A 72,089-nucleotide genomic window follows, 5' to 3' on the forward strand; every position below is an offset into this window, starting at 1 on the left:
TGTCGCTTATGACTGACTGTATCTACACAAAACTACTACTCATTTTACACAGACAGTTATTTCTGTCGAATCCTTGTTTGGAGCCATAACAACTGACAGCTACTGAAATGTTTCTTAAAAGTCCACCAACCACCCTACCCCCAACTTCTTTTTTGTTTTTTTCATAATAGTTTTCAAGGCTCCTATTAGATGGCAAAAAAAGAAAATATTTTCATAAAGGAGTTAATATTCAAATCTATGCTTTGCATTGATCCTAATATGATCATTTCTTTGTTACCTAATGGTACCTCTCCTATCTAGGCTTTTAAACAGCTTTTCCTTAATCCTTAAGAAAAGAATGTTCATAATGGGTAAAACCAGTGTCAGCTGAAAAGCAGTACCAAATTTTTTCCCGGGTGGTGTATTTTAGCTGTTTTCTACTTAATGCATATGCTGCGTAAAAGGTTGGTTGATTAGGATTGATGGACATGTTTTAAAAGTCACCTCTTTCATCCCTTCTGCCCTGCAAAAACAAAATTAAAGTAAATGCTAATCTCTCCTTTTCCCCACGCTTTTTTTCTTGTTAAGCTTTATATGCTAGCTAGGACTTTCTATCCAAATTCACCTCATTCAAGCATCTCATAAGACTTTTTAATCATGAAAATTTAAAGGGATTTAAGTCTCCCTCTGTGTCCATGAGAGGACTACCCTAAAGAAAGTCTCAAAGTTTTGTTAAAAATAAAATTCTGGAGAAAAATTTAATAACATTTACATACTACCCAAAAACTTTAAAAAAATCCACAGTTTAAATTCTATGAAGAGTCCAAATTAGTAGAAACATGTATGGCCACTCAAATTAGTAACTCTACTGACAGCACTGGAGACAATGAGCAAGCTCAGAAATTATTGTATTACATTTTTATTCTAATAATTGCATATTGTCTCAAGTAAACTGTAACAATGACTTAACATATGATATGTAAATTGAGCTGGAAAAATTGTTAGAAGCAAATAATATATTCAGATGTATCTTATTTGCTAGTCTGAATTTCAGAAAGCTGTTTGTCATTGAAGATAAGCCAAAAAAAGCATATTTTGTTTCATCAGTTTCTCTCACCAAATGTTTTATTGCTCTTATCATTTCTCTCCAGGTAGTAATTTGAAAGGCAACACTTCCTTTGTTCAGTAGTTGCTTTGTGACCCCTTCTACCACAATACTAGAGAAAACTGCCTTATTGAACTAGCTGGTAGATCTAAAAGCAATTAAAGAGGCTTAAAATCATTACAACTTTTACACAAAAATTGTTCCTATTTTGACTGTGCTTTCTCATTTTAACTTGATATATTATACATTTTTGAAAGATGAAAAATGGCAAAAGTGTTCAAAAAAACCTGAACAGCTTAAATACCATAGTCTGAATTAGAAGTCCAAATACACAAGATGTTTTTGAAATGGAACAGCTGGTAACATTTTTGAGTCAGTTTTTTCACAAGAATTTTGGAATTAATTTCTAAAGGATTATAACTTACAATGACTGATCAGATTATTTGTATACCATAGCATAATACCACCAATATTCACATTTGAAACCTTGCATGGAATAACCAAAAAATGCATGTCATAATCAAAGAGTACTTGTATTTGCATTTAAAATATATTGATGTATTTGCAGTATTATTTATCACACCCAACAGTAACTTTGTACTCTTATAGTGAAAAGTTTGGAGTATGAGGTAAATTAGAGTCACTGTGATAGAGACCTATTACAAAACCTACGCTAAGAGAGTATGACAATTAAGTGTACTTCACACAGGTACTATGACTGCCACTCAACTCTAAATTGCTGTCTGAGTTATATTTAATGTATGTTTTATATAGTATTACAGTATGTTGAGTTACTTTAGGGTTTCGGACTCCAAATTAGAGCAAGCTGATTTGCAAAGACATTTGACTTCCAAAACTTCATTCCCATAATTTAGAGTTTATTGTTGAAACTGAACTTTGCATTTTCCAAGTTAATATTTCCTGGGTTTAGGGACCACTCTAGTCAGACAGTTTACCTAAAACTGGTGAGATGGCATTTCTATTTTATCAAACTTTTTCTCTAAAATTTCCAGTAATCTTTCTTGGTTAAAATCTTCAGTAGAAATATAGAGAGAAACCATATCATATTTCTATAAACTCTAAAGGTATAAAGTAGCAACTGAGTATCTTTTCAAGCTATAGTTCTTCTGATCACACTCATTGATTGATTACTTTTTACCATTCTTATGCATCACAGGAGAGCTGCTGAAGGGTCATGCTAGGTTTCCAGCTACTTTACACTGAAACCATACCAGAGAGCACAGCCACAAGGGACCCTCAGTTAAGCTGACTTCTTTCAAGATTTCAGCCAATTCATGTGATATTTTTGTTAAGAGCAGTGAAATCAAAAGGAGGTAGATACCCATAAGAAACTCCATAGGGATGTGGTGACCTCAATTCTGCTTATCAGTCCAGGCTGAAAACTGGAAATGGCGGAAGACAGGTATCACAAGGTGGGGGAAGAGAAAGGAGGTTTATTTATAATGTTCACACAACATCACAGTGAAAATTTCAACTTTGGGAACCACATGCATGATATTTTTTTTCCTAAAGATATCTTAGGCAACTTGCCCAGAGTCTTTTTTTCAGCATCTGATACAGCTGGATAACCAAAAATTAGACAAGAGTATAAAGGATCTTGTAAGTGTTCTGTATTTTGGATAGGTTTTGGAAATGCAGATATAAAGAACCACAGAATTAATGTGACACTTGAAAGATTGACATAGAATAGAATAGACTATTTTAGTTGGAAGGGACCTACAATGATCACGTAGGCCAACTGCCTGACCAATTCAGGGCTGACCAAAAGTTAAAGCATGTTGTTAAGGGCATTGTCCAAATGCCTCTTAAACGCTGACAGGCTTGGGGCATCGACCACCTCTCTAGGAAGCCTGTTCCAGTGTTTGACCACCCTCTCAGTAAAGAAATGCTTCCTAATGGCCAGCCTAAACCTCCCCTAGCACAGCTTTGAGCCATTCCCACATGTCCTATCACTGGATACCAGGGAGAAGAGATCAGCACCTCCCTCTCCACTTCCCTTCCTCAGGCAGCTGTAGAGAGCAATGAGGTCGCCCCTCAGCCTCCTTTTCTCCAAACTAGACAAGCCCAAAGTCCTTAGCCACTCCTCATAGGACATTCCTTCCAGCCCCTTCACCAACTTTCTTGCCCTCCTCTGGATGCATTCAAGGACCTTCACATCCGTTTTAAATTGTGGGGCCCAGAACTGCACACAGCACTCAAGGTGAGGCCGCACCAATGCTGAATACAGTGGGATAATCACCCCTTCTGACCGGCTGGCTATACTGTGTTTGATGCACCCCAGGATGCGATTTGCCCTCTTGGCTGCCAGGGCCCACTGCTGACTCATACTGAGCCTGCTGTGGACCAGGGCCCCCAGATCCCTTTCTGCAGGGCTGCTCTCCAGCCACTCCTCTCCCAATTTATACTTGTGCCTGGCGTTACTCCGTCCTAGGTGCAGAATCTGGCATTTTGACTTGTTACATTTCATCCCATTAATGATTGCCCAGTGCTAGATCTAGATCCCTCTGAAAGGCCTCCTATCCCTCAAGAGAGTCAACAGCACCTCCCAGTTTGGTGTCATCAGCAAACTTGCTAATGGTGCATTCAACTCCTGCATCCAGATCGTTGATAAATATATTGAACAGGACTGGCCCTAGGATTGAGCCCTGAGGAACACCACTGGTGACCAGTTGCCAGCCGGATGTAGCCCCACTCACTACAACCCTTCGAGCTCTGCCCTTCAGCCAGTTCTTCACCCAGCACACCATAAACTCACTTATCCTACAATTGGACATAAGTTAAGAAGCTTTATACACTTGGGGAAGACTGTCTCTTCATGACCCATCTTCCCAGAAACAATGGTCTCAGATCATGATCTCTGAAGAAATATACTACATGGGGTACTGACGGTGTACAGGTTTCTAGCCTTTTAATCATTACAAAAGAAAGTGATACTAACTTCTATCTATCCTGTGGAGGTCAGGTTAAATAATGGTCCTTCTTCCTAGCTCAATCTTCTAGGCTAGGCCAAGAATGCTTTCACTATAGAAATGACTGGTAAGTTCATACAAGCACTTGCTGAGCTAAAAACTTCCACCTGTCCAAGTAGGAAAGGTGAGAGATCTGTAATCTCTTAAATCAGTTTGAGGAAAAGCAAACAAACCAGAAAGTGGGAAGTTTTTCTCTTTGTCTTTTTTAATAGTAGACTATGTCAACCTTCTGAATTTTAATGAGATCATTTTCATGACCTTTAAGTGAAGCTGGCTCATAAGCTTTGAGCACTTGAAGTTTGCATGGCAGAATAATAGTCATTTTTCTATTCCATACATAATTTGCAGTGGAGGCTGAAAAAAACAGAGAAAATGAAGCTAAATCTGGTCTCAACTTTGAGCACAAGGCTCAGAGTTAGGAAGGTTATGGCATTTTGAGTGATGAAATAAGAGGTTATTTCATGCAAAAGGAACTGCCCCCATCGGCTTCCACACCACGACTCATACTGACGCCCCTGAAGACAGTGCTCATCAATGAAATATATTTCTGTAAGCTTTAAGAATACTCCAAAAATGTCCATAAGCTCCAAATTCACTACCCCAGAAAAAAACCGAAGTCAAGGTCTGTGAAAAAAATCAGGAAGGTCCATATTCCTTCAACAAAAAGCTGAGATGGGGGATCATTAAAACCTATACAATAAACCCATATTATTTCCCTCCAAAAGCTAGAATTTCCTTGCAATGACTTCCATTCCCTCAGAATATAAAGCTGGAAGACACTGAAAGACAAAGAGTTTTTGCTGCCTTTTTATGCCGTGGGATATCAGGTACATAAGTCCTTTGTGGCCTCATGATCAGGTATTGATATTTGTCTTCTGTAGATGCTTTATTGTTTTCTCTCCAGTTCATTTCTAAAGTGTGAAGCCTGCCTTCAAAATCCAGCAGAAGATACACTCCTAATGGAAGTCTCAACCTGAATCCTGAAGGAGAACATTTTACCCTTCTGAAGTCAGCCTTTTACAAATCATTTTTTTCATATTCTTTTGTGTACTGAAAGAATCTGAAAGAATTAGTACAGCTGATACAGGTAACAAGAATTTTGCTGCGGATGTTGCTATTTCACATCTATTTACATTATTTTAACTATAGGATTTCAGCTGACTTCTTCAGCCAAATTAATCCTGAAGTTATGGACTTTACTACCTCCTATTTACAGTACTATTTGAAGACCTCCATCTGAAACTTTGTCAATTCTCTGCAACTTTCTCCAATTTGGAGCAGACCCCGATTTAATTCTTGTTCCAAAGACAACAAGAATTCTCCGGTTTGGCTGCAAGATGCTTCAGGAGAACATGTTTTGGAGAGTTTTTCTGTTCATGCAGTAACCTCAATCCTCATTATTTAAAGAACTCATACCTTCTCAGATTCTTTCTGGCCTCCCTTTCTTATTTTTTTCCAGAATAGGTCATACACACATAAATAAACTGAAAACCTTCTGTGTTTATAATTAAAACATAGGCATTGGTTTTTGCCCACAGCAAAAACGTACAAAAATATTTTTTTCTAAGTTCTGCTTCTTTCTCCTTCCTCTTCTTTGTGTTGCCACTGAGGGAGAGAGATAAGGTTGTCTTAAATTTGTTAAGGCTACCTTCTCTGTTGATTTCCTACTGTTTTTCCTCTGGTTATTACAAGTCTTTCAGGGTAGCCTTACTGCTGAATTTCTTAGGTTGAATGTTTGAAGTATGAGATAACATCCTTACAGTGTTCTTTTTACCTTTCAGTCACTGACAAGAGTTCACAGTTTCATTATTACTTCTAAACTCTCCAGCTGGGAATTCCTTCTGTTATTAAAAATTGTACAAAATACCAAAACCAGAAAAAAACAAGCAACCCATATGATAACTCATGATATGAAGATTTACAAAATCAACTGCTATTTCTCTGTTTATTTTAAATTTCAGACAGTTCATCAGACCTGTCAGAGAGTTCATCAGCTGTTAAGAGATCTTGCCTCTTGCAGAAATATCCGGGAAACCAAAGTGAAATGGAACCTCATTGGGGTAGGCACTGTTGAAAGCTGTTGCACTGGATTAAAGCTGCTTTGTATTGTCAGATGAACACAAAGCAGTCAACACATGCTTATGAACCCAAACCCTAACATAGGCAACTAGTCTGCGTTATTTTTTAATTAATTAGCAGTAGGCTTATAGGGTTATGCACTGAGAAAAAATGGATATATATCCTTCATTCTGTCTGGATACATCTGCACAATCTTCTGATGACAGAACTAGATCTCTTCTTAGGACTAGACTAAATGTTTGAGGCACCCTGATGCACACTCTCTAAATTGTGTGCCATCACACCCGCAGAATTAGCATGACAGCAAAAAATCTCTGCGCTGAACGATCCCAGAAAATGCTCTTGTAGAATAACAAAGACGTGGTCAGTGGTTAAGTCTCTCCCTGCATTGCCTTTTTCACACTTCCATAAGGTATTTTCCAAGAGTTAAGCTGTACTTTGGTGTGTAACTCTGAGACCAACATTGTGAGCCACAGAAGCTGGAATTACTTGATCCACCTGTGGAAACTCTCAGCATGTCACCACAATGTCTCACCCATCAGTTCACTACAGCTAAGCATTTACTGTGTTATGTTTCTAATCATTTAAATGCACCTGATAAATGCCTTTGAAGTACCGTTGCACAGCAATTTGTGTTTGCCTACCACTCTATTTTCTTTAATTAATTACCGTGTTGACAAGCTGTCCGCTCAGTTCAATGGATCATCTTGGGAGGAGAGAGAAATTTAGGAACACATCAGCAAATATTTTAGACAGTCTTTCAGTATTAATTTCCATTGTCTTTAAATATCTCTGGGAAAGTGTATTACCACTAATTTTCAGGTATGTTATACCTACTTAAAAATGGCAGAGGGATTTATTTGTTTCATTGTTTGAGTCATCCATAAGCAATGTGTGAAATGACAGACAAATACTAACAAAGTCAAGGCCTCTGTACATTTAAGTGTAGGGCCTGGAAAATTCATAATAAAAACAACCTGTAGTGACCTAAGAATAAAAGCATTTTAAATAAGCCAACATTTATTAAGCCCCTTCTAACTGTAACATGGGACAGAAAAAGGTTGCTCTGCTATATTGACATGCTGCCAAACCTAGAAAGAACGAGTTTCGAAAATCAGCCAATGCATTGGCCTTTTAAATTTTAAATGCAAACTTGGGCTAAACCTAGGTTCAGATCCAGCAAACTTCATTAAATGAGTGTGATAACAGTAGACCCAGTTAAAGATAAAGTGAGTTGTTGGCTAAGTTCTGCCTTAGACTTACAATGGCTAAATAAAGCCATTGCTAACAATTTAATTTACTTTCAGTTAAATATAAATACAAGGAGGTAATGAAGTTCTTATTTTGATGCAAATGAAAGATTGGCACAGATGCTACATTTCTTTAAAGGTAAGTATTATGGAGATACAAGATACCTCCCTGAAATCATCCCTGAAAGTGTAAGGAGAGGAAAATTCCCAATTCTCAATTTTTTTTTTAATGTATAAATCTCATAGCAAGCTAAATATCATATATTTTGAAAGCATCTCTCATACTTACTATGCCTCATGGTATATAATATATGAAGGCTTACTGTTATGTTTTAGAAGACTATGAATAGGAAAAAGGTTTCAGATCCAGAATCGTTATTCAAAATTTTCAGGACAGGAGAAGAAATTCAGGTCTCCACGCATATTACCATTATTATTCTTAACATCCATGCACAGAAAACAAAATAGAAACAGTTTGAGAAATTCATATCAACTTGAGCGAGGGAAAAGAAATAGCTGAAACTTACTGCAACTGATGACTCTACTAACCCTCTTTAATGACAAGATTATGTTACATACATGGCTAGAACACTCCAAAGCATACAAGCCTTGGCAGAAATTGTAAAGGATAGTTAGGCAGACTGACATGCTAGCTGAGATGTTAGAACTAAGGATAGTTCTAATTATGATACAGTGTCATTAATGTATTTGTTTTAATTTAAATATGTATTTGTGCCATTAATGCAAGCCTGTATTTTCAAGGACTCTGACTTTCATCCTTACATCTTGTTTGGCAACATCCCCGAACTAAAGTTACCTAATGCATATGAAGCATAACTCTCCTACTTTGCAGAGGGCAAATATAACTAGCTCATGTGACCTGCATCATTTCTGTCATTTCATGTAATGACTACGGGAATGCTTAAAGGCTCCATTAAGTTTCTTGTTTCCTAGATTCATCTGTAAATTCCATATGCAAAATAACTGTGAGGTGGGAGATATATGGAATGCAGTTCCATGATTGTAACTTATAGGCTGAGGTTTTGCACAGTCTCAGGATAAACATTCCATTCTCTACCATTTTGCAACTGAAATTCTGCCAAGTTCTCACTTAACTCATAAATCTGAAACCTAGTCAGCATATCTTAAAGCAAAAAAAACCCCACCCCTGTTTCTCAAGGATTACTTTCTACCACTACCTAATTTTAAAAGCCCCTGCTCAGCCACTGCTGAGCATGGGGGGCTGCGCCACTTGCAGGGAGCCGGGTCGGTGGGGGGTCACTGAGGACCCCCAACCCTCCTGGAACAGTCTTGCCAACAGCTCATCCAGGGTAGCCCAGGCACAGGATGAGGAGGGGGCTGGAGCCCAGGTACATGAAGGGGGGCAGAGGGCAGTCCCTCTGCCCAAGGGGCAGCAGAAGGGCATAGGGGAGCAGTCCCCAGTAAAGGGGCCCTCAGCCCCCCTGAGCCTCCGCCTTCTCCCATAGTAAGGCATCTTTCAGGCCACAAGCCCCCAGCTCCCAAAACAGCCATATTTGTCCACATGTATTGCCATTCAAGCATTTATCAGCAGTCCTGGCAAACCAGGCAGGTCCCAGTTGACTGGAGGTTAGGAAATGTGACGCCCATCTACAAGAAGGGCCGGAAGGAGGATCCGGAGAACTACAGGCCTGTCAGCCTGACCTTGGTGCTGGGGAAAGTTATAGAGCAGATCATCTTGAGTACCATCTCATGCATGTACAGAAGAACCAGGCGATCAGGCCCAGTCAGCATGGGTTTATGAAAGGCAGGTCCTGCTTGACTAACCTGATCTCCTTCTATGACAAGGTGACCCACCTAGTGGATGAGGGAAAGGCTGTGAGTTGTTTACCTGGACTTTAGTAAAGCCTTTGACACCATTTCCCACAGCCTTCTCCTGGAGAAACTGGCTGCTCATGGCTTGTGTGGGTGTACTCTTTGCTGAGTAAAAAACTGGCTGGATATCTGGGCCCATGGTAATGGGTAATGGTAAGAGTGGTAATGAATGGAGTTAAATCCAGTTGGTGGCCGGTCATGAGTGGTGTTTCCCAGGGCTCGGTATTGGGGCCAGTTCTGTTTAATATTATTAATGATCTGGATGAGGGGATCGAGTGCACCCTCAATAAGTTTGCAGACAACACCGAGTTGGGCGGGAGTGTTGATCTGCTCGAGGGTAGGAAGGCTCTGCAGAGGGACCTGGACAGGCTGGATCAATGGGCCGAGGCCAACTGTATGAGATTCAACAAGGCCAAGTGCCGGGTCCTGCACTTTGGCCACACCAACCCCATGCAACACTACAGGCTTGGGGAAGGGTGGCTGGAAAGCTGCCTGTCGGAAAAGGACATGGGGATGTTGGTTGACAGCCGGCTGAATATGAGCCAGCAGTGTGCCCAGGTGGCCGAGAAGGCCAATAGCATCTTGGCCTGTATCAGAAATAGTGTGGCTGCACTTCAAATACTGTGTTCAGTTTTGGGCCCGCTACAAGAAACACATTGAGGTGCTGGAGCGTGTCCAAAGGAGGGCAACGAAGCTGGTGAAGGATCTAGAGCACAAGCCTTATGAGGAGCAGCTGAGGGAACTGGGGCTGTTTAGCCTGGAGAAAAGGAGGCTCAGGGGAGACCTCATCGCTCTCTACAACTACCTGAAAGGAGGTCGTAACGAAGTCCATGTCGGTCTCTTCTCCCAAGTAGCAAGTGATAGGACAATAGGAAATGGCCTCCAGTTGTGCCAGGGGAAGTTTTGATTGGCTATTAGGAAAAATTTCTTCACCGGAAGGGTTGTCAAGCATTGGAACAGGCTGCCCAGGGAAGTGGTTGAGTCACCATCCCTGGAGGTATTTAAAAGATGTGCAGACATGGCGCTTAGGGACATGATTTGGTGGTGGACTTGGTAGTGTTAGGTTTACGGTTAGACTCGATGATGTTAAGGGTCTTTTCCAACCTAAATGGTTCTATGATTCTATAATTCTATGATCACAGTGGCCTCCTGATGTCACGAGCCACCTCACTGCCTTCTGTTCTGGGCCCTGTAAATACAGGGACCCCAGCAGCTGGCTCACAATTCACTGAGCTTCGAGGCCCTCAATTGCCAAGGATGCTTGGTAGCAAGAGGTCCCAGAGCAGCAAGGTGGGTGGCTGCCCGCCTTTGTGTGGGAGAGCAGAGACGTGGTTGCAGGAACCGTGGAGGAAGAGGAGGTGGCGTCAGAGGGAGGGAACCATCAGCCGCATGGTAGCGATGGCCGTCACTCATGTGGGTGGCGGTGTGGAGCCCATGGAGGTGGATCTACCTGAAGGTCAGGAAGAGATGGTGGAAGTGGATCCACCTCCAGCATGGTTCACCTGGCACCACTACACCGTGCCAGGGCTCCCCTCCATGATGCCATGGCAGCGGCGTTGCAGGAGCGCCCTGCCAGCACCCTACCATCGGCCCAGCCTCCACCTCTGGCATTAGCCAGGAGGCCCAGCCTCCGCACATGGCCATCCTGTGGGCTCACCTATAACATCTCCCAGCAATCAGCAACTATTTTGTTGATTGCCCTGGCTGGTGTAAGCCCTTCTTTCCCATTCCCCACCCCCTCGCCACCCCCCACCCCTCCTGAAGGGGCACTGTCTCCTCAGCTCTGAGCCCCAAGAAAAGGGGACGAGTCGACCTGGCTTCCGCTGGGCTGCTGTGCAGGGGCAACAGGAGTCATCCCTCAGAGGGCCACCGAGGTCCCTGGGGCCTGGAGGTGGGGTTTCTTCAGCCTGAGGATGACAAGGCTGCCTGACAAGTGGTTGAAGATGAAGCCAGACCCTCTGGTCTGGTGCACGAAAAATAGCAACAGATGAAGCAAAGACATTAGAGAGACAGCTGTTCCTTTGGAGAAGCAGAAGACTGCAGTTGTGCCAGGAAGAAGTGCTGGCCTTCAGCGTTAAGGTCCCTTCTAGATGCTTCATTAGGAGTTCTTTTCAAGATTAAGCAATAAACAATTTTAAACACAATAAAACCAGAAAAAAAAAAACCAGTAAAAATGCTTTCCTCCTCTCTTATTTGGTACTTTGGCAACTGCATCTTGACCCCTCTGTCCCTTCCTGGTCTCCCCAGTCCAGGAAGGACACTGATGGGTGGTGTGTGGGCCCAGCCCATGGCCTTCGAGATGCTGAGGGGCCGGGGCACATGGCACATGAGGGCAGGCTGAGGGAGCTGCCTCTGGTCATGAGGGTGGTGAAACACTGGAGCAGGTTGCCCAGAGAAGTTGTGGATGCCCCATCCTTGGAAGTGTTCAAGGCCAGGCTGGCTGGGGCTTTCAGCAACCTGATCTAGTGAAAGATGTTCCTGCCCATACTAGAGGGGTTGGACTAGATGATCTAGTCTGGGAAGAGTGGCTGGAAAGCTGCCCAGCGGAAAAGGACATGGGGATGTTGGTTGACAGCCGGCTGAACATGAGCCGGCCGTGTGCCCAGGCGGCCAAGAAGGCCAATGGCATCCTGGCCTGTATCAGAAATAGTGTGGCCAGCAGGAGTAGGGAAGCGATCGTGCCCCTGTACTCGGCACTGGTGAGGCCGCACCCGAATACTGTGTTGTTTTGGGCCCCTCACTACAAGATGGACGTCGAGATGCTGGAGCGTGTCCAGAGAAGGGCAATGAGGCTGATGAAGGGTCTGGAGAACAAGTCTTCTGAGGAGCGGCTGAGGGAACTGGGGTTGTTTAGCCTGGAGAAGAGGAGGCTGAGGGGAGACCTCATCGCTCTCTACAACTACCTGAAAGGAGGTTGTAGCGAGGTGGGTGTCGGTCTCTTCTCCCAAGTAACTAGCGATAGCACAAGAGGAAATGGCCTCAAGTTGCACCAGGAGAGGTTTAGATTGGCTATTAGGAAAAATTTCTTCACTGAAAGGGTTGTCAAGCATTGGAACAGGCTGCCCAGGGAAGTGGTTGAGTCACCATCCCTGGAAGTATTTAAAAGATGTGTAGATGAGGCGCTTAAGGACATGGTTTAGTGGGCATGGTGGCATTGGGTCAACGGTTGGACTCGATGATCTTAGAGTTCTTTTCCAACCTTAATGATTCTATGATTCCATGATCTTTAAAGGTCCCTTCCAACCCAAGCCATTCTATGAGTCCATGAGGCTATGATTCTTTGGTCACCATCAAGAAGAGAAGGCTCAGGGGTGGACCTGATTGGTGACTGCAGCTGCCTACTGGGAGGGTGTAGAGAAGATGAATCCTGACTCTCCTCAGAGGTGCTCTGTGGCGGAAGGACAAGCGGCACCAGGCCCACTCTGGCAGGCAGAGAAATCCCTGTTAGATAAAAGGAAAAGATTGTCACCACGAGGGTGCTCAGACATGGAACAGGTACCCAGGGAGGCTGCAGAGTCTCTGTCCTTGAGGGTATCCAAACATTGGACTCGAGACCTCCAAGGGACTCTCCCAACCTCTGTGCTTCTGTGGTTCTTTGAATGTCAGCCTTCCTGCCTTACCCAAATTGGAGCCACCCACAACCTTGTGGAAGGTGGCCTCTGTCCCACCACCACCCAGGCCTTTCCTTCAGACAATCACCAGCATGGGTGACCAGCCCACCGCTGACCCAAGGCACATCACTACCAGCAACTGCCCCATGGGTGGGCTTTGTTCTGCTGATCACAAGGCAGTGGTTCTCCCACTCTGTAGTCTCCTTCTCCTGCCCATGCCTCACCCCTTTGCTATTCTACCTCTTGGGTAACAAACAAAACTACTAAATGTGAATACACAGCCTAACAGCTAGCCTGCTGTTTGAAAAATATTGTTTGGCTGTTGGGAAGGAAACGATCCATGGAGTTTGTCAAAACAAGGCTGCTTTGGTATAACCCTTTACACACTCAAAGCTTATAACTCATGTACTTGTAAACTGTAAACTTTATGCAAGCATAAAAAAATGAATCCCATCCACTTCCAACTCTCATTAGAAACTCAACATGCTAACAGCTTGAGAGTAGGGATAAACTAGGCTGAAGAAGTCCTAAAATTGGCTTTCTAGATATGAGGATACCATGAGACTAAAACTAGAACTTTTATTTAGATTTAAGAGACTAAAAACTTCTGCTCTACTAAAGTTATCTACACAAAATTGTTCTTTGGGTGGTGTTACGAACACAAATATTTCTTCCAGTGAACATTCCCAAATCACATGCATTTATGCATCACATTGTAAGATCAGTGCTGCCTTGCATAGCTGCTTATATCCAAAAGGAAACACACCTGTCATTTTACCTACTGTCTCTAGGCAACATATAGCTCTAATGGAAGGCAATTTCTCAAAAAAAAAAAAAGAAATAGTCTTTCAAGCATAATTGTCCCTACACCTGAAGGTAATTTTTTTAGACTTCAACAATTAATTGGATTGATTTTGCTGAATATGGTGAAACTTTCTGATTCCAGAGACACAAGCATTTCTTCTAAACATAACATTTCCTGCTCTTGTACAGTTTTCACTTCAGCAGGGTAAATGAACAGTTTCGTTCCAGCTGAACAGGTAAACCAATTAGGGTAGCACATTATGCACTGACAAGTTCCTATAATGGCATTCCTAGCAGACAAAAAATAAAGAGATCAAATCTAAATTAGTCACACCCTTAGGCTTTCCCTTCATGACAAAAAAGGCTACCGGTGGGGCAACCTACAGAATATTACCTGCTCCACCTGTTCATTTGGTTATGTTTTTGCTTCTTTTCTAATAGACTATCTTCACTTAAAAAAAAAAAAAAAAAAGACTTGGGGTTGAGAAGGCTGAACTGTCCTGATGAGGAAATAGAAAAAAACTTTGTTGTAAACAGATAGAAGTAAATAGTACTGTATTTTTGAGATAAAAGGAAAGGGAAAAAACCTCGTAAGATTTTGATGGTCAATAAGTGTCTGTAAGTTATAGATATACAGTATACGTATAAAATGGCTCCGATCTGTCCAAGAATTAAGCCACATACTCCTGTGATATATATTTAAGAAATTCCAAACATTAAGTTCTATATCAACGGCTAAAAAAAAGTCCTTTTATGTTGCATAGGAGCCTTCTAAACAGGTCTAGACAGTGATTCTAATCCATGATTTATAGCAGGCAATCTCTCAGACCCAGACCTCCTAAAACTATCCAGATAGCTCATTCCCACTGAAGTCAGTGAGGTCTCAGCAGTAAGGCACAGCAATATCACTGCTGGAGTGGGCTCCATAAGTCTTATGACAGAGTTTGCTTAGAAGCTTTGCAATAAGAGAAAGGAGAGGGTGAAACTGTCTCCTCACATCAGTGTTACCACGACAGGAGCCAAATTTTTCCCTCAGACTGGCCAGCGGATGCCAAGCTGAGAGGAGCATCACTGCAGCATCCTGTGGGGAACACAGCGGGGTTGTCTCTCTCCCACAGTGGTTTTGCTGGGCTACATTGCTTTCCCTACTACAGTCCAAACTCCCTGGCTGGGTAACAAGGCAATTAAATTCCCTTTCCACTCTCCGAAGTCCCCTTGGCCTTGACATCTCCATTTCAGCTGGCATACTCAGTGTTAGACTAGGAGTCTGGAATCTACCCTCACTTGCAGACATCATGTGTCCCCAGATAACCTGCTTTTTGCCTTGATTCTCCCATCCATAAAATGGGGATCAGTAGGGGAGCCCACATATCCCACTCTTGGCAAAATGGCCTGGATGACAACTGCTGTTGGGATAGGAGGGTAAACGTGCACAGGGTGCATGACTCAAAAGCCAAAACTGTTTGAGAGGTAATCAACACCGAACTGATCATGTTTGAGAGGAAAGGGGCCGTCGGCCAGATTTAAGAGCAACCAGAGAACTACCAGGAGGCTTTTGAGAAAATAAGTCAGCATGAAGAAATGTATAAATGAGGCATGAAAATTTGTAGTGGTGGGGAGAGACCCTGGAGTGGCAGTGGCCACAGCCAAGGTCTGGTTGGGCACTGCCAGCTGTTTCCCCATGGCACCACAATCCCACAAGGGGTACGAAAGACACTCCCCAAGAGTGCTGCATCCAGCTGGGCGCTGGCAGCATGGGGCAGCATGCGGGACCCCCACCCTGGGGTGCCTGGGGCTGTGGGGGTTTTCTCACAGTTGTCTGCATTTCTTGGCAGGGTCTGGGGAGCAGCAGGGGCAGAAGCCAGGCTGGGGAGACTACACTGGCATGGGAATCGGGATATATGGGGCCACTCATTCTCCCTGAAGAGGGGATAGGGGCCTGCAACCCACACCTGCTGAATAGGTGGGAGGGGAAGGTAGAGCTTTTTGATATTAGCTCTATAATGGTGTTAAGAAATTTGTAACAGTTTTAAGTGTCTAGTATTGTGATTTATTTGTTGTATTACTGATCCTGAATGCATAGTTCATTGAATGCCAGTTAATTACTAGTTGTTAATAAACCCATAGCTTGCTTCAATCCTGATTTGAATTAAGCTACACAAATAAACCAGGGTTGGTTTGGTTTTTTCCTTGCAAGAGGGTTCATATCTATTCTTTCACCTTTCCCTTGTCTTGTCACTTGAGATTATAATTCATAAAGTAAGAGACAAACTGAAGCCTTATCTTTTAACTGTGCACTAGCCATGGTACAAATTAAGTTCAAATAATAAAACCAGTCTGTGTTCTAGATAAGCTTGTACAATATGGGGAGCTAATACAAAGCAAATTGCTAAAATTTCTCAGGCTCATCAACTGCTGGTAAAGCTTGTTAACACAATTTCAACAATTAAGATGCATCTATTTGTCTTCTCCTATTCCAGCTTCAGATTTCTTCCTGGATCAAACACTTCAGCTATATTCATCTTTTTGTCCTATAAAACATCATCCTCACTTTCTTCATTGAGCAATTAAATGACAAATGAATCATTTTGTTTCAGATAGACTTCATCATCAACTCAGGGTTAAAATAAGAAATTAGCTGTTAAGTCATTCTTTGTGTTTTACACTCCTTATGTAAATTGTTATTATGTTGACAGGATAGTGGTAGTAGCCTTTTTCTTGCTTTCACATAGTTTCTATTCAATAACCAGTTCTAAGAATGTGAGTATAAGCTCTAATATTCAATAGTTTTAAAAAATTGGGCCTGCTTTTATTTATGCTATCAGGAACATAACTAAGTGCTTGTGTTAATCCTCCCAAGTACTAATTTTCATGTAGTGATATAACACACAAAATGAAATAGATCAACAGTCTTGGACTTTATGGTTGTTTGCCTGTGGAAGAAGAACTTAAAATCTCCTTTCTTTTCTCTCTTAAGTCACCTCAGGTCAACCATGGCAGGTCCTCCAAGGATTGCCCAGGGCAAGACATGATGTTACAGTTGTGCCAATCTAAGGCTTACTGCCATTAGATTCCAGTTCTTGCACCGGATGTCAGTTCTGACATTTGTGAGCCGATTTAACCAAAGCAAGTAGTTTTCTGATTGTTTTGTTTTCTGAAGGGTGAAGCAGGAGTAATGGGACCAGTAAGAGGAAAAGCAAGACTGGGCAGAGGCAGGAACAAGTCATACTGTAGATTGGTTTAGCTGTAATGCTAAACCTTACCCTCTGTTTTCCATGCTTGTAGATAACTTCAATCAGGAGTAATACAAGTATTTTAAATTAGCATTTGTTCAATGCCACCATGCGGTTGACAAGTTCAAGATGTGTTGGCTCCAGAGGTGTCCTGGTTTTGGCTGGGATAGAGTTAATTTTCTTCCTAGTAGCTGGTACAGTGCTGTGTTTTGGATTTAGGATGAGAATATTCTTGATAACACACCGATGTTTTAATTGTTGCTAAGTAGTGCTTACACTAGTCAAAGACTTTTCAGCTTCTCATGCTCCACCGACTGAGAAGGCTGGAGGTGCACAAGAAGCTGGGAGGGGGCACAGCCAGGACAGCTGACCCAAACTGGCCAAAGGGATATTCCATACCATGTGACATTGTGCTCAGTATATAAACTGGGGGAAAGCTGGCTGGGGGGGCCGCTGCTCAGGGACTGGCTGGGCATCGGTTGGCAGGTGGCAAGTAATTGCATTGTGCAACATTTGCTTTGTATATTTTATTATTATTATTATTATTATTATTATCATTATCATTATCATTGTTATCACTACTACTTCTACTACTAGTACTATTTTACTTTATTTTATACCAATTATTAAACGGTTTTTATCTCAACGCACAAGTTTTCTCACTTTTACTCTTCCAATTCTCTCCCCCGTCCCACTGGGGGCGGGGGGGAGTGAGCGAGCGGCTGTGTGATGCTCAGTTCCCGACTGAGGTTAAACCACGACAGTCCTTTTTGGCACCCAACATGGGGCTCGAAGGGTTTGAGATAATAACAGATTAACCAGAGCGCATTAAGGAATTTATATCTGTTAGTAGTTGTGGGTCACAATGTTGGTTCATCTGTTCTTGATATTGGTTTGTCTAATCTGCATCATGCTCTTTTTTTTTGCTGTACATGTTAAAGATTGGTGTTGGGTTTTGCAGTTTGCTGTGGTCTGCAGTGATTGGTGATGTTTTGCCTGGGAGGTTTGTTATTAAAACACTGGCCTTGAGCTTAATCTGGTATTTCAGCTTTGTACTGAAGCCATTACTGTACTTCGGGTACCACTTCGTGGAGACAATTAGCAATTACAGTTCTTCCTCTGAGAGTTTTTTTATGGAGGAAATACAGAATGGCAGCATCGCTACCTTCTTCTATGATGTTTCCTCCTTCATTACAATAACTTTTCAGTATCTTGAACATCCTTGGGTAGTTAAGATACTTCTATTGGTATTTCTTGGGAATATTGTTTCGGTTTTGTCTAAGGTTAATAAGCAATTTAAGAATATCATCCAGAGTTCTGCCCCAAGGCTGGATAGTTATCAGTGGCAGGGTGTGTGGGATAGGATGGGCAAGTACCTAGGACAGTGGGCACCTCCAATGTTTTGGAACTTCACCCCTGAACAAGTGCAGAATCCTGAAAAATTAGTAGAATATTTGGACAAAGTATGCTGTCACCCTGGCAACTCCAGAGAGATGCAGATCATTGCAACGTGCTGGGGCCTGGCCCATGCCTACCGAGCCCTGTTCAACACCATTCAGTGCCCTCAAAGGGAAGGGAAGGTCTCTGGGTCTGACAACAAAATGACAGGCACTGCGGATACTCCAACCCCCACAACAGGCACTGCAGCTGAAACAGAGAACCAACCTGTGCCAGTATCAGTCACCCCTATACACAAGAATAAATGTTGGAAGCAAAAGTCAGCTCGTTTAGTAAGGGATGATGAAAAAGCAGGGCCATCACAAGAAGAGGAGGAGGAAGAGGAAGAACTCATAAACGAGATGGTAACCACCCGATCCCTATCCCTGAGTGAGCTGCGAGATATACGAAAAGATTTCAGCTGTCGCCCAGGCGAGCATGTTGTCACCTGGCTGCTCCGATGCTGGGATAACAGGGCCAGTAGACTGGAATTAGAGGGTAGGGAAGCCAAGCAGCTGGGATCCCTTTCCAGGGAAGGGGGCATTGACAAAGTGATTGGAAAAGGGGCACAAGCCCTCAGCCTCTGGAGGCAACTCCTGTCAGGCGTGAAGGAAAGGTATCCCTTCAAGGAAGATGTTATATGTCACCCAGGCAAGTGGACCACCATGGAGAGAGGTATCCAGTACCTGAGGGAATTAGCTGTGCTGGAGGTCATTTATGATGACCTGGACAACAAGCAGTTATCCAAAGATCGAGATGAAGTCCAGTGCACACGACCCATGGGGCGGAAGATGGTACGGTGTGCACCATCGCCATATGCCAACTCATCGGCAATACTGACCTGGAAAGATGAAGAGGAACAAACGGTGGATGAATTGGCTGGCCAACTCCTGCAATACGAAGAAAGGATCTCTTCCTCCCTTGTCTCAGCTGTGGAGAAACCGTCCCGAGAGGTCCAGCAACTCAAAGAGGATATGTCCTACTCCCCACCTGTATGGACCAGTATCTCAGCTATTAGGAGTCAACGTTCTTTTGCTCAAGAGAGAGAATATAAAGGGTACACACCACAGGGCACCCTATGGTTTTACCTGCGTGACCACAGAGAGGACATGAGGAAGTGGGATGGAAAAACCTACCTCGACCCTAGAGGCACGGGTACGTGAGTTGCAAGGAAAAACAATCACAAAAGGGGGTTCTTCCAGGAAAATTGCTGCTCTAGTTTCCAGTGAGCAGTTCCCCAGACAGAGCAGAAGGGCTGATCTTACTTCTGATCTTAATAAAGGGACTTTTGATTCACATTTACAAGAAGTCAGTAACAGACACTATGACCAGGACTAGAGGGGCCCTGCCTCCAGCTAGGGGGAGGAAAGGGACAACCGGGTTTACTGAACTGTGTGGATTCGATGGCCTGGCACATCAGACCCACGGGAGTATAAGGCTCTAGTAGACACCGGTGCACAGTGTACCCTAATGCCATCAAGCTATAAAGGGGCAGAACCCATCTGTATTTCTGGAGTGATGGGGGGATCCCAACAGCTAACTGTATTGGAGGCTGAAGTGAGCCTAACTGGGAATGAGTGGCAGAAGCACCCCATTGTGACTGGCCCAGGTGCTCCGTGCATCCTTGGCACCAACTTCCTCAGGAGAGGGTATTTCAAGGACCCAAAAGGGTACTGGTGGGCTTTTGGTATAGCCGCCTTGGAGATGGAGAAAATTAAACAGCTGTCCACCTTGCCTGGTCTCTTGAAGGACCCTTCTATTGTGGGGTTGCTGAGGGTCAAAGAACAACAGGTGTTGATGGCCACCACAACAGTGCACCAGTGGCAATATCACACCAACCGAGACTCCCTGATTCCCATCCATGAGCTGATTCATCGACTGGAGAGCCAAGGAGTGATCAGCAAGACCCGCTCACCCTTTAACAGTCCCATATGGCCAGTGCGGAAGTCTAATGGAGAGTGGAGACTAACAATAGACTATCGTGGCCTGAATGAAGTCACACCACTGCTGAGTGCTGCTGTGCCAGACATGCTAGAACTTCAATACGAATTGGAATCAAAGGCAGCCAAGTGGTATGCCACAGTTGATATTGCTAATGCGTTTTTCTCAATCCCTTTGGCAGCGGAGTGCAGGCCACAATTTGCTTTCACTTGGAGGGGCGTCCAATGCACCTGGAATTGATTGCCCCAGGGGTGGAAACACAGCCCCACCATTTGCCATGGACTGATCCAGACTGCATTGGAACAGGGTGAGGCTCCAGAACACCTGCAATACATTGATGACATCATCGTATGGGGCAACGCAGGAGAAGTTTTTGAGAAAGGGAAAAAAAATAGTCCAAGTCCTTCTGAAAGCTGGTTTTGCCATAAAACAAAGTAAGGTCAAGGGACCTGCACAGTTTTTAGGAATAAAATGGCAAGATGGACGTCGTCAGATCCCAATGGATGTGATCAACAAAATAACAGCCATGTCTCCACCAACTAGCAAAAAGGAAACACAAGCTTTCTTAGGCATCGTGGGTTTATGGAGAATGCATATTTCAAACTACAGTCTGATTGTAAGACCTCTCTATCAAGTAACTTGGAAGAAGAACGATTTCAAATGGGGCCCTGAGCAACGACAAGCCTTTGAACAAATTAAAGAGGAGATAGTTCATGCAGTAGCCCTGGGGCCAGTCCGGGCAGGACAAGATGTAAAAAATGTGCTCTACACCACAGCTGGGGAGAATGGCCCTACCTGGAGCCTCTGGCAGAAAGCACCAGGGGAGACTCGAGGTCGACCCCTGGGGTTTTGGAGTCGGGGATACAGAGGATCTGAGGCCCGCTATACTCCAACTGAAAAAGAGATACTGGCAGCATATGAAGGGGTTCGAGCTGCTTCAGAAGTGATTGGCACTGAAGCGCAGCTCCTCCTGGCACCCCGACTGCCGGTGCTGGGCTGGATGTTCAGAGGGAGGGTCCCCTGTACACATCATGCAACTGATGCTACGTGGAGTAAGTGGGTTGCACTGATCACACAACGGGCTTGAATAGGAAACCCCAGTCGCCCAGGAATCCTGGAAGTGATCATGGACTGGCCAGAAGGCAAAGATTTTGGAATATTGCCAGAGGAGGAGGTAACGCGTGCTGAAGAGGCCCCAATGTATAATGAACTACCAGAAAATGAGAAGCAATATGCCATGTTCACTGATGGGTCCTGTCGTCTTGTGGGAAAGCATCGGAGGTGGAAAACTGCTGTGTGGAGTCCTATGCGACAAGTGGCAGAAACTGCTGAAGGAGAAGATGAATTGAGTCAGTTTGCAGAGGTGAAAGTCATCCAGCTGGCTTTAGATACTGCTGAATGAGAAAAATGACCAGTGCTTTATACTGATTCATGGATGGTGGCAAATGCCCTGTGGGGGTGGTTGCAGCAATGGAAGCAGAGCAACTGGCAGCGCAGAGGCAAACCCATCTGGGCTGCTGCATTGTGGCAAGATATCGCTGCCTGGGTGGAGACCCTGGTTGTAAAAGTCCGTCACATAGATGCTCACATACCCAGGAGTCGGGCCACTGAAGAACATCAAAACAACCAGCAGGTGGATCAGGCTGCTAAGATTGAAGTGGCTCAGGTGGATCTGGACTGGCAACATCAGGGTGAATTATTTATAGCTCGGTGGGCCCATGACACCTCAGGTCACCAAGGAAGAGATGCAACATATAGATGGGCTCGTGATCGAGGGGTGGACTTGACCATGGACACTATTGCACAGGTTATCCATGAATGTGAAACATGCGCTGCAATTAAACAGGCCAAGCGATTAAAGCCTTTTTGGTATAGAGGACGATGGCTGAAATATAAATATGGGGAGGCCTGGCAGATCGATTCTATCACACTCCCACAAACCTGCCAAGGCAAGCGCCACGTGCTTACAATGGTGGAGGCAACCACCGGATGGCTGGAAACATATCCCGTGCCCCATGCCACCACCCAGAACACTATCCTGGGCCTTGAAAAGCAAGTCCTGTGGCGACATGGCACCCCAGAAAGAATTGAGTCAGACAACGGGAGCCATTTCTGAAACAACCTCATAGACATCTGGGCCAAAGAGCACGGCATTGAGTGGGTGTATCACATCCCCTATCATGCACCAGCCTCTGGGAAAATTGAACGATACAATGGACTGTTAAAGACTACACTGAGAGCAATGGGTGGCGGGATGTTCAAACATTGGGATATGCATTTAGCAAAGGCCACCTGGTTAGTCAACACTAGGAGATCTGCCAATCGAGGTGGCCCTGCCCAGTCAAAATTTTTATGTACTGTAGAAGGGGATAAAGTCCCTGTAGTGCACTTAAAAAATATGCTGGGGAAGACAGCCTGGGTTATTCCTGCCTTGAGCAAAAGCAAACCCATTCGTGGGATTGCTTTTGCTCAAGGACCTGGGTGCACTTGGTGGATGATGTGGATGGGGAAGTCTGATGTGTACCTCAAGGGGATTTGATTTTGGGTGAGAATAGCCAATAAATTAAATTGTCTGATGTTAATTGCTGTATGACATTGTATATCATCAATTCTATGGTGGCTATATGCCATATCAATGGTATCACAGTAAGAATCACCCAGATTAATGAATAATTAACTTTGATGAAAACCGAGCAAACGCAGTGATAATGGAGCCAGAACTGGCTTCAGCATGCAACAATCCAACACCACACACCATCTCCCTTGCCCTGAAGGACTGTTATGACAGATGGAGCCCAAAGTCATGGACTACATGAACTCAACAAACATTTTAGAGGGATGGCCCATAGACTAAGGGAATGATATCTGTGTGTATATATCAAAAGACAGGAAAAGTGGTGGTGATTAATTGGAATGTATTGGAAAGTGTGGGGACCTGGGCATGACATAGATGGTACAGAATAAGGGGTGGATACTGTCCTGGTTTTGGCTGGGATAGAGTTAGTTTTCTTCCTAGTAGCTGGTACAGTGCTGGGTTTTGGATTTAGGATGAGAGTATTCTTGATAACACACCGATGTTTTAGTTGTTGCTAAGTAGTGCTTACACTAGTCAAAGACTTTTCAGCTTCTCATGCTCCACCGACTGAGAAGGCTGGAGGTGCACAAGAAGCTGGGAGGGGGCACAGCCAGGACAGCCGACCCAAACTGGCCAAAGGGACATTCCATACCATGTGACATCATGCTCAGTATATAAACTGGGGGAAAGCTGGCCAGGGGGCCAGTGCTCAGGGACTGGCTGGGCATCGGTTGGCGGGTGGTGAGCAATTGCATTGTGCATCACTTGTTTTGTATATTCTATTATTATTATTGTTGTTGTTGCTGTTGTTGTTGTTGTTGTTATTTTACTTTATTTTATTTCGATTATTAAACTGTCTTTACCTCAACCCACAAGTTTTCTCACTTTTACTCTTCCGATTCTCTCCTCCATCCCACTGGGGCGGGGGGAGTGAGCGAGCAGCTGTGTGGTGCTCAGTTGCTGGCTGGGGTTAAACCACAACAAGAGGTTTGGACAGACCACCTACCTCCAGACACATGTACACACACAGAGTACTGCTTTCCAAGAGCAAAGACAAGGGGAAAAAAAAAAAAGGTTACAGACAGGGATCAAGACGTTTGTCTCTAGAGACTTCAGTTACTCCTCCATTCCCAATCAAAAGAAGCTGTAAAAGAAAACAGTCCAGGAATCTGATGTCCAACTTGCAATAGACAAGAATTTTTGGAATTCTCGAGTTAGGGAGGCAAATAAGGTGGGGGTTATTTTGTTTGGGGTTTTTTTGGTTGTTTTTTGCTTTGTGGGGGAAGGAAGGTCTTAACTTCTTCATTGAACTCATTGAATCAGCAAATGAAATCTGGAAGTAATAAGAGAGAAGTCAGCCTTAGAAGACTGGGGGAGGCCAGAGGACCTTGAACCACAGGTAATAGAGGGCCTGCATCAAGAAATACTAGGGCTTGAGGAACTTGAGTGAGAAAATAGGGATCAGAGACCTTTGGATCCAGCAGATCAAATTTCTAACTCATCAACCACTGTGGCCCAGAATAAAAATATAGCTGAAACGTGATCTATATGGGAGAAGGCACCAATATCTACATATGGGCATGTAGGCATAAAATTTTCTATATATTTTTTAAAATTTTAAGTAATTATACATAAATATATTATAAAGGGTTTATCCCATCCCTCCTATTTAAGCTGCATAATGATAAACACATTGTTTATCACTGAAATTGTAGGCTACTATTTCAGTCTCTCTCATCTGAATCAGCAGTGATGATGCACTTTTGTTTGACAGTCAAGTTTTTGAATGTTAAATTAGTCTTGTTAAGAAACTGAGAGTTTTCAAACACTTAGATGGGGCACACATTAACCTACACTTTATTGTTGTCCAGTAGTATTACCAAAATAAAATAGACCATAGCCCATAAAAAATGTAGGCTTTGGACTGGCCAGTGGACTATAAATTATCTACCCTTAATCTAAGCTGGTTTTGGTAACTCCCTTTCAAACCACAATTTACTTGGCAATAAGCCTGACCCCCCCCAAGTACAAAATGTTATCAGTTTTTTGAAAAACCACCGTTCAGCCCATTTTATAAGTTTCTTTCAAATAATCATATGACCCGGTGACAGCTAACGTACAAGAAACAAGACTGAAGTTTAATAACAACATGATGAAAGAGTAAATAGCCTGTGGGCACAGCAATAAAAAATGATTTATGTCTCAGCAAGCCATGATGAAATAGGAAAGAACAACACATTGGAAGTCAGCATGTAACGCTGTATTGCAATGAAAAGAAACATAATAAAGTCAGTTACACTAGAATAGACTGAGTAAGTCTCTCAGTATCAGGTCATGTCATCTCATTATGAAATGGAGTACTTCAAAATTAAAGCCTTAGAAATTTTGATTGACCCAAATATCCTACTAAGCTATTTGCCTCCCACAGTCTTTTCTCTCTACTAGATTTCTGATCATTTTACTTCATTGCTTGGGTCCCTCCACCTGCATAACCTATTACCTCATTGATAAGTACTGCCCTGCACTCAGGCTTTTGCAGCACCTGGCGACCTTGAGATCAGACTTCTTGACCTCATCTCAAAGGTCAGGGCACAGCACCACTCCTCTGTATCCCACTTCAATAGCTCATTTAGGAAAGACCATTACTGTTATGAAATAGAAATGTATGATTTCAAACTTTCAAAACCATCAGAAGAATAGAAGCAGTGCAGTTTGAAGGTTGAAAAAACCAACGGAAGCTGCTTAAAACATTTAAGTGGTGCAGAAGAGGAAAAAAAAATCTTTATAGATAGGTGATGAAGAGATAATAAGACAGAAGATGGATGTAAATGGATTTTCTAGATGTAACAGCATCTGTAATTCTGTTAATATAACATTCCAGAAGTGAAAGACAAGACCAATTTAATTAACATGATGAAATTTTGAAGGGAGTTTGCAAGTTGTTGCTATCAACAAAGCAAATTTCTATATGGGGGCAGAACAAGTTAACGGTGGCAGATTTACTTCTCAGATACAACAAGGAACTACATAACCTAGGAGAAAACTATGTGGAAATCTGTAGTTAGGTGCAATATCAAAGGACAAAGTAGCAGTTGTGTATATGTAAGTATCTTTATATTTATATTCTCTTTGCTGCCACTCATGAGATACCTTAAAGCTAGCTGGCTACCTAAAGTAGTACCAAGTAGTATCTGGCTCAGTGGACCTGTAGATCTTCTTTGACTAGTTGGATAAATACTCAGCTGGTTAAGCAACACTGAGATTCATGCCAGTTTCCTTGAAATCAATAGCTAGTCTAGCCAATAGGAACAAATTAGAATTTGAGTTACAACTAAAAGTGTACTTTTGGCATACATCAACTTTGATTTGGAAAAGTCACTTATAGCACGACTTGTAACAAACCATGATTTATAACAAGACAGATTTGTAACAACACTTAAAAATCATTTCAGACAGTTTTTGTTAAAATTTACTTAATTCCTAAGCAAGAAAGATAAAGAAAAATGCCACTATGGTATTTTTGTTTGTTCAGAGAGATACAGCATCAATCTTTAACACTGTGTTTCTTTTTAAATCATTAAGGTTGAAGTGACCTGTACTCGAAACCAGCACTAAACAGGCCAGGTACACTAGCTGTATTAGCTCTTTTTCTTATCAGAACAGCCTAACAGAATTTATCAGTCTATCTTTAAATGGCAAATGACTTACTGGCAGAGAGATAGTCACTGTATGAAGGCTTAGCAGAACATTCAGCTATTCACATCCCTGAATGTGAATGATTTTCTACTTCACAGCTTTTCCAATATTCTCTAGTTTTCCCAGAAGTGTGAAGTTTCTGGTGGAACTGAGGCATTAATATTGTGGTGAACTTTTTGTATGATGTAGTAGCTCATAAAACTCTAGTAAGCACAAGTAGGCTACTTAGGTTACAAAAGAGAACTCCACACAGCTATCATGCATCAACAGTGAAAGGGAGACTGACTATCAACAGACAGTTGCAAGAAAACTTGCTGTACAAAAAAGGTGGCACTAGTTGATTAAGGTAACATAATTCTGCTTAGGATTGATGTAGAACGTTTACTTCTACTAAATCATATCTGTATTCTGATCAATAAATTAGACCAAAAAATCATTAAAAATAAATCAATCTCTTCAAGTATGGTCTACACTTCGAATATCAATTTTAATATAGAAATGTGTCATTTACAAAATATCTTTAAAATATTTAATATATCCATCTTTCCTTGGAAGATTGTAATGCATACTAAAGAGTCTAATATGTGATAATTCATTTTTAAATATATACTTGATAGTGATTCTTAATTTATAAAGTAATTAGTGCAATTACTAAGAATTGGAGTGCTGACAAAGAGGAAGGTAGGTTACATTTGTTATGCAGATCCAAACTCCGATCCCTATCACTATTGGCAGTACAATGCTAAAGCTATGATGATCAACCCCTGTATGAAATATTTTCCTGAAGTTACTAAAACATCTGCTTGATCTTTAAGCTCTTCAAAGGGCAGTAACATAGAGATAATTAAATGAAAAGAAAGAGGAGAATCAGATCAGATTTATATTGTGGTGGACGCATCTTGCAAATTGTTTCTTCTGTTCTACCTGTCATAGGCATGTGAACATCCTTCATGCAAGAGGAAAGCAACAAATCCACTACTAGCCAATTGCGCTTAAAAGCACAAAAATCTAGAAGGAAACAAGTAACAGCAAAGCTTGAATTGCAGAGACAGCATTACTTGTGCATTCTTGCATGCATCTCTCAAATGCGACGAGATTTGGAGCAACAGCTTGTTTTCCATGTCTCCTCAAATGAAAGTTTTGTTTCAGTTACCTCTTGTACCTTGACAAGGAATTCAACCCACCAAGTGAACGCAGGTATTATTACCTCAGCACTGCTTGCCTTTGATAAAAAACAACTTGGTGCACAGCTGGTATGTTCCTAAAATGCAACTTGACACCCCTATGTTATAAAATCGGGGACTGAAGAGTAAAATAGACATTAAGTGTTTCCTCACACTCAGAGGCAGCCATTTTCACTCACAGTATCTTAGTTCCAGTGGACAGGATGTAGAAGAATGCTTCACTGCCGAATCACATCTGTGGTTAAAGTATTTCACTCCCTGGAGCAGGACATGTAGTATTTCATAATGCACAAATGACTGAATTTTTCAGAACAGCATTTTGAGGCTGCTCCAAATTATTTTGGGTACTTGCAATAAATAATTGTGCTGTTCTGTGACAATAGACAAAATGATGGCTTAAAAACAGTTTTGCACAACCTCCTGCTCCAACTCAGCCAGAATAAAATATTACAATTGAAATTCCTTGTTTGGACTAAGGAGTGAGCAGGCCATAATTTGTCACTTTGTTAAGAGATCAGGGTAAGATTTAAAGGTAAGGCAATAGTGCATACTAGATGAACTTCAATTTGAAAAACTAGATACAGAAGTAGTCGTATGAGAATTTCTGTCACACTGGAAACTGATCCTAATTTTTCAAAACAAAATGTACTAAACAGTGAAGGAAGATAATAAAGTTGATGTTATTCCTAGCTGCTTCATGTTAAACTATTGTACTTGCAGAACAGTTACAAGCCCCTGTTGTCAAGCTGTATATTCTTCTGAAATGTTTTTAAGTTGAAAAAATCATTGACTTCTGTGTCCAAGCTGTATAGAAATAATGTCACAGAACTGTTCTTTAAAAAAATACAGTGCTGCAAGTCTTGCTTCGCCCTCACCTCCCACCCCTCTTATGCTGAATATAGAAAAACAACGTGCTCACTTTTTAGAAATAAAGAAAAAAATAAGCACAGATTAGTGCTTAGTGACACTGTGTTGCTCATGAACAATTCCATAAATATTTAATTGCACAGGATATTTAGGGGATATTTGTCCCACGCACATGTGATATAGGTGTTGCATTTATACTGTTTTTTTTTCACAATATTATTTTCTCTGTTAATTTCAAAAAAGATTTTTTTTTTTTCTGACGTCGGTAATGGAAAATTCGCCTGCACCATTGGATGCTTTTCAAATTCTGCCAAATTTGGATGAGTCTACCACTTAAATTTGCCAAAATATTTTCATTTTAAACTTCATTAAATCAGAAAACCCAGTTTTGCCATAAGTGCAAATCTCATCTTAGCTCTAAGTTGTACCAGCCTTTTTATAGCTTTTAACTGCCTTTCATTTATGTTACTTTTTTAAAAAAGAGCAATAGAAAAAGTGGTCTGCGTTCCAGATTTTGCCTGTAGTTTAGTAACAGTATCCTTATTCAGACACTGTAAATCATCAGTGTTCATTAAACTCATACCGTTGTGCATTGTTCTTTTATTCCAGCTCCCTGAGTTGGATCCTTTCACAAAAGGTCATGGTTCCATTTTGATAGAAATATGCCATTTCTCTGTAAATAACTGTTAAATACTAATATTCATTTTTCACTTAAATGAAAGCTGTTTTATTGTGAACAGAGTTAAGCAAATCCACTATAATTGTAACTCTGCCATTGTAGTTAAACAGATGTAGAACACCTACAGCTCCTCCCAGTAATTTCACTGACAGCACAGAGAAACTGCAGAAGCTTGTCACATGTACTTAGAGGATATCAAAACTGCTGGAGATGTTTTGATAGTGCCAATTAATAATGGTGGAGTGCACATAAGATTCTCTGTACCCATATGTGAACAGATGCTCTAAAAATCAGATGTACAATTGCTAATGCTACCAACTCATTAGTATGTCTTGTAGCTGAGCAATCTATGCCTGTTTAAAGACTTTGACTTCAGCAACACCTACAGTCATAGTCCATAGTCATTTCTCTCAATCATGATTTCCAAAACCATTAACGAAAACCCAGGTACCCAAGATTTTTATAAAGAGTTTTACCTCAGAAGTTAAGACCTAGAGTAGTCAGGTTCTTAGATTTTGGGGAACAGAAATTGTAAAGGAAAGGAAAAAATAGAAAAAGGGCAAGTGGAAATATACCTAGTAGCTGCCTGTGGATTTATCATTTATTAATTACTCGTCATGTATGAATTACTCAAATCTTCCTTGAATCCACATAAACTTTTACTTCCTCCAGACTCTAAAACAAAAAATTCCACAATGTAATTAAGTACTGGGTGAAAGAACCTCTGTTATCTTCAGCCTTTTAGAGATAACTTCACTGAGTCTGCGAAGTATCTTCTCTGTACTTCTCCTGTACAATTTGTTTCTTTAGACCACTAAATCAGAGCTGCACAGAGTCAAGGTGTGGGTACGTCATAGGTTTTTACTGTTGCAGAGACATGCGTTTTGCTTTATTCACAGGCCCTTCCCTAACAATCCCCAACAATATACACCACCGCTGCTTCCTGCCCTCAGTAGTGCTGAGATCTTCTTCATAAATGGCAACAGCTAATTCAAAGCTTACTTTTTTCATATGTGTAACTAACTAAAGTTTCTTCCTTTCCAACCTTGTGTCCATTATTCTAGTCCATTATTTCATCCCAGTGATTCATTATCATGAGATCCTTCTGAAAGCTTTAACTATGTTGAATAACCTTTTAACAACAAAACTTTATCCTCTCACAACATACTTGTATCACAGAGTCGTTGAGGTTGGAAAGGACCTCTGAAGATCATCTCGTTCAACCCCCCTGCTCAAACAGGGCCCATGTTCAGTTAGGTTTTGAGTATCTCCACAGATCTGAGACTCCACAACCCCTCTGGGCAACCTGTTCCAGTGTCTGATCACGCTCGCAATAAAAAAATGATTTCTTGTGTTCAGATGGAATTTTATGTGTTTTTATTTGTGCCCATTGCCTCTTGTCTAGTCACTGGTCACCGCTGAGAAAAACCTGGTTCCCTCATCTTCATTCCCTCCATCAGGAATTTATATACATTGATGATTTTCCCCCTGAGCCTTCTCTTCTCCAGGCTAAACAGTCCCAGCTCTCTCAGTCTCTCCTCATATGAAAGATGCCTTTAACCATCTTTGTGGCCCTACACTGGATGCACTCCAGTAAGTCTGAGTTCTTAGACTGGGGAGCCCAGCACCTAACACAGTACTCCAGATGCGCCCTCACCAGTGCTGAGTAAAGAGGGAGGATCACCTCCCTGCAGTGCTCTTCCTAATACAGCCCAGGATACCATTAGCCTTTTTTGCCACAAGGGCAGATGCTGGCTCATGGTCAGCTTGTTGTCCACCAAGACCCCAAGATCCTTCTCTGGGGAGCTGCTTTCCAGTCAGCCAGCTCCCAGGTGGGAGTACTGTACTGGTACCTGGGTTTACTCCTGCCCAGGTGCAGGACTTTGCATTTCCCCTTACTGAACTTCATGAGGTTCCTGTCAGCCTAATTTTCCAGCCTGTCAAGGTCCCTCTGAATGGCAGCACACCGATCTGGTGTATTAGCCACTCCTCCCAGTTTTGTATGATCTGTGAACTTGTTGAGTGTACAGTCTGTCCCATTGTCCAGGTCATTAATGAGGATGCTAAATAGTATTGCCCCACTGTCAGCCCCTGGGGTACACCACTAATGACTTGTCTCTAACTGGACTTTGTGCCACTGATCATAACAATCTGGGCCTGTCTGTTCAGCCAGTATTCAGACCATGTCACTGTCCACTTTTCTAATCCGTACTTCATTAGTTTGTCTATGATGATGTTATGGGAGACAGTGTCAAATGCCTTACTAAAGGCAAGTTAAATAACATTCACTGCGCTCTTCTTATCCACCAAGCTAGTTACCTCATTATAGAAGGCGATCAGGTTGGTTAAACATTATTTCCTCTTCATAATTCTGTGCTGACTCCTCCCAATCATCTGCTTGTCCTTCATGTGTTTGTAAATGTTTTTCAGGATGTTTCTCTCTCACCTTCCCAGGGACTGGGATGAGGCTGACCTTGTAGTTCCCCAGATCTTTCTTGTTGCCCTTCTTGAAGACAGGGGTGACATTTGTTCTCATCCATTCTTGGAACCTCTCCAATCACCATGACCTTTCAGAGATAATTGAGAGTGGCCTCACAACAACATCAGCCAGCTCCCTCAGCACTCATGAGTGCTACCCATAAGGCCCTATGGATTAATGTATATCCAGTTTGTTTCAGTTCTCCCTAACCTGGCCCTCTTCCACCAAGGTTAAGTCTTCCTTGTTCCAACTTTCCCTCTGGTCCAAGAGGCTTGGGATTCCTGAAGGCCAGTCTTACCAGTAAAGACCAAGGTAAAGAAGGCATTGAGTACCTTGGCCTTTTCTGTGTCATTTGTCACCAGATCTGCCACCCCATTGAGCAGTGAGCCCACATTTTCCCTAGTCTTCCTTTTGCTTTTTATGTATCTATAGAATCCTTTCTTTTTGCCCTTCGCATCCCTTGCCAGATTCACCTGCAGGTTGTGTTCGGCTTTCCCAACCCTATCCCTGCAAGATCAGACAGATCTGTACTCTTCCTGGGTCCCTTGATCCTGCTTCCATCTCCTGTACACTTCTTTTTCATGTCTGAGTTCAATTAGGAGCTCCTTGCTCATCCACGCAGGCTTCCTTCTGACTTTGCTTCACTTCCTACTTGTCAGGAGGGGCCTTTCTTAAGCTTGGAGGAAGCGATCTTTGAGTATTAATCAGCTCTCCTAGAGCTCTTTTCTCTCCAGCACCATATTCCATCGGATTCTTCCAAGCAGATCTCAGAAGAAATTAAAATCTACTCTCCCGAAATCCAGCATTGTGGTACTGCTTTTTGTCCTGTTCCCTCCTCTTGGGATCATAAGCTCCATCTGATGGTCACTGCAGCCAAAGCAGCCCCTGACTTTTACATCCATGACCTTCCTTGCTTGTAAGTATCAGATCCAGCAGAGCACATTTCTTTGTTAGATCCTCATTCGCTAGACTAGTTAGAAAGATATTGAAAATGTAAGCTTTGAGCCTAGATCCTTATGACACCTGACTGGCAATATTTGTTCACTTCATTATAAAAACCAGAAGATTTTATTCCTACTCTAGTTCCTGTCTTTTAGCAACTCTTAATATTTTAAGAATTTTAATCCACGATGAATCTGTAGTATAGGATAATTAATCCACCTTGTTTAAGACTGCTTTTCAACCCAGAGTGCTGTTTCTTGGCCACAGGAATTGAAACTCTTCTTGTGTTACAAGTATACAAGTTACACCAAATTGTTATAAGGTATAATTAAATATTATCCACCACATTTCCAAGATATCCCTTCACTCTATTTAAAATTAGGATTTGCAATGGGATTTTACCCTTCTAGTATTTCTTTGGTTTTGATCCAGTTTCTTATATGTATTTCTACCTATTTCACTCTGCAATTTGAAAGAGCTTTCTTCTGCTGCTAAGAAAATCAAAAGGATTTTTAAGAAAAACAAAAGGACATTCAGGATTTTTTAAATCTTGAAGATCTATAAAGTATTATTGTGTATTGATTGATCTATCACTACATCTAATTCTATAACTACAGTGACAATTACTCTCAGCTTGTAGTAAAGTAGAAGAAAATCAGAAGAGTAGAGCAGGCATGAAAAGAACAAATAGGATCATTATAGAACCTAAATGAAACAGAAGAACAAAGAGACAATATTTTTTTCATTAGAATTTTGGGAAGATGATTATTTGTTCATGTTTGAAATGTTATTTGCAGTGCTAAAGAACCTTCGACACAGAACAGCTACGTTAGACTAAGCTATTCGTGGTACTATAAACCTAAATACAAGACAACAGAATAGAACAGAAGAGTCAAGAGCACAGACAAGATAAATTACTTGAAGAAAACTTGAAGTTCCTAACTTAGTTTTACATAAGTTGGTTGCTATAAAAATAAAAGTAATATTTGGACGAAATTCTACACCTGGATCTATCATTTCCCTCTCTCCTCACTCTGATTTTTTCCCCTTTGACCTGGCACTCTTTGAAAAGATTTGCACTAGCTCCTCTTAAAGCATTTATTGTCTAGGAAAGAAAAAAACTTTATTTTCAAGAAGGAGAGGGGGGGTTTGTATTTTCAATTTTCTGTGGGGTTTTTTTTCCTTCTCGTTTTCTGCTTTTTACCCAATACATATGTCATTTTTCGTAATGTTTATAAAATGATACAATTTTTTTTTATAAAATTATACATTGTTTTAGTATAAAATATACAGAGCGTATAGACATACTAGGAATATTTTACTATACAGCAATTTCAAATTAACTCTCCTTTAAACTACATAATCAAGGCTCTGGGCTTTTTGGCAAAGTATTAAGAAACAAAGCTATCCGAGGGAACAAACTTTTTAATAGAATGTTATTGGATCTACATGAAAAAAACCTCCAGGAAACCAGAAAAATAATCTATTTTTCTTGTCATAATACTTCACTCACTAATCTGTGTGGAATAAATGTACCTACTCTACAGAATTGCTTTAAAATGCATAATTCTGGTTTTTAAACTGTAATCTTATTGTTTCATTCTTCTCCCCTGACCCCCCTTTACAGTATTTTATGTTTCCTAGAAGAGAATGACAAGAAATTAAAAAAATAAATGTTGAAGAAAGAAATTGTCTCGGTTGCAATTATGAGATTATTTTTCATGCTTGTTCACAGAAGCCAGCATTTCATTTAAAAGTGACAGAATATGACTGTATAGTTGTCACTCGTGAGATGAAGGCAATGCAGATATTTCCTGCAGTGTTGTGGTTAAGTTCTATTATCACACCTCTCTGAACACTTCCAAACAATCAGCCAAAATTATTCAGTGCATCCTGTCTTATTCAACATATGTAGACCAGATGTTATTCTACCCATTCTCTCTATTTTAAACTTTCCACTCTAATAGCACTCCCTGTTTAATGTTAAAGTCTGAACAACAATTTCTACTCATGGTATTTTTATTTAAATGACTGATGCTGCTAAGTTTTATCCACTAGCTTTAAGATTATTTAATACTTTCAATATTAGAAGGAACTTCTCGGCAAAAGATACCTGATGACTTCAGGGAGATTACAGTATTCAATACAGTACGTGTTTGATCTTACATGACTTTCCATCTGAAGAGCTGCTCTGGATATTTGTAGCTGATACAGCTTACAACTTAGGTTATTCAAGTAACCTTAGCTTTTGCATCTCCAAAATATGTTCTTGCTGCGCACAGAAGTATCTTGTGAGAAATACTGCATGTTACTACTGTCCTAAAATTTGTTAGAAAGTTACAGAAATGTTATCTAAGATCTAAGAAAAATTTACCAGACAACCTTGATTTTTTTTTTTGCTCCCAGAATATCCATATCAGTTTCTTGGAATGTGTTTCTAGTATGCAATTATTTACCATTTTAAAGGCTTTGTTTGTTTGTTTGTTTACTTTTATACCTCCAAGACCATTTTTCTCCAAAATTCAATGTTTCTTTTCATAGGAAGGGTTGAACAGATGCACCTGAAGACTTCACTGAAGTACTCTTCAGTGTACTGAATGAGTACACAGACATTTCTGGCATGCATATTCAAGCATACCAATTTATAAGACAGTGTCTATAAATACATATGTAGGCAATTTTAAAATCTGCTTCCCAGACAGGAAAACAATCATTTAAGTATGTGCAAAACCCAGATGCAGAAGAGGCACAAACATGGCTGCAATGAATTGATTTCAGAACTCAAATGCATATTCATCGACATATTTTACAATATTCAAACATCCTATCGTTAGTCTTTACGTTTTTGAGCTGTCAGTCTGTCTAAGATCTGTAATCATAAACACACTTATTTACGTAGATGGTATGTTAGGCTGTCTAGGTGTAAGACAGCTCCTGCTGTCTTAGACATATTTCCAACACTGAATTTAACAGTAATACATGGAGAAATACACTCCAATCAACAAGGCCCCAGTTTTCTTTAAACCCATAAATATTTTTGAATCATTTTAGTAGCATAGCTTGACTCTATCAGTCCACATTTAAAAAAATCCACAAGTTCGCTGGGAGGCAACTGTCTTCCTTAGACCCTCAGATCTCTAGTAGCTCTACTGCCTCGTTTGAGCATCCAGAAAAGAAACAACAACAAAAAAAATCTCACACAAAGTGAAGGATGAGACAGACACATAGGCTTACTGGGTAAGTCTCTGGCCTCCTAATCCTTTTAGCATGACATTATAAGAAAGAGATTGAGGCTGCCTATACCCCTTAATGCCCCAAAACAGCAAGTAAGCACAAAGCCTATTCAGTATCACACAGAAAAGGAAATCAGCATCACAGAGGAAATGTTCAGCAGTAAGTGGAGAACCATTGCCAGTAGCTGTAAGGAAAGTAGTCTGATAGTTGAAAACAAGCCCGTGCCTTTCCTGAGCACACGTTGTTCACTCCTACATCCTCCTTCTCAAGGTTCATTCTGATTTTTCACTTAAGTTGATCCTTAAGATCTGCTCTACAGAGTTAGCATGAAACACTTTGCTCACTCAAAGAAACTCAAAGCTAGCTCTCTTTAAAGGCTGTACATCGTGGATGCCTTGTTTCAGGTTGTTGACTGTAATTGTTTTGTGGTCCTAGCCAGCCTGGCCTGAGAAGACATCAAAGAATATTTCCAGGAGATGGCAATGGAATTGTAGCATCCCTATTACTGTCCCCAGTAAGTGCAGGGACAGTTTCTAGCCTTGTGACAGGAAAGCAGGCCCATTCCTTCTGCAAAGCCACAGCATCCAGTCCCTAACATCTGTGCCAAGGTAGGTAAGTGAGCAAAAGCTAGCCATATCTGTCCAATTAGCATTGGTACTAATTGAAACAAGATGGATAAGTTCATGGTCAACACTAGCAAGAGAAAAAAAAGTCCTTAAAATTCATTTCTGCTTCTGATCTTCAGTAAAAGACCCAGACAGAATTTTATTAGAGTTCTTCCTCTAATTAATAACTTGTCAGATTATTGGCAAATTCAAGCCCAATAGGACTATTTTGCCTGAGTGCTTCCCATGGTGGGGTGTCTGGATTCTCATTATTAATAATTACAACTGCACACTTATGACCTGACATACTCAGCAGATGTCAAACAATGAATAAATAGCTTCAGTGCACTTAGTATCACTAAACTTTCGAAAATTAGATAATCAGTGAAAAACATACCAGGGAAAATAGCTGAATCATCAAAACAGCAGTGCTCCAACCCAGCAGAAACAAGATTTAGTATCAAATTTTTGGATGCTGTTGAAGAACGCACCCACCCCCTTTTTTCTAAGCTATATTACTTCCAAAGAACAGGCATGCTAATAAATAAAATCTAATAATTTTTATGACTTATCAGCTATTCTTGCCACTTGTCCCAATAACTTATGCAGCAAATATTCTTTAAATCTTATGAGACCTTCTAGGCAAACCACTTCAAGAGGTACACTGTCTGAGCTTGAAGAAAAGAAACCTGTGATCACATTACCTCCATCATGACACAAGCCTGAGGCAAGAATATTGTCTTCCCACTCACACAGAAATAGCAAACAGCTTGAGGGAGAAGCTGCCAATACAGCTTGGGGTTAGGCCTGCTCACTATTTTATTCCTCACCCGAGTCTTATCAACTATGTATTGCAGAACCTGTTCAAAAGGCTTCATCAGCTTGAAACCTGCTGCCTATTTGGGAAGAGCAATATACATAATCAGGAGTCATTTTTTCCTCAGGTCACCAGTCTTTGTTCTGGAGGAAGACAGTTCTGGTTTAGGTGGTTTGTTGCATTTGAAATTTGAAAGAACAAGCAACGCAAGCTTTGGATAACAACAAATTTTGGAAAATTCACAAGGAGGAAGCATGTGATGAACAGCAGGATATGGAATCAATCACTGCACTTCTTAAGAGTGTTCTGTCTCGAACAAGTCAGATAGCACCAGATGCCTCAGATTCAGGAGGAACATTGAAAACAAATTTTCACTGAACGGTAGTGATTCATCTGCCAATACAGAAAGCCCAGTAGCTAAAGTTTAATATTTGAAGCATCATACCCTTTCGAAACAGTCTTTTTTCCAGGCTTGGAACTTCATTAATGGTATTGCAAGTAGTTTCACTATATCTTCCTCCTTTTTATGAAATCTTGCCATGTCCTTGATCTTAATGTGACCTTTTGCCCATGAGTACCACAAATTAATTCATAACAGTCCAGGAAAAACTCCAATGCAGGAGACAGAGAGGTTACTTCTTGAGAACCACCAACGCAAGGCCTACCTAGGACTGAACCTACCTAAAATGGAAAGATTAGTTTATAAACTTGAGGCTTGAATTTCCTTGAATTTCAAGGACAGCACAGCCCAGAAAAAGTAAAAGTACTTTTCTTTATAGTCAAAATACACCAGAGAACACTTAAATAATAATCTGGACTTCTTGTTATTGAGAAGGTCACATTTTGAGTCAGATTCTTACCATCAAAGATAACATTAATTCCAAGCATATTAACAGAAAGCACATTTTCCATCTTCTTCCAATGATAGAAATAAATATTAATAAAAAGACTTCCATTAAGTATGTTACCAAGATTTAACATTATGTATGCTTAAATTAAAATATTATTGATTCAAAAGTATGTGCTTGCACTTACTAAGAGGAGAAACTATTCCAACCTTTTCATCTATAAAGATGATAGCTGAACATTGATTCTGCAGCAGAGAAGAAAAGGTGATTATGTTTTGAAAACTAATAATGTGTATCTTCAAGCAACTGAAAAAAATCAATTTATATTTATTATTTGTTTTCCAATGTACTATATGTTCTACAGACCTTTTTCAAAACTGCAGACTACTTACACCACCATCTGAAAATATATAAACGTTACTGGAAAGATAAAAGAAAATTGTGACATTTTTCTTTCATGAAGGGTTTTCTCCTGAACAGTCTTAATTTTCCAATAGCAAATCTTAAGAAAGAAGTGCATACACAGAATCCCGACAAAGTTTTTTAATTCACTTGTACACCTGCCTCTCCATTGTCTACATACAACTACTGCAGCTTCACAAATAAGCCTAGGCAGAACAGTATTTTAAAGTTATTAAGTAAAAAAACCACCAGTAAAAATAACTATTTATGTCAGTAGATGCTGTTTCCTGAGAGTACTTTGCTATGTGACAAATCCATCCACAGCTAAAGACAATGGAAAGATTCTTTTCTGCTTCAGTGGTTTGGGCCCTAGTAGAAACAGACTTGGGTTACACAAATGTGTAGGAGTGTTTATAGGCCTTTTCAGATGACTACCCACACAGGACAGGGGAAAAATACACTTTTCAGCTAATTCATATCTGTTATGGGACTTCTGTCACTGTCTTGAACTGAAAATGTCAAGAAGTCAATATTTTAGTACTATGGGCCTGAACTTCCAAAAATATTAGAGTAGATATTCTTGTGCAATTTAGTTTATGTCTCCTAATCCTAATACATAAAAGCAATAACACCACCTCTACCACTTTAACCACAAAGAACCAGGCTCTCAGGTCCCAGTGCCTCAAACTCATTGACATGTAATTTTTCCCCACTGCCATTTCTTTTGAAAAAGGTATGGATGTTTTGATCCATACCACTGTCCAGGTCTTGCAAAATAACCATTTTACAGGGATAAAATAGGATAATTTCAGCTGGGCATTTTTACTATCATGGCTAGCAGCACATGGAAAGGAAATAGCTGATGTCAAATGGTCTCTCAGACTGGGTAAAATATATGTGTGATCTTCATCATTAGAGTATACAGATGTACTTCCAGTTTTACCAACGTAAAGAATATGTCCTGTAATTGAATATTGAATCTGTAATTAAGTATTCATTCAGATTATCAGATCCTATTAATCCTTATTTGGTTATGTGTCTTTTTTCACATGGCCTACTTACAAAAACAGATTTGAAGATTAGACTAAGCTTGATGCCTTAATAGCTGCATTATTGCAGCCTGCCTTTTCCTAGCCAAATTCGCAATTTGCCTCAGGGAAAAGTTTCTTTCTTAAAGAAATATGCGATGAATCCTTTTTTCTGTGCTCCTTCAATTGAATCCATATTTTTTCCTGATATTTTTCCTCTTTTCAATTTTGTAAAATTATATTATTATATAGCATATAAATTGAGCACCCCACTATGCAGAGAGATCAGAGCTTACAGAAATCCCTACAAAAATGTCTGCACTCAATGAGTGCCTACTTTTAGATTCAGCATGCATACAAAGGAAGTAGTTAAACTGCATTAATTTTGTTCATGTAGGATATCACATATGCTGACATAAGTGTAACTCAAATGATACTGAAGGCTTAATCAGAAAAATGAAATAGAGAGTAAGATTTTTGTTTATGACTTCATAAACTGGAGGAATTTAAAACTTCCTCACAAAGATTTAACGAGACTTTTTCGTACTTGTAGTGTAAGGAAGCATTACCAGAAAATGCAGAACATACTGATAGAAGTAAAGGTCAAGGCTCGCTTCCATTCATCTTGAACGCTGTGCCAAGTTCTCTCCATATCATAATTCATCAAATAATCTAATTAACTTGTTTAAAATTATAATTAAGTTAGGCATACTTAAGGTCATGCAATTACAGGTCTGTGAAGAGAGTTTTACAACAACAAAGCAGCTGCAATCCAAATGACAAATCACACATTCTCTAATAACTCTCCATTCCCAGACAGCTATTAATAATGTTTTCTTAAAACCAAATTAAAAGGGGGGTTTGTTGCTTTGCAAGTGCTGTCTATTCAGAAAAGTACTGAGAATCACTACAGTTATTGACTCAGGATGAGGCTTCTTGATTGGAATCTGGAATCATCATCTGCCAAAACCAGAAATACTGTCAGGAGATGTTGGGGTTACCATTTCCTGCTTCACTACTGAATTCACAGTGGTTTTGGTTTTTTCTTCCGTTAATCTTTTAACTTGTTATCCATTTCTCATGATGTGAGAGCTTATAAATCCGTTATACTATATGGTCTTAGAACCTGGTCCTCAAAAGAGCTGAACAAAAAAGCTCCCAACTACTCCAATAAATAAATATGAAAATCAGCCCAATCATTGAGCTGGATGACTTCATCAATATATGATCCTTTGTCTGTGGTGAAGATACACTGCAGTTCCCAAAAGGGATGGAGGTGAAACTGTTTTGCCTTATTATCTCTTTCAACAGGCAAAATTCACAACAGGCTGAGTCAGCTGAGCTGAGGCATGCCAAGGCCAGAACAAGCAGACTGACAGCAACAGCACTGTCTTGAGAAACCCATGTCCATACAGGCTGCCTCAGAAATTAACAGAACAGAAAGAATGAGTAGGTTGATTGTGTTTTATTTGACATAGTTTACTATGTGTTTGATGAATAACATAATAAAGGTTGGCTGGGTATGGAAGATACAGAAAAATTGTACCTTCAAAACGGTCTTTAAGAAAAATGAGATATCTGGAACCTCTGTTGTTAAGCAAACAACTTGCATTAAATAACGCTGACAAGTTAAACTCAGACACTGAGTGAAGCAGACCCTGTTGGCTCTGAAGAACACGCTGCTACTTTCTAGCACACTAACAAAGTAGAAACAAGTTGGTTTTTTTTCCCCCTCAGGAGAATTATTTCAGTAACGTGGCAATCTTTTAGAGTTTGACCAAGAAGAAAAAGAAAGGTTGTTACTCACCCAAGAAAACTAACAGACTGAACACCACGGGTGTTGAACAAAAACCAAAAACAAACCTACAATACACTGTCAAGAAGATAAATGCATAAATGAAAACTCAACCTTAGCGTGTTTCCAAGACTTACACTACTGAGTTATTTATCCCAGTTCTTCTATTGAACTATACTCGCTATGCTTGTTGATTCATGATGTTACCGCTGTAGCCATTTGCCTTGTATCTCATCTGGAAATTTCCAGTCCCGTTCCAGAAGTAACCTGACCAAATATGAATCACTAGTTCACACCAACAAAAGAAAGGCAGTGCTTGTTTGCATCAAGTTCTCTGGCTGTAAGTTGCAATTCAGGAACTATTTCATGAGTCTGTGGATACCTTTGCCATTCCACGTCTAAACCAAAATGCTCAAGAATCTAACCCCTAAACTTCAAGTAATCCCTTCACATCAATATGCCATCCAGCTACCACAGGCAATGCAAAGTTGTTATGCTCATTATTTACAAGAAATCTTTATCTAGACCTCATACAAAGAGTTTAATAGGCAAAGCAAATGACTGTTTTGAGGTGTGAAACGTTGAGGGGCAATCACCTTTCCAAGCTAAATGTCTGGATACTAAGTCTTGGAAAGAAACAGATCCATACTTCCCTGAGAAGATGTGCTGTTTCTTAGGACAAAAATCTGTGCTGCTGATTTTCTTCCCCCCTACCTACTGCTGCCAAGCAGCAGCATGGTGAGCCGGGACGAGAGTCAGGCAGGACCCTCACTCCCAAATGCCTGCTGGAGCCTGCTGGTGAGCTCAGTGCTCTGGCACATTTCCTGGTGAAGCCAAGCTGGACCTAACAGAAACTGCTCAATAACAGCCACTGAAGACACCCGAAGAAGGACAATGTCACAACATCTGCCACCTCTCACAGATTTCTGTGCACCGCTTCCTTTTCTTCAGACTTCAAACCCCAGATGTCAGCAGAAGTTCATTCAGACTAACAGCAAGAGAGGTGGCTGGCACGATGGAAATAGGGAGGGAGACTGTCGTGGTTTAACCTCAGTCGGCAACTAAGCACCACGCAGCCGCTCGCTCACTCCCCCCCACCCGGTGGGATGGGGGAGAGAATTGGAAGAGCACAAGTGAGAAAAAGTCGTGGGTTGAGATAAAAACAGTTTAATAATTGAAATAAAATGATAACAATAATAATATGATAATAATAATAATATGATAATAATAATAATACACAAAGCAAGCGATGCACAGTACAATTGCTCACCACCCGCCGACCGATGCCCAGCCAGTCCCCGAGCAGCGGCCCCCCCGGCCAGCTTTCCCCAGTTTATGTACTGAGCATGACGTCCCATGGTATGGAATGTCCCTTGGGCCAGTTTGGCTGTGCCCCCTCCCAGCTTCTTGTGCACCTCCAGCCTTCTCAGTCGGTAGAGCATGGAAAACTAAAAAGTCCTTGGCTAGTGTAAGCACTACCTAGCAACAACTAAAACATCGGTGCGTTATCAACTTTGTTCTCATCCTAAATCCAAAACCCAGCACTGTACCAGCTACTAGGAAGGAAATTAACTCTATCCCTGCCGAAACCAGGACAGAGACAAAGGGGGAGACAAAAGGGAGGGTCATCAAGGAGGGAGTCAGACATCAGGACTGTAGTAAAATGTGTGATTTAAATAAAATTTATCAGGACAAAGTGCGTCCCTGTAGGTAGGGACATTTAAATTCACTGATGATATTATTGATTAGCAAGTATAATGTATGGTAGCAGCAAGACTGTTAGGCTCAATTTTGCCTGTGTATGATTTCTAACAATATTGGATTTTGCCTGCTTACTGCTGTTTGACATCAAAAGATTATTTTTTCCTTTTCTAAAGTGTCTCTAGCTGCTTTTTCTGCCCCATGTTTTTGTCAGAAGAAACATAGGGGCATAGTCATTCTGGAGGAAAGGAAAAACCTAGATTCTCCCACTTAGGAAGTTTCTAGTGAAGGTGAGGACTGTGGAGACTGTGGAGTTACCTTTGCACACATTTTTCAGAAGGTTAGTATTAAATCCACCATAAAATGATTTTCTGAAACACCTAGAGGAATCATCAACATTACCACACACCACAAGTAATTTGAAATTGTCTTTTTTGTAGAATAAAATGATTTTTCATGTTTGGAGTTTTTTTTTCAAAGATAAGTTGGTCTTGCATTTTTAAGAGTGAGAAATAAAATGGATTTGACTTATTTCTCTAATAATGACACCACAAACAGTTAAGATGCTTTTATATTGAATTCAAAGACTAATACTAATGAGAAATTAACCTGAATACAATCTACCAGGTAGCAAACATAACAGATTCCTTTTTTGCTTCATCTACTGAGAACACATTCACATCCACAGGGTACCTCCCTTTAGATCAACTCATAACTCATGCTTTTATTATACCCTCTGTTGTAACAGCTGAGGTGCAGATTTCCGATAAAGGAAAAAATGCCATATATTAACACTTTGAGTAGCACAGCTCATGACACAATTATGTTCATCCATAACTCTATCCAGACTGCATTTTGCTGATATTTCATTGACTTTCCTGGGTCTCCAAGAAGCTCATAATGCAAACCGGGGTCACTGGAATTGGTCCTTTGCCAACACCTTCTGAAATGGCTTTTGTCAGCAGAAAGCACTGTAAACTCATTCACACGTGAATGAAGTCCAGGAAGCAGCGAACAACTGCGTATTAAAGAGATAAATGCTGTCCTTCTTGTCACTGGGACACCACCATCTCTGCATGCCTATCTTAATGAGAAGAAATACTGGCATCATTGAGGTCTATACTTCAGCAACAGTATATTTCTTTCAATATTACTTTAATGTTTTGCTGTTTCCTCAAAAATCTTACAAAAGTGTAACGTGTAATGTGGAGATGGTTCAAGCACAGATCACATGAGACACGTTAAACATGAGCAGCACGTCAGGTGGTACTTACAAAGGTAATGCCAGGCAAAGTGAGATTTCTGCATCAAGAAATTGCAGGGAGAGAGGAATAACACCAACCAACTAACAAAAAAAAAAATCTACCTTATCTTGTTTCTACTGCTTTCCACTAACACTGTAGTGATCCCACCTTTGAAGCAAAGACCCTGGCAGGAGGTGCTGTTAAAGGGCTCCAGCAGGGTAGGGAGAGAAATTCCCATGGAGAACTCAGAATCAGCAACAGCAGCAAGCTTAGCAGCCATAGCTCAAAATGGAAACTTAGCAGTTCTGGCCTGCCTGGTAGATCTTCCAAGTCCACAACCAGCTTGAAAAAAATCCCTAAGTTGCTTCAAAGAAAGTTCCAAAATGCTAACTTTTTAAAGTTGACTCTCATATGTACTTGGGAAATAGAAATTAATCTGAACAAATTAAAATAATGAATGACATACTATTTTCTATCCCATATGTCAGATTTATTTTTTTCTCTTTCTTTCTTTCATTTGTAATTTCTTGTCTTTCATCTTTCTATTATTTCCTTTATTTTTTCCCTTTACCTGCCATTTGTCTTTTGTCATACTCGCACTTCAATTTCTTCTTTTCAGCTTTGGTCAGCAATATTATAATAGGTCCTCATAGCTGAAATTCTCCAAATGCATCACATAGCTGAAATATAGCTTCAAATTGCTCCAGGAAGTTAGAAAAACAGAATCTTCTGTCTCTTTTTTCAGAAGTGAATCTCAGGAGCTTATAAACTATGCATCAGCCAAGGTCAGATAAGAACATCAGAGCAGTCTTGGGAATGGAACTGACACTCTACCCCGTATTTATCATAAGACAGTTCTTCTCTGAACTAAAAGGAAAAAAAAAAGAAAAAGAGAAAAAAGCACTTTTGAGCTTCTGATCTCTGAGCCCCATTGACCTAGAGTTAATAATTACAAGTCTACAATGGATCTTTTCATAATCATCTCATTGCATGTTTAATTAAAACTTCTCTTTTCCACCTTCTTTTATTAAATACAAGTGTTCTGATGAGGCCTTTAAGATTTCATTTATAGATTAGGCACTGGGCATTTCAATACATTTTACTCATTGCTAATGAACTGCATTTATTCAGAAATAAAGCTTTCTGTTATATTATTAGAAAATATATTGTATTATTAGAAGGTATATATCACAGCCAAGAAAGGACATATTTGTCTTTTTTTCAACAACTCTATTTATATAAAGTTAATGTAAGTATGTGTGTTTATAAAATGCATATACATATACTGCATCAAGAAATTGCAGGGAGAGAGGAATAACACCAACCAATTAACAAAAAAAAAATCTACCTTATCTTGTTTCTACTGCTTTCCACTAACACTGTAGTGATCCCACCTTTGAAGCAAAGACCCTGGCAGGAGGTTACTAGAAGTAAGTAACTGAGTTTCCGTAGTTTTAAGATCACTTCTTTATGCATTTATTCAGCATTCAGTAAAATAAAATAAAGGGAAACAAATGTAAAAGTCTTTGATTGGTTAAAAAAATTTTTAAAAATCCCATTCTGTACGTATTTGTTCTTTCTTGTTAAGACTGCATATTCCTCTCCATGATTGCCAAAGACAAAACATGTATTCATGCATGGTAAAGTTTACCCAGAAACACATAGTCCTGCAAAACATTACATAAGCAGTCTAAACGTGAATGGTGTGTATATATACACATCTGTGGGATGCAGACTTCATAATTAATGTAGTTTCTCTCTCACTTCTCAGCTGTTAATATTGCCTACCCCTTGCCCTCACCTTTCAGGAAGCATTAAAAAAACCCAACAAACTTGTTCCAAGGAAAGGTTTATTCAGTATATTCACAGAATGTTAAGGGGCAAACAAGTTTTCACTTAAAAATAACAAACCACCACATATCTTTTCTTAGTTTGGATTATGGGGCAGACATGCTATAGAATTAAAAGTAAAGGATCACCTCCCATCCTTAAAAAAATATCCTAGAGCCAGCAGCACAGCAATACTTGAATAGAACTGTTTATTCTCACTATTTTTTTTTCATAAGCACTAATAATTTAGGTACTCAGCATCCCCCAGGGATCATCTGACATCAATAAAAATACGTTATGCAAATAGAAGAGGTAAAAGACAGCCAATTATGTTTAACAGCAAAACTCCAGACTAATATTCCCAAATGGATGATTAGCCAAAGAGTAATAGGTTATTTTTTGATATTTTGCAGAAAGAATAACACTACTTTTTTTTTTTTTTGCCTTTTAGATCAATCTTTCCCTCTAGTGTTATCAAATTAATGCATAGTTTTAACTCTATATCTGTTTTCTTATAAGACCAGTAGATGACATAAAAGGCAAATTCCCTTATTTTCTTATTTATTTTCATTAAGAATACTATGAGTATTACTCATTCAAATGAATCGAATATCCATTACATATTATAATTTCCTCTCCTTCCCAATCCCCTCCCCCCAGTCCCATGGAGTCTCAACTATTAATCTAATCATCTTCAGCCACATAACAAAAGGATGCCACCAACATACTTTGTTGACCAGTTCTGCTCTAGAAATCCAGAAATATAGAAATATTTTTACCTCTAGTACACATCTTCAAAATGGCCTCAAGTTGCGCCAGGGGAGGTTTAGATTGGATATTAGGAAAAATTTCTTTACTGAAAGAGTGGTGAAACATTGGAACAGGCTGCCCAGGGAAGTGCTTGAGTTACCATCCCTGGAGGTATTTAAAAGACGTGTAGATGCAGCGCTTAGGGACATGGTTTAGTGGGCATGGTGGTGTTGGGTCAACGGTTGGACTCGATGATCTTAGAGGTCTTTTCCAACCTTAATGGTTCTTTGATTCTATGAAAAGACAAGGGAGAAACAGGACCAGCTGCAGGTTAAACTAGACCAGGAAAACCTTGGTTCACACCAGGACTGGAAATGAAAGAGTGGAAATATCAGAGAAAAAAATACAATGGTATATGTTTAATTCCCCACTGACGAGCAAGCAAGAATTGTAGTTTAATTGTATAGATTCAGGAGATGAACAAAACCAGCTGATTTACTGTGAAAGAGCACCATATTTGGAGGAAGATAACTTATTTTCTTTCCTCTTTATTGTTTTTTTTTTTTGGGTGGTGGGGTTTTTTTTGTTTTGTTTGTTTGTTTTCCTGGTGAGTGGCAATCAGTCACTTAAAGTATTAGACTTCCATCTTCACCTGGATCTTTCACAGACATCTTGTATAAAACTAAATATCTACACTATACCTTTCTGAACATCTATTTTCATTTGGATCCATTTGGTCCAAAAGTCACTAGTGTCTAGTGAACAACATAAGGTACCAAAGAGCCATCAACTCAGAGCCTTGAGTGATCGGAAAGACTAATTATCAGGATCTGCTAATTCAGGTGACAACTCTACTATCCCATACCATTTATGACAAGAGAGCAAAACATTTCACTGTCATTCATGTCTGATGCCACCATCTTTTATTGTGAACTCTAGGGAAACCACTGAGCAGGTCACTTTTTCTGACAAAAAAAGATTAGTATCAACTCACTAGTTCTTAGTATTTCAAAGTGAATTTTGACATCTGTTTAAAGCATCATTTCGTCTCTATGAAATGAAACCAAATTAGAGTTGATCAAGAAGCACTTGATTTCTGTATTTATATGTATATATCTCCTATATTTGTTTAATTACTCTTTAGAAATAGCAGGGGTCATGTAATTCATGCAGCACATGACTGGTGGGAGCAAGACTGCCTTAAACCTTGATGGCTTATGAACAAGACCAGCAGTAGCAATTAAATTGGTATAGAGGAACTGAAAGGAAAGAGAACATGCAGGGGAAAAAACACCACTATGGAAATGTAGAGTCATCAAAATATACATCCACCTTGACCATGACAGTCTAAACATTTTTCCTTCTGGCCATGATCAAGACAAAACTTTGACTTGTAATTGATTGCAAACACTCACTGCTTTCAGCCCTTTGAGTGAACATTATGCCAACTTGATATAAGCCAAAATGCCCTTACTGGAATTTACTTAGGCAAATAGGAAGCACTCAAGGTTAAGCACTATGTGCTGCCACTACCCATGTAGGTATCACAAGAAACTTTCTGAAGAAAGTATTTCACAGGCACAGGTCTGTCAAAACAACCTCAGCTTCCAAAGCAGTGGATTAGAGTCCCAGAAACAGACTATCGCACATCAGAAGGTTAACTCTGGGTTACATTTAGCTGGCAGCACACCCTGCCGCACACTGACACACATCTGTATCACTAGACAGATGAGAAGTAGACTAACATCACAAATCTCAGGTCTGCAACAATCACACTGGTTACCAAACTGCACTCAAGATGTAAAGGCAGCTAAACAAACGTTTCATTTTTGGGAACCTTTGACCCCAAGGAGGCACCTACAGGTCAGAATGAACCAGTAATTTTTAGGAAGATCTTTCTAACTGATTACGGACTTGTCATTCATGTGGGTCACTCAAGTTCTAGCTCTTAAATGTATCCCAACAAACTATTACCTTTTATTTTGTTATAATAACTTCTGAGAAGTACTCAAGACACCTGAAACTAAAGCAGTTATAAAATTGTTCGTCTCATCATTATCTGAGCCAGTGGGAAAAGGAGTGGGAGGAAGAAGCACATCTGATTTATACACCCTATGCTCTTTTGCTCCAGCAAGACCTTTCCTGGAAGTTATGGCACAGAAACATGTCTCCCTGAGCTTTTATACCTGCAAGCAGTACAAAAACAAATGCACTTTCACTGGATGTCCAGCACTCTTTAATCCAAAGACGGGGCCTCTGGGTGACCTTTACCAGAACCAGTAAGCAACTCTCAGAATTAAGCGCTGGCACTAGACAGACCAGGATCCAGATGGTTTGATCTCATTCCTGGACATACTGCCACCTGTTATCTACATTTCTCATCAGAACATGTACATCTCATATTCACAAATACATGCTGACATATTTAAATGAGGCTGTTTTTCTGTCTAAATATTTGGCAGTGGGTCCTCCTGGTTTTGTCATCATATGTCAGATAAAGCCATCCTCACACTTGAGGATTCCTGAGGTTTTTCTTGAACTTCTCAGCATTTACATGTGCAATAAGAATGTTTCCATATAATTTCCTATCCCTATTTGCCACTTACCAGTTTAAAAAACATACAGTCCTATTGAAACTGCACTCCTTTCTCCTCACCCAGGGAAGAGCTGCCCTCGCTATGACGTTGCTCAACTGCAAACCCTTACCCAGCATGCAGGAGTTCAACATGTAATTGCAACCACACAGGTGCCCAGATCACCCTGTGCACAATTCATTGATCTACGACCAGATCTCTAACCCTAAGGTAAAGCTGAAGGTATGGGGTGGCCCCAATATACCTTGGGGTATGTGGGACCCAGTGCCAGAGGGTTGCCTCAGCCCAACCCCTCCCTGCCCACTCAAAGTAAAAGTGGGTCTTGGCCATGGGGCTGAAAACTCAGGCTCTTCCTCCAAATCTGCGTGGCCTCACACATTTCCAAGATTTTACTAAGATTCTCATCATGTTTAGTGAGGCTAAAAATAACTTCTAGAGTAAAATACATAAGCGTCTCAGCTGTATATCAAACAGTACTTAGCTTAGTAGCTATAGAAATAAAATTGGAAACATGAACTCCAGTTGCTCAAAAAACAGAAAAATGAACTTAACATTACTTGAAAATTAATGTTGACTGAGTAAACCTCCTGACTAGGAACCATCTTGGTTTTGCTTTTCTTTCTGGTGGGGGTATTGGGATAGGGGGCTGAAGGAGGACTGACTCCTAGCTTCTCTGAATATTTCTAGTTGTATATGAATAATGCATATAATCACATGTAAGCAACATATACAAATCTCCAGCTCACTCTTACATCTCTGAAAATGTCTTTTTTTTTCCCTTCCCCACCTCGCTATGTAACGTCGATTAAATAATCAGACTCTTCTGGCCAGAAAAGCATGTGTGCCTACAGTACCAATCAATCTCCTTATTATGTTTTAAACAGCACAGGCTAGGGGACTTTTACATTTTCTAACCATTGTGCCTCTGCTTTTAAAGCATACTCTCGTTATAGTCAAAATATACCATCTTCATACCATTCCTTTCTGTCATCTCTATATCACAAGTTGCCCACTCCATCATATTAAATAAAGTTTTTGGAAGAGGTTAGATAAAAGATAATGCAAGTATAAGAATTGTTTTTTATTTTTCTCAGTGTGGGTTTTAAAGCAATCAGCCTTGCAATAAACAAGAGACTCTCTTAATAGGAACAGTCAGTATTTGTGAGGCATATTTCCTTAAAAAGAGTTGACTTGATATTAATAGCAATCTGTCGTTCTCCCTATCAATCGGGAATTGCAATCAGCCACAAACACACCCTCTAGTTCTCCTTCAATCAGGGAAATAGTGCAGAAACTCAATTGCAAGTATTTAATAAATTCATAAAGGGAAAAATCCATCAGAAACTGTTGGGACCACACTGTGATACCTTTATTTAAACTAGGATTTTTCTTTCTCTGTGAGCACCTTTATAATTTTCCATGGATCTTCATATGCAGCAGAGTACTAAGAGCCTTAAAATCTAGGGTTGTGTGTTTTGGAAAGTTTTTAGTTCACGGTTATTAAGAAAAAAAGAATCAGTGTTGAAACTGTTACTATTTAGCACTAATGAAAATGTATGTCTCTTTTTTTCAAGTGCTTTCTGGGAATGGAAAAGTAGGTTACCTGTCAGCTCTTCCCAAACAACCTCTGCAACAAAGCACCAGAGCAGACTCCCCATTTCCCAACAGTGAGGTATCATTAGAAAAACACCGTAAATTTAAAACCAGGAAGCTTCTTTTTGAAGAGCTTAAGACACTAGCAAAACAGATTGTTTCTCCCAGTGGTATGTTTAAACCAGCAAGGTATTTTCAAAGTGTTACTGTACAGAACAGAATTTCACTTATGTATGTGTCTGTGATGTCTTCTGAAATGCCTTGCAGATTATCGTTCATTATCAAGGAAAGACTTTGTTAGGTATTACTAAGCCTCCAGTCTTGGTACCATATGCTTTAATTCCCCTATGGGAAATCTCATCCAGGGACAGAAAAGTCACAGCAGGTGGAAAATTATACAAAACTTTTGGCAGTTCTTTAGAAACAACACAAAGTAGTTTGGGGTTTGGGATTTTTTTCTTTTTTTCCCCAGGAAGATTATCTTAGAGCACTGTAATAAATTCATGCTTAATACATCACATCCAAGAATCAGGAGAGATATTTGTTCAATTTGGCTGAAATATAAGGTAAAGTAACGATAACCTTGACTTAAAGTCCTCTGAGATCCTTGGGAATCTATTAACCCTAACTAGGTAAGTCCATATTAATACTGATTGCATTGCAAAATTCTTGTAACAATCAGGAATATGTACATACTACGTACAAGAAAGAAAAGCATTTTGAAGTCAATGTAACAAACAATTTTTAGATTGAGTTCTTGAAAACTGCAAGGTAGAAAAGCATCCAATAACTGAGGTGTTACAGCCCTGGTGCTATTGGGGGATGTTATTCTTAAGTAAATTCATTTTAATAGTGACATCAGAACAGGAAGGCAGTTTAGTATTCAGGCTAAAAGAGATGTTCTTTGGTGGCCTTGGGAGCAAGAGTAGAAGGAGTATTAAACTCTGAAACTGTCAAAAATTGAGTTTGGATAAACCATAGAAGACCAGTTCTCCAGAGGAAATGTGGAAGATGGGTTACAAAATATGTCAAAGTGTGTGTGTGTGTGTGTGTGTGTATGTATCTAAATAGAAGAATTTGAAGCCAGATATTTATACTACTATGAATACTGTCATGTAGTTTCTCCTGTTTAACGCAAAATAAACACCTCATCCTGTCAGAAGGTGTGTACTAAGTATAAATTGTTCCTATACTTGATACTTCTAGAAAGCTACCAATGATCTTATTACATGTTATAATGTCTCTTTCAAGTACTAGTTAAATAAATATTCCAGAAAAGGTTTGGGGTTTGGGTTTTTTTAGTGCTTTTGAGTGGAAAAATACAAATGCACCATAGAATGGCCATTACAGAATTGAAATACACTTACAAGGGCAAGAACTGAAAGCCAGGAAAGGAATTTTCATGTGAACCATTAGACCCAAGTAAAGTAGATTACATTCACCTTTTAACACTAAATACTAAATCTTAAAAATATCAGACTAATACTGCTTTGATACCATATTAACTAACTGACTTGCTAAATGATTATTATATTTAGCAAGAAATGTAAGTCTCACACTTCAGGTATCAACACAAAATTATTCCAGCCTATCTTTTGGTCAGAACATATAGAATGCCCTTTATCATCTAGATTCTTCTGCCTTGCACACTAATAATAGTATCCTGCAAACTTAAGTCAGCAATGAAGCTGCTGGTATATGATGGGCATATTATTTTGAAAACCCTGTATAAAAATGCAATAATTTAAAAGATTAGTTTACAGGAGTCATATAGGCCGACTTATTCTACTTAACAGGTCTAGTGTTTTAGGAAGGCATTAAACTATTCTGCACTGCATCTGTGTTTCTCATCTGCTTGGCAGCTAAGAAGAAAATGTGTCTTTCCCTCTATCTTTGCTCTCCTTGGCTCAGTGTATTGCAACAATCGTATATACTAACAATCATATCTATTTAAATATTCAAAATGTTTTTACTTCATTTTGAGCATCTGAAGTTTTGGATACAGGGGCACCATTAGGACATGTACCCAAGGCTTAAACTGGGAAAGTACCTGTAACCTCCCCCATTGTCACTGAAATGCTCCATCTTGATGACAGAAATAGCCAACAACACCACTTAATAAGCTTTGTAATACTCCACTGCAAGAAATTTTTATTCTTAGGGTGTTATTCTGTTGTTCTGAGGCAGCTAATGCCAGCTTGTGCAATCAAGTACTAGAGACAAGTCAGGGGCATATCAAGGTGATTGTACCATATTCAGCAACACCTGAACCCAGAGGAATATTTTTTATTCCTTTTATCTATATTTTCCTGAGCATCATTTTGAAAATTGTCATACTTCACTAGTTTTAAAAACAGTTCATTTATTAGAAAGTTTTCTCATTTTCTGTAAATGTTTCCCATAATAAATGTGGTGCTCTTGAAGGACAACATTTTCAAAGGACACAGGATGCAAAATAAAACATGATGATTGAAGTAAGAATCAAAGTCAGTGAAGTCCAGTAAAATAGGATCTACATTTAATTAAATTGGATTTCTCATTCTGGAAGGGAATGATAAATAGCATTATTGTATTTTACAATGCTTTAAATCATGACATATTCACATATTTATGTTGTTATCAAGCATGTCTAGACATGGCTGCGATGAAGTTCTCTGTTTTACCCTTTTAATTAGGGCTTTCTGCTCTGCTTTTTCTAACAGCTCAGGCAAGAGTAATTTGCTATAATGAAAATCAAGCATATGCGTAAAAGTGCAATTAGAAATTCACCATCTTTGTGGGAATACAGTCTTCCCATTTAGTAATAATGGAACTGAATTTGACCTGTTGTTTGTAATTTCTGTTAGATGGATCAAATTAACAATCTACCGGAGAAGTTACCAAGCAGACAAGCCAAGAAACTAATGGCTGTTTTTCTGTGAAGTTGGTATAGTAAAGACTGAGTTAGCCCAAAACAGCCTGTATTTTTAACATTGCACAAGCATCTAGGCATGCATCAAAAATAAAAAGGAATTAGAAATAACACAAATGAAATATTAAGTTTCTATCAAATCCATACCTTTCATCATTTTACAAAAACATGTATTTTGTCTTATATGGAACTTCTTCATACTGGACTTTTACAGCTGTCCACTGCTTTTTTTCCTCTTTTTTCTGTGTGTGCATGCTTTTTTCTAATTTTTTTTTTTCCTTCCAAACCCCAGAGCAGTCTTGGAAAGGCCTAAACAAGTCTGCGTCACCCTCATGCTCCACCCTCACTGAGAGTGCCGATCCCAAGCTGAACCTTTGGACACACAAAACAGAATCTCACCTTTCAGATGCAGACTGACCCTCTCTCACACTAAACCTACTGTCAAGCAACACTTTCCAGACTGTAAACACCAGGAATATTTATAAGAAAAGGACTCCTGGAAAGGAAACAAACTTTGATTGCTTGCCTTTGAGCCTGAGTCTTTTCAGATGAAGTTGCTATAGAGGAACATTCTAAAAAACATTATGTTTCATAAGAGAACTTGATGAATTCAAATCTCTCGGGTAAAAAGAGACCAGATTTTAAGATAACAGGTTTTTTCCTGTGGTAAGAGGAAAACTGAAGGTTAAAATAAGCTTGCATTACCAAAACTATGCAGAGAAGTTGTGTGTAGGTTTGTTGGGCTTTGCTGTACAGTGGATGTGTACCCCTGTGCACTTACTCACCCCTGTGTTTACTTCAGTTAATGACAAGAAGCAGACCGCTTCAGGCTGATTCTTGTAAAAGGACCACACGAGAAGGACTGTACTATGGAATATTATTCTCCAAGGCCATTTCAGCCAGCTTGCCAGAATTCCTCCTTTAAAAGAAGAAATTGCAAAAGCAAATATATCAGTGATTTTCTACCAGATATTTTAAGCCCTGAACAAACAAGATGAACACCCATATGGTGGCCAACAACTTAAAAAGTGACTGACAGTCCAAAGTGGGACAGTGTGGACCCAGTTTAAGCATCTGAAAATAGTGTGCGTATATATACTTACAACAGAAAGTGGTGGGGACAAAAATGAGAAGGGTGATCTTCCCTCTGAAACAGAGAGCAGCTGACTGTAATGAAGTTATTTGGAATGGAAGTATATGGACTCTAAAGGAGGTTCAGATGTCTCCACTATATAGAAAAACCTGTATTTTGATGTCAACATGTCTCAAATGGAATCATGCACACACTACCACTTCCCCTGCACATCTTCTATCATTGGTAAAATACAAAATGCACTTATAAGCATAAAAATTTGGAAAATTTCCACATATTTTAACTTTTATGGATGTGTGTGCGCATGTGCTTGCATATACCTCTATAAAGTGCTCTTAAAGGAAAGAACGTGTTTGGCTATATTTATGTCATAAACAGTGTGCAACCTTCATTGCTATTTCCTTGTCTTTTTCTTTATGGGAAATGTTGCACTTTCCACGATAACTAGAACATAACATTTGCTTTTGTTAACAGTTAACAGTCTAGTTAGTCTACAGTCTAACAGTTAGTCTAGTCTAACAACTAGAACAGTGTTGCATTTAAAAAAGCATGTGTCCTCATTTACCTGGGTTTCAAGCTACAAAACCTTCATTTTTTGCTCTAGGGCAGCTGTCTATAAAGCATACCAGTATGTTTCTGCCAAAAAGCTCGTATTTCCTAGCCAAGTTTCTTCTGACTGTGGAAAGACAGAAGCAGAAAGTCTGTTCTAGCAGCTTAAATCACCTACCTTTTTTGATGAGCAGAGCTTGGTGGCAATAACTTTAAGCTCTCTACCAATTTCTTAGGAGCAGGTTGTTAGATGGTGAAAATCATTCACCTTCCTAACAGAAAGACAGTCATGTTGTTACATATGGTTTTACATCATCCAAATCTTTATGTTTCTGTATGACTGTTTAGACCATACATGGAACTGATTAAAACATGAAAAAGGTTCTTTAAAAATTTCAGGGTTTCTGGGCCTTTCAGTTTGGGGATTGAAGAGTTTTTAAGTCAAGAAAAATAAGACACCCAGCGGAACAGTGTCACGGGATGAAGTCTACCCAAAAGCAACACTCAGATAAGTGAAACCTTGACTACATGTGCCCAGGTCTAATTCATTTGATGATTCTGGTATGTGCTGGCAAAACAAGCAACATTCAAGCAATTGTTACAGGGAAGGCTTTCCCAAAAGCTCTGTACTGTATCTGCCCTTGTTTCATTGTTTGACTATGCATGGCAAAGAAATAAAGACATGCAGCTTAACAATTTTACATGCTTATAGCATTTTGGTGATAGAAACAACTAATTGGTTTTAGTTATGGCAAAACCCAAGAAGATTTGCTTGGGGTGAACAACAAGGCCATGGGTCTTGTTATGCCAACAACCCAGGTTGGAAAATAGTAATTGGTGAAAACAACAGCCCCTTGGGAATGCAGATGTCCAACAGCAAGCAGAAGGCTGAGCCCGATCCACCGTGCATAAAGGCCTGGCCACCAGCCAGGAGTCAGACTCATCAACCAGCTGGAGCAAGTGCCCTCCTTCCCCAAGGCCATGGTGCTGGTCACTGCTATTGCTGTGCTGGAGGCATTTGTGGGGGTGTATTTGTGGGGGAGGGGGTGTGGAGAACAGAAATCACTATCCACGTGGTAGACCCATCCTACTTTGTAAATTACTAATAGATTTTAGGTTACTAAGTGGTGTGGCTCTTTTGGCTACCTCAGCTCTAAATTCCCCCATGGCTGAATGAGACGTTCATGTCTGCCTCTCCCACTCTTTATAGCATTGGAACATTTACATCTTGATTCAGCATAAATTATTAATACTCATAATATTGACAGTAATTAAATATTTCATGTCTGTGCTCTATTAAGATATTGCTCTGGCACCAGACCTCTATGTTCAAAATCCAAGCTTCACTCCCTTCCTTAGTCTGAATTATAATATTTATAGCATGATATAAGACTGGAGATTAGATAAATTTGCAAGGAGAGAATATGCATTGTATAATTATAACGTGAAATGGATTTAAAGGTTTGTAAAATACAGTGGGAAAAATCAGTTTTAATAATATATATACTTTTCTTATTAGTTTGCTATTTATAATTCAGCAGGGTTAATTATTCTTCTGTTGCCTCTGATAAGGCTATATAAAGACTCTGAAATGAAAGAGTAAAAGGTGAAAACAAACTTCGGTATAAAGCTCTTTGACTTTTCCAAACTTTGCAGGTTGTATATCTGCAGACTAATTGCATGGCAGCTTTATTTGCTCATTTGTTTGGCTTTCTGTTTAAAAAAAAAAAAGGGCAAAAAGACAGTTACAGTATATTCAAACATGGCAAAACCCCTACAGGATAGGTATTTTGTTCAATGCATGACACTGGAGACACAACAGTGACTTAAGAAACTATTAAGGAAGCACTTCTTTTTGAGTATCACTTTCTTTGGAGAAAAATTGAGGTAGAACAAAATGAATTGAGAAACCTAGATAATGTAATGAAATTATTTCTTTCTGCTACTGGAGGCAACACTGACTTCATTAATCTCTGGCTGGTCTGCAGTTAACAGTCCTTCATGATGCATTCAGAATATATGGTTTGCAGTAATTGTTATCAAATAAAAAATATTAACTAAGCAATTTATGATGTGCAAAGTTTTCAGGCTGAAGTGTATCAATATAAAAGAATAGGTCAGAGCTGATGAAGTCTAAATATTTCCAAATACAAAATACATATTTTCCATATGGTTTTCATGAACATGTGGAATTGGGAAGCTAATTATGCTACTAGCTTCTTTTGAATAAACTCTTCCATAGCTTCAGACAATTGTGCTTTTTAAATATGTCTCAGCAAACAGATGGTTTGGTTGAGTAATCTCAGCCTTTATACTGTCCCCCTTGAAATCTTACTTCAGAACAATTAAAAATAGATTTTTCAAGGATTGGATAATTTCATAGATTCATAGAGTGGTTTGGGTTGGAAGGGGCTTTCAAAGATCACCTAGTCCAACCCCCCTGCCATGGGTAGTGATAACTTTCACTAGATCAGGATGCTCAAAGCCCCAGTCAACCTGATTTTGAACACTTCCAGGGATGGGGCATCCACAACTTCTCTGGGCAACCTGTTCCAGTCTCACCACTCTCACCGTAAAAAACTTTTTCATTATGTTCAGTCTAAATCTACCCTCTTTAAGTTTAAAACCATTGCTCCTTGTCCAGTCACTACAGGCTCTGGTAAAAAGTCTTTCTCCATTTTTCTTATAAGCCCCCTTTATATATTGAAAGGCCACAATAAGGTCTCCCCAGAGCCTTCTCTTCTCCAGGCTGAACCACCCCAACTCTCTCAGCCTTTCTTCATAGGAGAGGTGTTCCAGCCTTCTGACCATTTTTGTGGCCCTCCTCTGGACCTGCTCGAACAGGTCCACGTCCTTCTTGTACTGTGGGCCCCTGAGGTGAATGCAGTACTCCAGGTGGGGTTCCACGAAAGCGGAGTAGAGGGGCAGAATCACCTCCCTCGACCTGCTGACCACGTTTCTTTTTATGCATCTGTCCTGGTTTCAGCTGGGATAGAGTTAATTTTCTTCCTAGTAGCTGGTACAGTGCTGGGTTTTGGATTTAGGATGAGAATTATGTTGATAACACACCAATGTTTTAGTTGTTGCTAGGTAGTGCTTACACTAGTCAAGGACTTTTCAGCTTCCCATGCTCTACCGACTGAGAAGGCTGGAGGTGCACAAGAAGCTGGGAGGGGGCACAGCCAGGGCAGCTGACCCAACTGGTCAAAGGGACATTCCATACCATGTGACATCATGCTCAGTATATAAACTGGGGGGAGTTGGCCGGGGGGGGGCAGCGACCGCTGCTCGGGATCTGGCTGGGCATCGGTCAGCGGGTGGTGAGCAATTGCATTGTGCATCACTTGTTTTGTATATTATCATCATCATCATCATCATCATAATTATTATTATTATTATTATTTTCCCTTCCTTTTCTGTCCTATTGAACTGTCTTTATCTCAACCCACAAATTTTACTTTTTTTTTTTTTCGATTCTCTCCTCCATCCCACTGGGGAGTGGGGAGTGGACGAACAGCTGTGTGGTGTTTAGCTGCCTGCTGGGCTAAACCATAACAGTCCTTTTTGGTGCCTAACATGGGGCCTTCTCAGCATGCGTCACCTCCTCCTCTGGCAATATTCCAAAATCTTTGCCTTCTGGCCAATCCATGATCACTTCCAGGATTCCTGGGCGACTGGGGTTTCCTATTCAAGCCCGTTGTGTGATCAGTGCAACCCACTTACTCCATGTAGCATCAGTTGCATGATGTGTAGAGGGGACCCTCCCTTTGAACATCCAGCCCAGCACTGGCAGTCGGGGTGCCAGGAGGAGCTGCGCTTCAGTGCCAATCACTTCTGAAGCAGCTCGAACCCCTTCATATGCTGCCAGTATCTCTTTTTCAGTTAGAGTATAGCGGGCCTCGGATCCTCTGTATCCCCGACTCCAAAACCCCAGGGGTCGACCTCGAGTCTCCCCTGGTGCTTTCTGCCAGAGGCTCCAGGTGGGGCCGTTCTCCCCGACTGCAGTGTAGAGCACATTTTTTTCATCTTATCCTGCCCAGACTGGCCCCAGGGCTACTGCATGAACTATCTCCCGTTTAATTTGTTCAAAGGCTTGTCGTTGCTCAGGACCCCACTTGAAATTGTTCTTCCTCCAAGACACTTGATAGAGAGGTCTTACAATCAGACTGTAATTTGAAATATGCATTCTCCATAAACCCACAATGCCTAAGAAAGCTTGTGTTTCCTTTTTGCTAGTTGGTGGAGACATGGCTGTTATTTTGTTGATCACATCCATTGGGATCTGACAACGTCCATCTTGCCGTTTTATTCCAAAAAACTGGATCTCCCGTGGGTCTGATGTGCCAGGCCATTGAATCCACACAGTCCAGTAAACCCGGCTGTCCCTTTCCTCCACCTAGCTGGAGGCAGGGCCCCTCTAGTCCTGGTCATAGTATTCATTACTCACTTCTTGTAAATACAAATCAGAAGTCTCTTCATTAAGATCAGAAATAAAATCAGCCCTTCTACTCTGTCTGGGGAACTACGCGCTTCCTTGAGTTGGAGTAGCCACAGTGCCTGTCACAGGGGTTGATCTCTGGATAGTATTCTTAAATAATTGTTTAATCTTAGACAAGACCTGAACCTCATTCAGGAGACATAGCAATAGGACTATGCTGGTTTGAACATCCCAAGGATATTTCAAAATTCTCAGGAGCTGTTGTAACTAGCCTGAAGGAGAAAGGGAAGGTGAAGGAGCGGTGGAAAGTGTCCCCCCTCATCTCCCCCATAGATTGGTTCCCCAAGGAGAAAAGGTAAAAGGTGTAATTATTAATAGTTTCCGAAAAGCAGCTCCAAAGGTATGGAGATGACGGCAATGCCGAGTACAAATACAAAAGTACAAATATAAAAATTAGTCTCACAACCAATAATTTTACCATATCATACACTAGTAATGTTACACAGCACAGCAAAATGATATCCTTGATCCAGCCCGCAGAGGTGATAAGCAACACAACAGGGAACATATACAGTAAGTAAGGTGGTACATAACACAACTTTGAGAGCAAGCACGACAATCTTGAGAGTAAATTAATCAACATTGTGACCAGCGACTATTAAACCAATATGATGAATGCTTATAACAAATTTGCCTTAACACACTCTAGTCAGATCTGAAGTTATCTCAACCCTTCGAGCCCCATGTTAGGCACCAAAAAGGACTGTTGTGGTTTAACCCGGCAGGCAGCTAAACACCACACAGCTGTTCACTCACTCCCCTCCCCCAGTGGGATGGGGAAGAGAATCAGAAAAAAAAAGTAAAATTTGTGGGTTGAGATAAAGACAGTTTAATAGGACAGAAAAAGAAAGGAAAATAACAGAATATACAAAGTAAGTGATGCACAATGCAATTGCTCACCACCCACCAACCAATGTCCGGTTCCTGAGCAGCAGTCACCACCCCCTGGCTAACTCCCCCCAGTTTACATACTGAGCATGACGTCACATGGTATGGAATATCCCTTTGGCCAGCTTGGGTCAGCTGTCCTGGCTGTGCCCCCTCCCAGCATCTCATTGGCAGGGCATGAGAAGCTGAAAAGTCCTTGACTAGTGTAAGCACTACTTAGCAACAACTAAAACATCCATGTGTTATCAACATAATTCTCATCCTAAATCCAAACCACAGCACTGTACCAGCTGCTAGGAAGAAAACTAACTCTATGCCAGCTGAAACCAGGACAGCAACCAAGGATACAATTGGATTTCCAGGCTGCAAGCGCACATTGCTGGCTCAGGTCCAATTTTTCATCCACCGATACCCACAAGTCCTTCTCTGCAGGGCTGCTCTCAATCCATTCATCCCCCAGTCCATGTTGATATTGGGGATTTCCCCAACCCAGGTGTAGGACCTTGTACTTGGTCTTGTTGAACTTCATGAGGTTTGCATGGGCCTGCTCCTCAAGCCTGTCAAGGTCCCTCTGGATGGCATCCCTTCCCTTTAATGAACCAATTGTACCACTCAGCTTGGTGTCATCTGCAAACTTGCTGAGGGTGCACTAAATCCCACTCTGTCATTGATGAAAATATTAAACAGTATTCGTCCCAGTACAGGCCCTTGAGGGGCACCACTCATTACTGGTTTCCACTTGGATGTTGAGCCATTGACTATAACTCTTTGGACGCGTCCATTCAGCCAGTTCCTTATCCGTCTAACAGTCTATCCATCAAAGCCATATCTCTCCAATTTAGTGGCAAGAATGTTGTGGGGGATCATATCAGAGGGATTACAGAAGTCCAGGCAGATAACATTTGTGGGTCTTCCCTTGCCCACTAATGCAGTCAGTCCATCATAGAAGTCCACCAGACTAGTCAGGCAAGATTTGCCCTTGGTGAAGCCATGTTCACTGTCTCTAATCATAGAATTATAGAATTATAGAGCCATTTAGGTTGGAAAAGACCTTTAAGATCATCAAGTCCAACCATTAATCTAACACTGCCAAGTCCACCACTAAACCATGTCCCTAAGCACCACATCTACACATCTTTTAAATACCTTCAGGGATGGTGACTGAACCACTTCTCTGGGCAGCCTGTGCCAATGATTAATAGCCATTTCACTGAAGAAATTTTTCCTAATAGGCAATCTAAACCTCCCCTGGTGCAACTTGAGGCCATTTCTTCTTCTCCCACCACTTGCTGCTTGGGAGAAGAGACCGACATGGACCTCGCTACAGCCTCCTTTCAGGTAGTTGTAGAGAGCGATAAGGTCTCCCCTCAGCCTCCTTTTCTCCAGGCTAAACAACCCCAGTTCCCTCAGCCACTCCTCATCAGACTTGCTCTCCAGACCCCTCACCAGCCTCGTTGCCCTTCTCTGGACACGCTCCAGCACCTCAATGTCCTTCTTGTAGTGAAGGGCCCAAAACTGAACACAGTATTCGAGGTGCGGCCTCACCAGTGCCGAGTACAGGGGGATGGTGACCTCCCTAGTCCTGCTGGCCATGCTATTTCTGGTACAAGCCAGGATGCTATTGGCCTTCTCAGCCACCTGGGCACATTGCTGGCTCATATTCAGCCAGCTGTCAACCAACACCCCCAGGCCCTTTTCTAGGCAATCTTCCCCAAGCCTGTAGCGTTGCATGGGGTTGTTGTGACCCAAGTGCAGGACCTGGCAGTTAACCTTCTTGAACCTCATACAATTGGACTTGGCCCATTGATCCAGCCTGTCCAGATCCCTCTGTAGAGTCTTTCTACCCCCAAGCAGATCAACACTCCCGCCCAACTTGGTGTCGTCTGCAAACTTACTGAGGGTGCACTTGATCACCTCGTCCAGATCACTGATAAAGATGTTAAACAGAACTGGCCCCAATACCGAGCCCTGGGGAACACCACTTGTGACTGGCCGCCAACTGGATTTAACTCCATTCACCACAACTCTTTGGGCCCAGACATCCAGCCAGTTTTTTACTCAGCAAAGAGTACATCCACACAAGCCATGAGCAGCCAGTTTCTCCAGGAGAAAGCTGTAGGAAACAGTGTCAAAGGCTTTACTAAAGTCTTGGTAGACAACATCCACAGCCTTTCCCTCATCCACTAAGCAGGTCACCTTGTCATAGAAGGAGATCAGGTTAGTCAAGCAGGACCTGCCTTTCATAAACCCATGCTGACTGGGCCTGATCACCTGCTTGTCCTGTACGTGATGTGTGATGGCACTCAGGATGATCGGCTCCATAACCTTCCCCGGCACCGAGGTCAGACTGACAGGCCTGCAGTTCCCCAGATCCTCCTTCCAGCCCTTCTTGTAGATGGGCATCACGTTTGCTAACCTCCAGTCAACTGGGACCTCCCCAGTTAGCCAGGACTGCTGATAAAGGATTGAAAGTGGCTTGGTGAGCGCTTCTGCCAGCTCCCTCAGTACCCTTGGGTGGATCCCATCTGGACCCATAGACTTGTGTGTGTCTAAGTGGTGTAGCCGGTCACTAACCATTTCCCTTTGGATTATGGGGGCTTCATTCTGCTCCCCATCCCTGTCTTCCAGCTCAGGGGGCTGGGTACCCCAAGAACAACTGGTCTTACTATTAAAGACTGAGGCAAAGAAGGCATTAAGTACCTCAGCCTTTTCCTCAGCCTTTGTCACTATGTTTCCCCCCACATCCAATAAAGGATGGAGATTCTCCTCAGCCCTCCTTTTGTTGCTAATGTATTTATAGAAACATTTTTTTATTGTTTTTTACAGCAGTAGCCAGATTAAGTTCTAGTTGGGCTTTGGCCCTTCAAATTTTCTCTCTGCATAACCTCACAACATCCTTGTAGCCCTCCTTAGTTGCCTGCCTCTTCTTCCAAAGGTCTTAAACTCTCCTTTTTTTCCTGAGTTCCAGCCAAAGCTCTCTGTTCAGCCAGGCCAGTCTTCTTCCCTGCCGGCTCGTCTTTCGGCACATGGGGACGGCCTGCTTCTGTGCCTTTAAGATTTCCTTCTTGAAGAATGTCCAGCCTTCCTGGACTCCTTTGCCCTTCAGGACTGCCTCCCAAGGGACTCTGTCAACCAGGCTCCTAAACAGGCCAAAGTCTGCCCTCCAGAAGTCCAAGGTGGCAATTCTGCTGACCCCCTCCTTACTTCTCCAAGAATCGAAAACTCTGTCATTTCATGATCACCTCCCTGTGTTCCATATGTTTCGACATGTCTTCCAAACAGTTCATAGCCATCAGTTGCAATGCTCCAGTCATAGAATCATAGAATCATAGAACCATTAAGGTTGGAAAAGACCTCTAAGATCATCGAGTCCAACCGTCAACCCAACACCACCATGCCCACTAAACCATGTCCCTAAGTGCCTCATCTACTCGTCTTTTAAATACCTCCAGGGATGGGGACTCCACCACTTCCCTGGGCAGCCTGTGCCAATGTTTAACCACTCTTTCAGTCAAGAAATTTTTCCTCACGTCCAATCTAAACCTCCCCTGGCGCAACTGGAGGCCATTTCCTCTCGTCCTATCCCTAGTTACTTGGGAGAAGAGACTGACACCCACCTCGCTACAACCTCCTTTCAGGGAGTTGTAGAGAGCGATGAGGTCTCCCCTGAGCCTCCTTTTCTCCAGGCTAAACAACCCCAGTTCCCTCAGCCGCTCCTCAGAAGACTTGTTCTCCAGACCCCTCACCAGCCTCATTGCCCTTCTCTGGACATGCTCCAGCACCTCAACGTCCTTCTTGTAGTGAGGGGCCCAAAACCGAACACAGTATTCGAGGTGCGGCCTCACCAGTGCCGAGTACAGGGGCACAATCCCTTCCCTACTCCTGCTGGCCACACTATTTCTGATACAGGCCAGGATGCCATTGGCCTTCTTGGCCGCCTGGGCACACTGCCGGCTCATGTTCAGCCGGCTGTCAACCAACACCCCCAGGTCCTTTTCCGACAGGCAGCTTTCCAGCCACTCTTCCCCAAGCCTGTAGCGTTGCATGGGGTTGTTGTGGCCAAAGTGCAGGACCCGGCACTTGGCCTTGTTGAACCTCATACAGTTGGCCTGGGCCCATCGATGCAGCCTGTCCAGGTCCCTCTGCAGAGCCTTCCTACCCTTGAGCAGATCAACACTCACACCCAGCTTGGTGTCGTCTGCAAACTTACTGAGGGTGCACTCAATCCCCTCATCCAGATCATTGAGAAAGATATTGAACAAGACCGGCCCCAAAACTGAGCCCTGGGGAACACCGCTCGTGACCGGCCGCCAACTGGATGTAACTCCATTCACCACAACTCTCTGGGCCCAGCCGTCCAGCCAGTTTTTTACCCAGCGAAGAGTACACCTGTCTAAGTCGTGTGATTCGTCCCACAACATTTCAGAGATGATAGCTTTCTAGCTACACAGTGGCTTCCAGCTCCTCCTGCTTGTTACCCACGCTGCATGCATTGGTAAAGATGCACTTCAGTTGCGCTATCGACCACGTCACCTTTTTAGAGGAACATGACCTAATTCCTTTGAGGCATTTCACAGATATTTCCCTGTTGGTTCCTAATACATCAGCAGCCCCTGGCTATTCTGCTTTGTAAAGCAAAATCTGTAAAGCAGATCCACTGACTGATCTGGGGTGGGACTTGTTATGCACCATCCCTGTCTGTCCAGTACTTTCTTTCCAAACACAGAAAGAGGAATGAATCATCTAGTCAGTTCCTTATAAAGATCTGAAGATCTACCAGGCTGAGAACCAAAGGAAGTCATTACACAGCAATGAGTAAAGAAAGAAACTTTTGTTCCTGGTAGAAGAAACATGACAGCCAAGGCAGGGTGTGGGTGGGGAAGCTTAGCAACCCGAAAGGGAGCAGGAAGGCAGCCACAGAGATGACTGTAGCATTTTAAGTTGGTTCATTTGCATAAGCCCTATTTCCTTCTGTTGCTTCAGACTCTTTGAACTGGATCAAGACTTGAAATAAGTATTTAACCAGGCTGTAAGGAACATATCTTGGTGGTGCACCTTAATGCAGTAACTTCTCAGAAGCAGACACCAATAATCATTCACACTTATTTTAACAATAGTAATGCCAGGTCGCAATCAAGCTCAGAGCTCCACTGGGAAACACATGGTAACAGGTAGTTGACCATATGGACTAGGTGTTGTCAAAGTAAAAGACAGCAGTGTGTGTCTCTGTCTTGCATATGTTCAAGGTTACAATGCAAGTGAGCCAAAAATTTAATCCAGTTCCCAAATTTCTGAATCCCAAGCAAGCTATTTAAGTATTGCAAAATTAAACTTTCCTGTGCCTATGCAGATATCTGAGCAGACAATTAGAAAGAGGAAGAACAGAACAGAACAGCTGCTTCTGATATTTTTAAAGTTCATTTTCTTTATCCTAGACAATTGAGAAAAGTAGTAACTCAATCCATAATTGGTAGGTTGTGCCATTCATATCACATCTATATTATGTTTTACAGCAAGTAGGGGTTTGTTGTTTTGTTATTCTAAAAAAAAAAGCCTAAAATATCTTAAGTACTGCTTCTGATATATTCAACAAGGAGGTGCAGTCCATACTGACAAGACGCACTCAGATTTGCATATAGATGTTTCAACTCCTTTTCCTCCTGGCACCACACGCTGTGCATGCACAATATTGAAATTTAACAGTAATATGCCAAAGCATTACATTCCCTGGTAATTCCTTTGCAACAGTGAGATTTGTCTACTTACTTCTTTGGCATAAATCTCTGGCATTAACATTTGTTATAACAAAAGAAGCAGCAAGAAAAAAGCCAGTTTGAGCCTCTAAACATCATGCATTTCCAATGCAGAGTGAACTTATTTCTGACTCATTAGAACTGACATGGTGTGCAGGATCTGAAGGATGTGTTTGCAAATGACATTCTCTGAAAGTTGTATTCGTAATAAAAGTTATTTATTAACTTGCTGCAGCAGAATAGCTCTTGTAGTAGTACGAACTGTATTCTCAGTCAAAAAATTTCACTAATATAGTTCTCCACAAGAAGCCTCTCTAATGTAAATGCCTTTGTTAACACGGGGGGCAGGAAGGAAGGAACATGACAGCTGGGAGCTTTCAGTTATCACAGCCCCCAAGAAAAATGTGGAAGGCAGAAGGGGTTTTACACACACAGTCAGCAAGAATAAACTAAGACTCAAGCATGCAAATTCCATGAAGTTACATATCTGACAACAACAGAGCAATTCTAAACTAAACAGTAGGTGGAAAGCATAAATTTAGGGTCAGAAGAAATAGATATACTAACACTATGCTTTAGTACTTATGCTAAAATACCTACAGAAACATATAGGTAAGAATTCATTGACTATTTACATCAGATGTGACAAAGGTTATTGCATTAGACTGTCATTTTTCTCATCCACCCATTGATTTGCTTTGACTGCTATGCAGTTCATCTTAGTGGAGCCCTCATCCCACTTGATCATTTCTAAAACCACTTCCAAAGACATCACCATTCAGTACTGTAAAGATTTTGTAATTTTGCTTCGTTCAAGGAAAGAGAAAAAGAAAAGTTTTCCAAAACGTATCCTCAGTAACTTTTACCTGCAAGAAATTCAGAGGCAACTTTTCTACTGATCTTCACTGGAAAAACTAGCACAAGCATTGTACATTAAAACTACTTGTAATGACAACTGTGGGCAGTTACTGCTTACTTTTGTTTACGGGGTAACATCACCAAATGTATCAGAAACCCAATTAATCACAGACACTCACAGGATTAAACCTCTCCTCCTTCTAGCTTCCACTCTTGACTTTAATCTCTGCAAGCCAAAACCATTCTATTATTATAATGACAGCTCTGACTGTTCTGAGCAGCTCCAAGTATTTTTCAGGAGGGAAGAAAGTAGGGAGATTCTCTCTCTTCAATTTCAAATAGTTTTATTAACATGGTTTTATTTGCAAAGGTTTGTGACTCCCTGGTTCTGACTCTCAGTTTATAAAGCCCAATGATTAAAGAGCATTAGAGTAACCAAAGCAAGAAAGCAAGCTGATATATTTGCTAGCAGAGTGGCCCTAGGGAAGCTATTTACTCGGTTCCAGTAAAAGGAGGAAAGTACTGAGCTCCATTTTCTTTAAATATGCCAGCGATTATCATAGCATTCAGCTAGAACTGGAAGTGTAGTAATACTGGCTAAAGTATAACGAGTAAGTTTTTGTGTTGTTTTATGACAACAGGGAGTTAATTTTGACTTTTTTATGAGTTGGAATATAGTACATAGGCAGACAATATTCTATCTGAGATTGTCAGCTAAAACAAACTGAAGACATTAAATAGAGCAGGCGATGTGGGAAACAACTGTGTATCAATATGGACAGGCAAGTACAATCTAGTTGGCTCTTTTCTATTTGTGACTTTGCAGGGACAATATACAGGCTTAGATAAAACCTTTTTTCCATTCTGTGCCCATGTGTAAAATTCAGATTGTGATTCCTAAACTTAGTATAACATCCTTACGCATAGGGAAGAAAAACTAGTAAGCGGAAATTCTTGGGTTTATGTTTAGGTATTTCTTCAGATTAAACTGACCTTCTCATGACATGAATGTCACAGCTACATTCCTTTTCTAATAATCTCTTACCAGAAGGTATTCTTACGCACCCTTGCTTGCATCCAAAAAAAAAAAAAAAAAAATTCCATTTTTTTTCCTCACAGTGTTTGTTCTTTTTCCTCCTCCCCTTTTTGCTATTATTGTATTGATTTACTGGGAACTTAATGGAATTTCTGTATCTATCTTCTCTTTTACTTAACACATTATTAACTCCTTCATCAACTTTTTCATTTTCTGTTAGTCCTTAGGTAGTAGATCATAGGCAGCTCATATTTTTACTTTAATTGAATACCTGCTTGAACGCAATCACAGCTTTTTACAACAAATATTTCCCAGAATCTCTTTGGCCAGATGTGCTTGATTGAAGAAGTGACATTTTCATAATGTGATTTTTATATCCTTTGCACAAATCCAATACCATAACTAATACAATCCACCTGCCCAAACCAATCTTAAAAAAACTTGAAAAAACTCTGTAAGACAGGCAAAAGAAAGCAGGACTTTTCAATGACTTCTACACAAGATAAGAGAGATATATCTGAAAAGACATATGCATAGAGCACGTTCATTGCACAGCTGTGCTACACAAAATTCAAATTCATAGGCAAGGCATGTTATGCCACACATGTTCAGAATGATTTGAACTCACATTGGATGTCAGGTTATTCAGGCCCATACTAGTACAAAAACACTACAGCAAATCTCAGTAACTTTCACCTGCAACAAAACGAGCTTTATTAGCTGAGTCAAAATTCTATGTAAATACATTAATACATTAATAATCCTTTTAATATCAACATGACTTGAACATCCATTGAGATAAATAGTCAAAAATCATTTTACACATAAAGAATTATTACAGCTTTTTATGCCTCATTCATTTTTTTCCATCATTAAAAATTTTTTACTATTTATATTGTAACACGGATATGAAATGTGTGTATACATAAAATGCTTGATTCAAATATAATGTTTCTGAGAAGTGTTTGCTTTTTGAATAGCAGTTTGCCTTTTCGATGGTGCCCCAAATAAAACAATAATGGTTCCAAAACACAAATATATTGATTTAGCTCTTGTGCCAATGTGGACCACAGACAATACCATTTAATTTTAAGTTAGTGCATCCTTACCAAAATGCAGCAGCCTGCAGTATCGTAGGGAATATGATCTGACCACAGGGAACTTGAGAAGAAAGGCAGTGTGAATCATAGCTCTCAGGAGACATTATGGCAGCTTTCGAAATGAGAGATATATGTGCATTCAGAGAAAACAGTTGAATTTTTCATGCAAATTTTTTACATCTTTAGTGCTTACTTTATGATTCACTATTTGTCATTTGCTCTTTGAGCTCCCCAGTATTATTTCTGCTCTTTACCACTGTTTAAAAGTTATAAGCATAAGAATATGGGCTATAATTAATATCAAATATTTAATTTTAAAAAATCAAACACCCATTAATGGAAGTACTTTCATTTGTACACTAAACCAATCAATGAATGTGCTGATGGGGGAGTAGGATAATTCCTTGACTGATTCTGCAGTAAGAATTTGGTTGATGATAAATAATTAGCAACATGTCAATTGGGGAACTGGTTTTTTCTCACATCATTTCCATCCCCGCTATTCTTGATCACTGCGGAGCATCCCTTCCCTCACAGGAAGCCGCTCCTCATGCTGCTTGCCCACGAGCAACAAGCGCTGATCTAAGCAGCGGTTTCTACCGAGCCAAAGGGACCTGCGTAATTTTAAATTACTTTTATCTGAGTAAAGATTATATAACACTGAACCTAATTTTTTCCTTGCTCTCGTAAGCAAACCCTCACTGACAGAGACAAGCAGTCCCATTCCCCACCTCTCGCCCTCCAACACCCCGCCAGGCACCAGCCACTGTTTGCCCCCACACACATGCGCAGGTAACCCTCCCCCAGGCCGCTCTGCTAGGGCCCGCCACCCCTCGCACAAAGAGAGAACTAGAACATACTCACTTATTAGTAGAAAGCAGTTATTAACAGTTAATAATTGGTATAAAGCAGTTATGTGCCAGTTAAAACACAGGGCGCAGCACCTCCCCGGTCTGCACCAGAAGCCTGCGTGCCAGCCGGGCAGCTGTCGGCCAGGTGGGAATGTCTGAAGTGCCACCTGCCTGCGGCCTGATTCCTCCTCTGCCATCGACACCTGCCCACATCCCAGTTTTTCCCTCTCAACTGCCCAAGTTACTGCCAACCCCCTCCTCGGCCATCCCCCCTGTACCTGCGAGGCTACCTTCCTGGAGGCCCGGCTCAGCTCGTGCAGGGCTGACGTCCCCCCAGCCCCACCATGGCCGTGCGGGGCTGGGCCTTGGCCCCACCGAACCACCAGCAGCTGAGTCCCAGGATAGCAGCGTATGCACAGGGTGACACAAGCAGGGGGTTACATGCCAAAAACCATAACACACCAACAACGTATCTTTTTCCGTTCCTAATTACTACTACTTTGATCCTTAAATGGTGACAGCAACGTGTTCTCCCTTCTTCCCTGAACACATGCGCTCTCCTTTCATATGCAGAGGGAATTAGTTGAAGGGCTTTTTTTTTTCCCGTCACTTGCATGACATAGCTTTATCCAGCAAATTTCAGGCAAGTAGATCTTCAAGTAGTACCATATTAAAGTACTAGACTTGTGTAGTGACTATAATAAATTCCTTCCAGTCTTCTGCTGAGCGCATACAGGAAAAAAACATTTTCTGTATTACAGTCATACAGAATGTATATTAATTTCCATTTAAAAGCAAACAGCTAAGATCCCTTTCAACCGAGCCAAGGCAAATTCTGACTAGCTATGCTCATATGCCCTTGTCGGAAAACATTTGAATAGCTACTCAGGTTCAAAGACACATGATGAAAGATGAACATCCACAGTTGAGTTTTCAGGAATATTCCAAGAGAGGCCCATTCTCCAGTCCTCGAAAAGAAGGATTTCACTGAATGTCATTGTCTAGGCAAGGGCTTCATCTACAGTTTAACACAGACATGTTTATTAACATCATGGTATCTCATAAAATAGAGTTCTCAGCACCCTGTATCGTAACTGCAATAAAAACGATGGTGCATGAGAATGCGTGCACACAAACAGCACATGTGACTGATTGAGACTGTCAGGGTGCTTTTACCTTGCACGTAAGCACAACCAAAGGAGGATTTTGCCATTTTCCCTGACTTTGTTTGGCACTAGGCTCTCTTTTATTCCTAAGAGACTGATTTTAGCTTTCCCAGCATAAGAGTATTTGAGGATGTCAGCAACATACAAATAAATGTGTTGATAAATTCACCATAATCACCTTTACTTCTTGGCTTTTCACGCAGTAGTGAATTTGAGCAGATTGCTAGTCTGCCTGGATTA

This window comes from Aptenodytes patagonicus, chromosome 2 (assembly GCF_965638725.1).
Source record: "Aptenodytes patagonicus chromosome 2, bAptPat1.pri.cur, whole genome shotgun sequence".
NCBI classification, from domain to species: domain Eukaryota; kingdom Metazoa; phylum Chordata; class Aves; order Sphenisciformes; family Spheniscidae; genus Aptenodytes; species Aptenodytes patagonicus.